Source organism: Miscanthus floridulus, chromosome 5 (genome assembly GCF_019320115.1).
Source record: "Miscanthus floridulus cultivar M001 chromosome 5, ASM1932011v1, whole genome shotgun sequence".
Classification (NCBI taxonomy): domain Eukaryota; kingdom Viridiplantae; phylum Streptophyta; class Magnoliopsida; order Poales; family Poaceae; genus Miscanthus; species Miscanthus floridulus.
This window is the reverse complement of record NC_089584.1, coordinates 118,627,514-118,699,202: the sequence shown is the minus strand read 5'-3', so window position 1 is coordinate 118,699,202 and position 71,689 is coordinate 118,627,514. Positions and strand designations below refer to the sequence as shown.

Here is a 71,689-nt window from a genome sequence, read left to right as displayed (position 1 = left end):
CCATCAAGAACAAATATCCATTACCCCGCATCGACATCTTGTTCGATCAGCTAGCGAAGGCAAAGGTATTCTCCAAAATTGACTTGAGATCAGGCTACCATCAGATAAAGATCAGACCGGAGGATATACCTAAAACTGCTTTCTCTACCAGGTACGGCTTATACGAGTATTTGGTTATGTCTTTCGAACTAACAAATGCTCCAGCCTATTTCATATACCTGATGAACTCGGTATTCATGCCTAAACTTGACAAGTTCGTGGTCGTGTTTATCGATGACATATTGATTTATTCAGAAAATGAGTCAGATCATGAAGAGCATCTGAGGATTGTCCTATCCAGACTGAGGGAGCATAAGCTATATGCCAAGTTTAGCAAATGTGAATTTTAGATGAGCAAAGTACCTTTCTTAGGTCACATTTTATCAAGAGATGGAATCTCGGTAGACCCATCCAAAGTACAAGAGGTCATGGATTGGAAAGCCCCAACTTCGGTTCATGAAGTTCAGAGTTTTCTAGGGTTAGCAGGATACTATCGTCGGTTTATTCCAGATTTCTCAAAGATAGCTAAGCCTATGACTAGACTACTTCAGAAAGATGAGAAGTACAAATGGACACAAGAATGTGAAGCAGCTTTTCACACCCTCAGAACTTTGTTGACTACAGCACCTGTGCTAGCACAACTAGACATTGAAAAGCCTTTTGATGTATTTTGTGATGCATCTGGAATAGGTTTAGGATGTGTGCTTATGCAAGAAGGGAGAGTAATTGCATATGCCTCACGGCAATTGAGAAAACATGAAGTCAACTATCCTACACATGATTTGGAACTTGCAGCCGTTGTCCATGCATTAAAGATATGGAGACATTACTTGTTGGGCAATGTATGTCATATCTATACTGACCACAAAAGCCTCAAGTATATCTTTACCCAGCCAGAACTGAACATGAGACAACGTAGATGGTTGGAATTGATTAAGGACTACAATTTGGAAGTGCATTACCACTCGGGTAAAGCTAATGTAGTAGCCGATGCACTCAGTCGGAAGTCCCATTGCAACACTGTGGAAGCATTGTTGGAAGATGGATTCAACTTGCTACATCCTGCTGTACTACACAATATCACAATCAGTTGTTTGCTTGAGGGCAAAATCATAGAGCTACAGCAGACAGATGTGGGAATAAGTCACATCAAGAGAAAAATGCAAGAGCAAGAAACCAAACATTTTAGATTGGACAAAAGAGGTGTATTATGGTTTGAGGACCGACTAGTGATACCAAAAGACCATGAGCTAAGGAATCAAATTTTAGATGAAGCTCACTCATCCAAATTGTCTATCCATCCGGGTAGTAGTAAGATGTACCAAGATTTGAAAACCCGTTTTTGGTGGACTAAGATGAAGAAAGAGATCGCAGCCTATGTTGCTAGGTGTGATAACTGCAGTAGAGTGAAAGCCGTCCATATGAAAATCGCTGGATTACTTCAGCCATTGCCTATTCTAGGATGGAAATGGGAGGAAATAAGCATGGACTTTATCACAGGCCTTCCAACGACGCCACAAGGTCACGATTCAATCTGGGTCATTGTTGATCGTCTCACCAAGTCAGCACACTTTATACCTGTGAACACACGGTATATAGTTGGAAAATACACTGAGATATATGTTTCCCAGATTGTGAGACTGCATGGAGTACCCAGGACTATAATCTCAGATCGAGGACCACAGTTCATAGCTCGTTTCTAGGAGCACTTACACCAGGTGTTGGGAACCAAGCTAATCAGAAGTTCAGCTTATCATCCACAAACTTCAGGACAGACAGAGCGAGTGAACCAAATCCTAGAAGATTTACTTAGAGCTTGTGTTATATCTTCAAAAGGTTCATGGGAGAAATGGTTACCTTTAGCCGAATTCTCCTATAACAACAGTTATCAAGCGAGTATCAAAATAGCTCCATTTGAAGCCTTGTATGGCAGAAAGTGCAGAACTCCATTGAATTGGATTGAGCCCGGTAAAAGGAGATACTTTGGTATTGATTTTGTCAATGAAGCCGAAGAGCAAGTACGTATCATCCAACAACACATGAAGGCAGCTCAATCAAGATAGAAGAGTTATGCCAACAGAAGAAGAAGACCACTGACTTTTGAAGTGGGTGGCTATGTATACTTGAGAGTATCACCCATGAAAGGTGTGAAAAGATTTGGGATGAAAAAGAAGCTTTCACCAAGATATGTAGGGCCATACAAAATTTTGGAGCGAAAAGGAAATGTTGCGTATAAGTTACAACTTCCACCAGAGATGAGTGCAATCTTTGATGTGTTCCATGTTTCTCAGCTAAAGAAATGTCTTCGAGTACCGGAAGAAGCTATTGCACCCACCAACGTGCAGCTTCAATCGGATTTGACCTATGAAGAAAAGCCAATTCGAGTATTAGAGGAGATGGAGAGAGTCACAAGGAGTAAGATTATTAAGTTCTATAAGGTGGTGTGGAACAATCATAGTGAACAAGATGCTACGTGGGAAAGAGAAGATTATTTACGAGAAGTTTATCCCGCCTTTTTCCAAGAATGGTAGGTCTTGCAAATCTCGGGACGAGATTTTTATAAGGGGGAGGGGCTGTAACACCTTGGGTGTTAGCCTTGCATAACTTGACTTGCATAACATGAGCATGAGCATCAAGCATTCATAAATCATCATTTACAATTGAAACATTTGATCGAAACATATGAAACATTGCTTGTTATCTCGTGTTTCTTGGAACATATGCATATGATCATGTGCAAATAAATGCAAGTGGGTAATGTTAGCCACTAAAACACCTTAGCTACACTTAGGTTAACAAAAGGAACCTTGTTCATGAAGGTCACCCTTCATGATCAAGCACTTAAGTAATATTACATGTATTGACCTGGATAGCTCTATGAGTGACTACTACATGAAATGCTTAAATGACCTTGCAAATTGTTTAAACATGCTTAGAGTATCATCATGAACAACTTTGGTATTTAGGGCTAGGGCTAGTTTGGTCATTAAGCCATGCTTTGATGTGTTTCATCTTTTAAATGTGACATGTTTGACCAATTTGGAACTAGGTGTTAGAGACCTTGCATGGAGGAGTTCACTAAAGCAATGTTGTAGTGTTTGACATAAGGAACAACTTTGATTTTTGGGTCTTTGACTGATTCAGCCCCTAACATGTGTGAATTTGGATTTCAAAAATCATCAAATCACTGATTTCAGCACTTAGCAAATTTCGCTAAGTCATGAACACTGACCGACTGACAGGCTCACTTTGGGGATGACTTTTCTTAGTTTCGGTTGCGAATTAGCACAAGATGATTGAACAACATTTGTAGCTGGTACTTAGGACTACGAAAGTCATTTAGATCGTTTATGAATTGGAGCAACGGTTTAGCAGTTAGATGAATGTCAAAACTCATCGTCAGGCTCGGCATGTCGCGACTGACGAACTGAATTGAAGCCGATCGGTGGCCGACCGGTGCCAGAGCGCGAAGGCCACGTGTCCGCGGCGATGGCCGTGCGTCGCCAATGCCCTGACCGCACCGGCCATGACGCGCCTGAGCACGCCTTCATCACACCATCGTCTGCCCGAGCCGTCCCGTGCCCCCATTTGCTTCACCTCGGCCTTTCTTCCTTGCAGCAGCAGCCGCCGAGCTCCCGCAGCTCCGCCGTCGCCATAGCCACGCACAGCTCGCGCCTAGCCACTCCAGCCCCACTGCCATAGCTCCACCACCACCCCAGCAGCGCACTGCCTCCTCCCGTGCCCGCTGACAGCGCTTGGTAAGCCACCGCAACGCATGCGAGCTCGCCGAAGTTCCGCCGTGAGCCCCGTCTCCGTGGCCACATCGCCACCGTCCATCCCAGGCCGCGTTAGGGCACTAGATAGCTCCGCTGCAGCTCAGTGATGCTCAGTGCAGCGTTCGTTCGAGCCACCGTAGCCCACACCGGCATACCACCGTGGTCCAACCCCACCGTTCCGCCATGGTCACCGCCGTCAGCTCTAGAGTCGACGATAAGGCCGGCCAAGTGGCTCAATAGCTTCGCTAGGTCACGTAGATCACGTAGCATAGATGTCATCGCCGGCGAAGCTCGCCGTCGATGAGCCGCAGCCGTGCAGTGCCAAGCAGCACCGCTGCTCTGCTTCGAGTCGATGACATGTGGGGTCCCCTGACCACCGGGTCCCACCGGTCAGCGACTCCGTGTTTGAAGGCTAACTCATTTGATTCCAGTTTTTGATTTCTATTGTGATTTTCATACCTCTAGTTTGGTAGCTCCAAAAATTGTGAAATAAATTTGTGGGTGTTCCTCAGGAAGTGTAGTATTTAGGAAAAATATGTTTTTAACATTTACAGTAGAAATTTTTGGAGATTTAAATAGGGATTTGAAGTGTGCTTTTGAATGCATTCAAATTTGTTTATTTTATATCTAGAGTTCCTGTGCTCCAAAAATTATGAAATTTTTGTGGTAAGCTATTCTTGTCATATATGAACTCTGGTGAAAATTTTAGGACCAGTGCATGGGTAGATTTATAGTTATAGATTTTTCTTTTATGAATAGTCAATCCTTGCATGAATTTTTATAAATTATTTATGAGTCCAAAATTCATGAAATTTGTTGGAGGTAATCCTAGTACCATATGGATGTTAAGAAAAATAGGAAATCTGTTGTTTGACACTTTTCAATAGGATTTTCCATTTATGCTATTTCAAGCCTTGCTTCCTTGTCATTTTTGTATAGAATGTTCTACTTAGTAAAATGACATGAAATTTTTATAGTAGTCCTTTGATAGCATTAGTAAGGCACTGTAAATTTTTGAGAATTTATTAAGTATATCTGATATATGTTTATTATTTAACCCAGATATCTAAATAAAATAATAAAGGTAATTAAATAAATAGTTTGGGCTTCACCATTATATTATCTTAATTGTATTTGGTATGATTAAACTGTTGGTAGATCCTATGTTGTCAAATTTTGCATGATTACATGAAGTAGAAGTATTATTACTTTATGTTGCATATTAATTAGTTTCCGGACTGATTCTAGAGTTTGATGAGTTGCATGTTGAAACTGATGTGTACTGTAAAAATGGTTAATAACAAAGTTATAAAGAATTTGATAAGCTTTCCAGAAAGTCTAGGATCACTATTTTTGGGTATGTAGAACTCCAGTTATGAGTGAAACAAGTAGCTACTGTTTGTGGCATAGTCGATGCATTGTCAAAGTAGATTCAGGAATAATCGAGAAGAGATATGCACCTACTCAATGAACATGATGCACTTGTTAACACATATGCATTCGTAATACTTATGCCATACTCATGCATCTAGGATCGGAGGAAGAGATCACGTTGCTGGAATTCGAAGAAGCAGAGGAAGGGAATCAGCAGGAAGATCCGCAAGCCGCAGCTCCCGAAGGCGTGGAGCAGAACCCTGAAGAACTTCTGGAGTGTCCTGACCACCACCCTACTTCCTTTCTGCGAGGCAAGCCCCGGAGCATTATAAGTCTCCCAGTAATTTGTAAATGTTTACTTACGTATTTATGATTGATGCATTAGGTTATAAGAGTTGAATGAAACCACTTGATGCATGTACATTCCTTGTCCAAATATTACACCTTTAACCGGTATAGGTCCAGGATCGAATATATATGCTTAGCCATACTTAGACCGGTAGAAGTCGGGTGATGTCCTGTCACCTGCGAGATATAGGTGGATACCGGAGCACGGTTGGCTATATCTGCTATCGTGGAACAGAACCATGAGGTAAAAGTAAATTGAGACCGGACGAGAAGTCGATAGAGAAGCAACAAGACATGGAGGTCTTGGGTGTGGACTTATCCCTGTCTGTGTCGATTAAGGACCGTACCATTGTTGGCGCTTCTAACAAGATTGAACGCATGCCTCTCACTTAGCTGGCCGGATAACTCGTTCCGACCGCGAAGCCGAGTAATTCAACTCAGGCCGGGAACCATTCTGTTGTGCGCTCCTTCCGGGGAACGATCAGACTGAGCCCAAGGGCAGGCTTAGCCTGAGCATCCTGGCATCTGGTGTTCCAGATTATGCGGCGTGGTACGGACCCACAAAATGTGTACCTGAGTTGTACCAAAGGTGACCTAAGACTATCGTGGCTGGTAGATCTGGGTTTGTGTTAGGAATAAATTCCCAGCTAGTTGAAATCGATTCGAATCGTCGTCTCTTTCGGATAGTGAGAAACTTGGCTAGTCCCAACATCATAGCAACTGTGTTATGAAACATGATGGTTCGGATAAAAAGGGAATTACAATACCTGCTATGGTTACTATTGTATGCTTCTAAATGATATACCACAGGTTTGGCACAGGATAGTTGCTAACCTACAAATGAATAGTTATAATTAACTTGGTAAAGAATTGGTAACTATACCATGATTTAATTGCTTTTACGCAAAAAATGTTGTCAAGTTACGTCCACGTATACAGCCATGCATAATCCTTGGAGTCATTTTATTTCTGGTTCATGACGGGTAAGTCTAGCTGAGTACCTTCTTGTACTTAGGGTTTATTTTCCCATTGTTGCAGATGGCACTGTGTATCATGGTTATTGCAAGAGTTGCTTCTATCCTGCTGTGGATGAGGAGTAAGCCTTGGGCAGGCTTCTTTATTAATTCCTATCCTTGCTTTTGTGGACCGTGATCTTACTTGGCACTGTATCAAACTATGTTGGAAATTTTATCTTCGAACTTATTTGCTTCCGCTTTATTTATCAAACTTGGTTTGTAATAACTTTTATTCGTACTCTGATTATGAAAAGTATCTGTGAACTTTATGTAATATGTGGCATGTATGTTGAATCCTGTACGATCTTGGTTGTTGTAAATCGTTTATCGAGACCCGTCGTGGTACTCGACGGACTACCAGGTTTATATGGGTTCAAGTATAACAGTGCGACCGCTTGCGGATTGCCATTGTACTTGTATTCTTATAAATTGGTCGATTCTGCGACAGTGGGAGCGCAGGAAACTCCAGTGAGCCAAAGTAAGTCGTCTTGCCTGAGCCCGCCATGGCGAAGGAGGCGAAAAAGTGGTCCATCCGATGTCCAAAAAGTGTTGAACGTACAGCGTCCTCCCCACGGACGGCGCCAACTGTCGGTGCAGAAAGTGACCAACAAGTAAATATTTGTAGTTTTGCCGTACGTTGTGATCGGAGGTGGCCTAGCACTCAATGACACAGGGTTTATACTGGTTCAGGCAACGTGCCCTACGTCCAGTTTGAGTCGGTCGGTGACTTTATTCCTGAGCCCAAGTGTTCGAAGTTTGCAGTGGGGTTACAAACGATAAGGAGAAAGGTGGGGTGCACGAGAGGTCCGGTTGGCTCCGGTCGAAAGGGTCGAGAGCGACAAGAGCTCCTCTATGAGCTAAGTGTTCAAGCGTGTGCTTGAGGTCTAAACCTGGTGGTTCTATGGTTGTGAGCTAGTGAACTTGGTTGATCTAATGAATCTGGAATGACTTGTATGAACTTGAATCCACTTAGTCTCTTGGGAGAGAGCGCGTCCCCTTTTATAGATGAAGGGGGTGGCCTTACAAGTGAGAGGAAGAGAGTTCGTATGCTTCTAAGTCTTGTTGCCCACGCCGGCGGGTACAGGAGGATGGTAGGCGCCCACAACACTGCTGGATGTTGGTTGTATGTGGGAGGTTACGTCGTCTTGTTTCGGGTATGGCAGATGTCGGCACCTGCATATGTTGTTGATGCCCAGAGGCATGTGAGGAGTTTCACCATGTTCACTTGGTACGGTAAATCCTGACGCCCACAACACTGTCGATGCCCAGAGGCATGTGGGGGACCTTACCGTATGGGAGTTAACGGCGCCCACAATACTGTAGAGGAAAATGTCGACGCCTACAATACTGTTTGTGTCAGGGCGGTTGCAGAGTAATGTTCTAGTAGGTGACAGGGTACGGTCCCTGGTATCATGGTTTGACTTGAGCGCATTGCCTTGTTTTCTCCGTTCGTTCCCTGGTCCCTTCCGGGCGGGCGGCCTCGGTCGGTTAGTCCCAGTCAGCTCTGGTTGCGCCAGTCGGAGAAGAGCAGTGAGCAGGGTCTTTGCATACCCCGGTCGGAGACGTGGGGTCGGAGTCGGAGGTAGTGCTTTGCCAGGCCTTCCGGTCGGAGAGACCGTTCGGAGGCGCTGGAGACCGAAGTGAGCGCTCCGATCGGAGAGGTGGGCCGGAGTCGACAAGCGGGTGCTGTTCTTCCTCGGCTTGACCTTCCGGTCGGTGACTGAACCGCCCTTCTGGCCTGTTGTTTTAGACACTTGGGCCGATCTATGAGTTACGCGCTGTCTGCTTGGGGAGTCTTTGCGGGAAAGCCGGTCCGTGAGGGACCCCGGGTTTATGAACCCGACTAGATGTTCGAAGAAAGAGAGAATAAAGGAAAGGGAAAAATCAGGTGTGGGAAAAATATTTTCCCCGTGATACAGGATAGATAATCATAGGATAGTACATGTTTGGGAACGAAATTCTCGCAACATATTCCACGTTCCCTGGCATGTTTAGCACTGTGTTCTGGGCCCGCGGACGCGCACGCAGTTTATGGGCCGTCACTGCTGGGGGTGCGTCGATAACTCCTGGCCCTCTCCTCGCACGTACTCGTACGTACGGAGGATAATTTTGATGCACATGCGCACCCTGGCGGCGACAACTCCTGGACGAGCATACTAGGTCACTAGGTCAAAAATGGGTGGAAACTTTAGATCGCAACTACTTTTTTATATACCTATTTTATGCAATTCAATATTTTATATTCATGTATTAGTTAACCTGTTCTTCACAAAGTGCAGGGAGAAGAATAATGCTATTTCTTGAGAAGCAGGAATAATTAATAAATTCAGTTTTCAAAGTAAATGTAGCATGCTTGGCTAAATGGCTAATCACTATGGTCCAGCCATCTTGAATTCAAGGTCTGCCTTTTCTGCTCCGCAGTAGAGGTCAGATCAAGTTGAAGGAGCTCATAAAGAAGGACATAATATTTTTCTCAGAAAGGAGGTCATAGTACCGAGAACTGCTCTGGTACTCCTCGTCCTAAAAATTGCACGTATCTCTGAGCAGCTCACCTAAATAATTAAATATTTTTTCAGTTATTATTCATTTGGTTCCCGCCTGGGCCCTTCCGGCCCAGATTGTGCCCAGCCTGTTCACTTGTTAATGTCCTCTGATCCCGAACCCCTTCCCACGCCACAGCGCGTCCATGTCACAGCAGAGCAAGCCGAGAAATCATTTCTCCACGGCAGCGGAGCTCCATGCACGGACTCTGCAGCACAAGTCGATCTCATCTCCATCTCAGTTCGATGCCCTTTATTTGGTGACATTCCGAACTTCCATTTTGTGTGAGGAGATCCGCCGGCGCCGCTCCTTGCATGTGAGGAGGTGTGCGGCCTCATGGTCGTCATTTGCCGGCTTCAGCCCGTGGAAGAGGCCGGCCGGAAGGAACCGCCGCCAAGGCAGCACCCTCTAAATCCATTGCCGTCGTGGCTTCTCCTGGAATCAGCAACAAGGTGGACCCGACCCGACAGACTGCAGGTTACACCTCCTCACCAGCGGCGTGGCGGCGTCCACGACGCAGTTGTCGCGACGGCCGCCCTCACAGACCTCCATCATGGCAACAGCCAGTGGCGGACGTCCATCAGAGGCGGACTTCCTCATGCGAACAACAACCAACGGTGAACGGCCCTGCCACGTGTCCTCACACAAAATGGAAGAGGCAGGACCAGTCCAAACTCCCTCGCGAGGAAACGGAACAGCGTCGTCGGAGATTCGAAGGCCGGAGGGAGACGGACTGACGGAGGCACGGGGAAAGCTCCGAACACAGGGTTAACAAACACACTGGGTTTGGGCTGGGCACGGGCTAGGCGTTGAAGGGTCAGGCCCATGCGGGACTTACTAGTAAAAATATTTAATAAATTATTAAATGAATCGCTCGTGTTATTTCTAGAAAGAGGAGTATCGGAGCAATTCCCGTAATCAAGATGGAAGAGATGCCACCATCACTTCCGACTCCACCACAGCAAGGGGAACATCCTCGTCTAGATTTCCTTGATCCATTTCTAGCCTCAGTTCAGTAGAACATTAACACTGGATTTGAGGTACTTTGGCAGCGCTTTCTGCGAGAGATGAACGCTAGTATTGATGTTTTTGGGCAACATGTTCTCACTCTTTATCTACTCTTGAAAAAACAGCTGTATATCAAAGCAACAAAATAGCGACTAGAGAAAAGGTGAATGAGAGCCGAATAAAATCCTTTGTTGAGAAAATAAATCAATGGCTAATTGACAAGAACAACAAAAGATGCAGCTGAACTGATCTTGCTATTGACATAGATGCAGACTACAAAGCTCAGTGGACAAGAGATTAAATACATAAATAAATGGTAGCTATAATTCAAAAAGAGACAAGGCAACTTTGATTAAACTCAAGTGCTCGCGATGCTTCGTCGTGGCTTGGTCCAAACCCGTCTTTGATTCGATCGACACCGTCTTCATCACCCATATACTCTTAGTCTTCGTGTACTCGATGACAACCATCCATGGTTCATCCTTAGCCTCTTGGTCTTTCCGTCCAAGCCTACTCGCCCGCCCTTCACCGCTCCTGGTACATCACCCACACACTTTTGGTTTGACCTTCTCCATCGCCTGTTAAACACCTTGGTGCGCCCAATACCTACACATTCACAAGCTAAGAGACATGTTGCACCACACGCTCAACATTACATAACACGGCATCTCTGCTTAGCCATTAGCATAATCAAGTACATATCAAACATGAAGTCAACTGGAAAAGACTTAACCTCTCAACTCTCTTGCGTCAGTCATTCATCACAAATGGACGAGACCAAAGGCAACTTGTCCACTTGGTCTTTCAAATGTTTTGACAATAACTTTGCTGGTTTCTCCTCTTCCTTTAGTAGTCAGTTATTCAAGAGGATGAAACTTGTTTTTCTCTTTAATTATTATATGTCTAATGAAACTCCTATTTGTTCTTGATAGAAGTGATGTGCTTGTCTCGTGGGGTGGTGAAACTCTAATGAAATAGCAGTTATAGCAATAAATCCAACTCAACATGGATTAAGCGTGATTGGAAAGTCGACACCATAGGATAAATTTATCTCTTGTGTTCAGTTATTTCTTGAGCAAAACTTACTTGTGTTTGGGTGGTGGTGGCCGCGCGCGCGTGTGTGTGTGGGGGTGGAGGGGGGGGGATGGCAATTTACTTTGAGCTATTTGTTTCCTAGAATCAAAATTTGTACCTGTAATCCTATGGCCCCGTTCGGCTGGTAGAATTTTGGCTGAAACTGACTGAAAACACTGTTCTGGCTGAATTGTTATGAGAGAAAAACACTGTTCTGGCTGAAAAAAGAAGCCGAATATGGGGTAAGCCGAACGGGGCCATATGTTGCAAAGTTTGCCTTAGAATATCTTATATAGTTATAGATAATTGTTTTTTCTAATAACTTAAATTGTGAAATTTTGCTAAATTGCTTAAGACCACGTATTTGTTCCTTATTTAGTCGGTATCTCGATATTCTTGATCTTATAGGCACATATTTTATTGTTTTTGTCATCTCCATTGGCCTCGTGTGCCTATGACATGTTATTACAAGAAACCTCTTTGGGGAAAAAAATCAAGATGTTATGGCCAATTTTTTGTCCAAAGTAAGAAAAAATGTTTCAAGAATAATATAATAAAACTGTACCATCGGCAAGCCATTAGAAAAAGAATTGTTTTGAGAAGAAAAAATGATATGGTTGCATGAAAGATGTTCTGGTCCAAGAATAAAGTTCTAAGAATTTGGAGGAACTGTTGCACCATTAAGCTATTAAAATTTTGTTTCAGAAAGATCCAAATGTTCCAATTGAAGAGAAAAAATCTCCCAGATCAAAAATATTATGTTATACAATACTAAGATTTATTGTATAACATAATATTTTTGGTCTGGGAGCATGGGAAAACAGAGAAAAACGAAGAAATAAAAAACATGCTTCATGGGCTGAATCTATTGAGTTGATTTAGGGCTACGGGCTACTTCAGTAGGGCTTGGTCCTGGTTGGACCCAGTCCAGGTACATCTCAGTTGGGCTGCTCATATCTATCCACTAACTGGGCTTGTCCACTCAGAAAGGCAGAATCTTAGGAGACATAGGTATAAATCTAGATTTTGATTTTGAAATATTAATCTTGTCAGTTGATATTTTTTTTTTTGTATTTTAAGTTAATGTTGAAACTCCTATGCTTAACTTATCTTATTAACTCTCCTTTTGTATTTTATGAAAAACAAAGATCTTAGGTTCTAGATTGCACTCTATGATAGCATAAATGGTCTTCAGGTCTTGTATCTTTCTTTCTGACTTTTTAAGATTTTTAGAATTTTTTCTAGCATGTCGTCTCGTGAGAATTAATATGGAGACTACATTGTGGACTTCTAGTTAGAGTTTCTAGGACTTCCCTTTTTTCTAGAATTATTTGTACTTAGCTGAAACCTAGTTATATAAGCACTTGTTTTGTTCCTTTCCATGACATCATGATCTATATATTAGCTTTCAGCTTTTGATCTTATTAGTTGCTACATTTTCTTTATCCACATATTAAATCGAAACTATAGTAGTAGAAAGTGTCGTTTCAGCTTGAACTCGTGGCGCTCAAGATGTTGAATTTGCTATATCAAAGAATTGTAAGTGTAGTAATATTGTTTTAGAAAACAAAGAGTGCTTAAAATTAAATTACCAATATTGATATGACATAATATTTTGGTTAAAATGTATTAATTTATTTATAGCAATTTACAAAATTGATTGCTACGGAGTACCTATATAACTTAAAGTGAATTGTCAATATCATTGATATGTGATTTGTCAAGAAAACATTTTTTTCAAACTTGATAACTATTCCATCCATTTCAAATTATAAGATATTTTGGCTTTTCTAAAGTTATGCATCTACAAAAGTCAAAACATCTAGAAAGGTGGAAATATTTATTAAAAAATGAGGAAATATTAAAATAACCATTTATCCTAGTATTGCTTGTTTACTTGGTCTATATAGACATATAGTGGCGCATATCATTATACTTAGTTTTAATTTAACAGTGGTAAAGTGTGTAACTATAAATATATAGTAAAGTTTGACCAAATTTATAAAAAAAGATAACAATGTTTATGCCAAATGAACCCATTATGAAAATATATTGTATTTCGTTGTGTATCTTATGATACAAATTTGGTGTAAAATCTTGATGCTCTTTTTTATAAATTCAATCAAATTTAAAGATGTTTGACTTAAGACAACTCTAGGAATTGATTTATTCAAGAACAGAGGAAGTATATTGAGATAAACTTAGAACCATTGCTGTTGTACTTTACTCTTCTAATATATTGAAGAGATGAACTTAGAACGATTCTGACATCTCATATTACAAGCTAGGGCAAACAAACCACACAATCCCATATAATTGCATGTTACTTCGGAAATCACAAATGAAGTAACACAAGCAATAACATGTAGGTTCTGGTAGCTTTTTAGCCTAAGCTCATATCACTCAACAAACTTCAAGCTTGCTACCAAAAAAAAACTAGTAAGCCTCCTCCAACTAACAGAAGAGGTTATACTTATACATCCATACTTCCCAAGACCACAGCCAGAGAGATTCAGATTTCAGAACAGCACCATGGCAATGACACCAACAATGCTAATAACCAGTCCAATACTTGCCTTCAACCCAGCCGCTGCGTTCAAGCCCCATACCCAGACGTCGTCGATCACCGGCCCACACAGCGAGCTGTGGTCGTCACTCCTCGTGTTGTAGTACACACTGTAGAATGCCACACGTGTTCTCTCAGCACGTGCAGTGAACGTCACATTCGCAGCCTGGCTGGTGGCGTTGCCCATTGGGGAGTAGTGGAAGTTCAGAGCCTGATCCCCCGCGAACGCCATGACGGCCATTGGTGGTTGGCACGAGTCCCCCCGCCGTGCCCAGTGTGAACGTCAGGCTGTAAACCTTCTGAGGGGTCGTCTCAACCATCTGGGAGATGATACCCTCCTTGCCTGACAGAAGCTCAATGGCACGCTTCCCCTGGGGAACCTTGTACTCATCAGAGTCTATGTAGCGGACGGCGCGGTTTGACTCGATCATCCAACCAGGTATGGCAGATGTCTGCTCGTCAAGGTTAGTTGGGAGCAGCACGCCAAAGCTCGTGTTTGGGAACATCCATGGACCCTCCTCAAAGTCTCCATTCAGCACCACGTTATCTGTTGACAACAGAAACAACATCTCATAACCTAAGAAATGAGCTAGAACACTTCAGATTGTACAAGATTTGCTGAAATCAATCGTAACACACAGCTGGAATGAAATTGCATTTTTGTGTTAACTTCTAATAAGGGCGTGTTTGGTTTGCACCTCCTAAAGTTTAGTCACCTAAACCACCTCCTAAACTTTAGTCACCCCCTGTTTGGTTTGGTGCACTAAAAGAGACTAAAAGAAGCCTTTTAGTCCCTTTTAGTCATGGTGTTTAGCTCCAAAGTGACTAAAAGGTGAGGCAGCCTGACTAAAAGGTGAGGTTTAGTCCCATTTAGCAATATTTGAGTGACTAGTTGGCTAAAGCCCATTTAGTTTCATTTAGTCAAAGTGTTTGGATAAAAAGTGACTAAATGAGACTAAATGGGACTAGATTTAGGAGGTGAAGAGTGAACCAAACACCCCCTAAGTCACATACCCTTTGGTTTGTCTGGAGTGAAGAGCTTCTTGACAGCAACGTTGTCTAGGATAGGACCACAAGTCGGATCATCCTCCATGCCAGGGTTCATGAATTGAAGATGTGCCTGCTCTTCTGTTGCCTGAAAAGCCAACGCGTACGCATCCCAGCCTTCTATGTTGTACAATGTCTGCAAGTCTACTGTCTGCGATACGCCACCTAGCACGGAAACATTCAGTGCCTCCAGTTGTGCACATGTCCGGGCAGCGCTGAATGTGATAGCATACTCCGAGCCCTTCTCAACATCCACCACCTGCCCAACGCTAGCATCATTCCCTAGCCTTACAGCATGGTCCCCTGCCACAGAAATACAAATGTTTAAGCACAACTATTGGGGGGGAGGGGGGGGGGGGGGGGGGGGGGGGGGGGGGGGGGGGGGGGGTGGCGGTGGACAAGAGCGCTGAGGGGATACCCTGTGGAACAATGAGGATCATGCCACCCTGGTGCTGGCCTGCTGAAATGAGTTCAACCGTGCCATTGATCGTCCAACCAGGGATTGACGATGCACCCTCAGCAACAGATGCAGATTTTACAAAACCACCGGCTGGTGCTGTCTCAAAGTCACCATTGCTGAGCAGGCCTGTAGTGCAAGAAATCACTAATCATTGTAAGTGTAAATTTAGTATTAATTTCGCTACAATCACAATACTGCTGCTCCTCGGAACACTTTCTGCTTAACGTAGAAAACAATACTATCACAAAGAGTACTTAATATCTGCTCCATGATTTGTGTACCTTTGCCATCAAGATATTATGCTGGTAGAGGAAATTATAATAAGAGACTAGCTTTGCATTTGTTGCATAGGATGGATAGCAAGTTTGACCAGTGAAATCTAGTATGCTAAGTGATAAACTCCATTTATGGCATAGGTGCTAAACGAGTTTACAGTCCACAAAGAATTAAATGACACTGAATAGACCCAGCCAAGTGCATGGTAGTATCACAGTGAGGAAACCCAACACAGATCTCATTTAGGGTATTCTTACTGGGACTATTCTGTGCTCATTATATGCAGGGGCGGAGCCAGAATTTACTAGTAGGAGGAACCAAGCGCTAAAAGGTATATTATTAGGGGGGATAAATTTATATTTGTCACTGAATTATATAGCAAAAAATCATGTGCATAAGAGAAATTCATCTAACATAGGGGGTGCTTGGCCCCCCTTAGCCCCACCCTCCCTCCACCCCTGATTATATGCAACTTCAGATGAAACAAACAATCGCAATAGAGTTTGGGAAGGTTAATTTGCAGAGCTTATACAACTGTCCTCAAACAGGAATGAGAAAAGTACAGTCTCAGGAAAATGGAGAAAAACAGTTAAACTAAACAAACCCCCCATAGTAATCGTTTTTTCAACGGCTAGATTCAGCAGTGCCTACCGGCAAAACACTAGGAAAACATGTCCAACTTTTTCTATTGTACCTCCAATGCAGTTCATCGGGGTACTACTATTAGACCACTTTACTATGCTTCATTGTTCTCACAAGGACGACCATGTGACTATGCACATCGATCTTATGTGGTGAGGCCGTGAAAGTGAAACATCTACCAACCAACCATCCTCCCCACTGGGTACCCCATGAGTGGTCCAAACTCCAGACCTAAATGTCCAGAGCACCATAGATCATGGCGTGAATATGGGGAGGTGATGAAGGTACGGACATAAATAGATAGGCATGGACCACCACAAGCACGGTCACCCTCTGAACAAGCTATTTGACTCTCACGAGAGGGTTCAATGAGCACTCTGCAGTATGCAATGCAAGGTCAGCTGTGCTTTGCTGTTCCATCTAGATCTGAGTTTACTACAGCAGCACAGATTTCCTTTTGACTTTCTTCGGACCTCGTCCTTTGCGGTGGTGTCATAAACACCTATTAAACTGAGTAGGTGCGTGTTTCAACTTTAAAATAAAAAGCCCATGGATTTATTTGTGTAAACTACGTGGGACTTCGTCAAGACAAGATTGATTTTTTTTTTGGGGGGGGGGGGGGGCATTGTTTTACATCCACCAGAATGTCTTTCTGAACTTGCAAGGCAGCTCACTTCACGGTTACTAGTCATTTTCAAACACAAAATGCATCACATGATTCACATCAGCAAGTGCGAGCCTTAATAAGTGAATGCACTGCAAGAACGAGCTCATGCAGTATAACGGAGAGAGGAAAGATTTGGTACATTTCCGTTTTGGGGCAGAGGTGGCACAAGCACCAGGGCGCCAAAAATATTCACAGCTCAGCACTTCACATTTTTTTGTCTGAACTGAGGTATGTGTTGGGAAGGATGAAGTGTGTGCATAACTACACTGTGTTTGAAGCTACCTAGTATCTGGTTGATCCTCCCTGCCTATGAGCAAACATTTAGAAAGATGCCACTGTACTTAGAAAGGAGGAGGAGCCTCGCTTTGCAGTTTGCACAGCTCCTCCCCCTTTCTCGCCAGTGCAAATATGTGTGTGTGCTCTAACCAAAACCAAATGCACAAAGTTACGTTCTTGTACTACATCAGACATCGCACCAAACAGGCAAACACTAGTGCTAACACTACTTTTCCGCTACCCTCCTAAAACTTTTTGCAGTTAGTGCTTCGCATGCTCGTAAGCTCAGCAGTGCTAACAAGAGGAAGGAGCTGAAATCCCATTTCTTTCAGCCGGTGAGATCTGGTGCAGAGGCAGGCAGAACAAAGCCGCCGTCGAAGCTGTAGCTGAAGATTTCACAACGATGCGAATCGAGCCGGCTCCACTCCAAATGAGCGGTTGCGGCAGTAATGAACACATTTAAGAGCAAAACAAGCAATCGGTGAAGGGAGGGCGAGAACAGAAGGGAGCAGAGACTATACCATCCTCCACCGGAGCCGCCGAGGCCGGGCGGGCGGGCGCCGCCAGGAGAAGCAGCGCCAGCAATGCGAGCGTCTTCCTCGCCGAATCTGGCTCCATCTCCTAAACCCCCCCTCCGCGCTCCCTCGCTGCTCAGCTCCCTCCGACACGGAGCACAAGCTGCAGGGGACGCCGGGACGGGGACGGGGACGGTGTGGGAGGGAGTGTGAGACGGACTGGGGAGCGGGGAGATAACAGACAAGCGGGCACTGCGCTCAAGTGCTCAACGCTGGCTGCTACCGAGCGGTGCCGCGCCGTTCTCTCGTCTGGTCTGGGTTGGAGCTGGAGGCAGCTTCTGCTCTGCCCCGTCCCACGCCCACGCCCACGCCCTGCTTTTTATGGGGTCACACGCTGATGGCGATTCCCTTTTCCTATATGGCTCTTTGCTGGCCACTCTCCCCGCTATTCTATTTTCACAGGGCCCCTGCGTGAGAATTGTGTCAACAGTGGTAAGGCCAATCGGTTAGGAATCCGTATTTGGCATGGTAGCATTTTCGTTTGTATTTGATAATTATTGTTTAATCATGGCTTAACTAAGTTCAAAAGATTCGTCTCGTAATTTACAATTAAACTGTGTAATTAATTATTTTTTTATCTATATTTAATACTCCATGTATATGTCTAAAGATTTGATGTGATGGAAAGAGAGTGAAAAAACTTGCAATCTAAACGAGGCCCAATACTACTGCAGGCTCTAGAGACGAGAGTGCGCCTGCCTTTCGCTTTTTGCAGCCGTTTCGGTACCACTTTGTCGAGCACGGAAAAAGGGAATGGGTGGTTCTGTATCATCGAGTTGGCGAGGTCTTTTCCCCGATAATTACTTGAACTCTTTTTTTCCCTTCCTTTCCCGGCTCTTTGGTCCTCTCGGGCTTACCTCATATTCAACTTATTTTTTGAGTTAGAATAATATTTTTCTTTCACACCAATTCAGTTAGAATAGTATTTTTCAGCCAGTTTCAATCAAGTTTCGAACCAGCGAGGAGCCTTTGCGTCTTTGCTGCTCTTCGTGTGGACGCGATGTAGGAGCAGTAGTACTAGGCGACACGACGAGCTTATGAAACTCAGCAACAATACATGCAAGCCGATAAGGCCCCGTACATGGCGCAATGCATTCACTTTAGTCAAGCGGTTGGGGACAAAGCGGCTGAAAACCATCAGCATCTCCAAAAGCGAAACCAATTAAGAGCAAACAAGTGAAGATGCCGGGGATTCCGCCTTATGCAATCTATGGCGCGGCATCCATCACCATTTTTCATCATGCTGCTGTGCTGCACTGCAAGTCTCGCTGAGATGGCCAACAAGTCGTACTACTGTCTAGTGTCTACTCAAGCACAAGCGAGTCTCGCTGAGTTGGCCAGTACTTACACTGCTCCTAGAGGTTAGGGCACTGATGACAGAGCTTAATCAATCATCAGACAGGCCAAGTTAAGGGCCGTGTCCTCCTTTTGGGAACTCGGGCAAGCCGTGTCGCCGAGCGCTCGCTCGCTTCCGCTCACACAAGAGCTGCTATTCACCCTGTTCGTTTGTTGGTTTTAGTTAGGCTTATTCAACCGGTCAATAGTATTTTTCTCTCACAAAAAATCAACACCAGTTAATCCAAACCAGCACCAGCACCAACCAGCGAAGAGGGTGATTGTGAATTTGGGATGTGAAAATTCAGGCCTTGTTTAGTTCCACCCTAACTTCCAAAAAGTTGCTACAGTACCTGTCACAACGAATGTTTGCGGCCCGTACATGGAGCATTAAATGTAGACGAAAAGAAAAACTAATTGCACAGTTTGGTGGGAAATTACGAGACAAACGTTTTGAGCCTAATTAGTCCATGTTTAAACACTATTTGTCAAATAAAAACGAACATGTTACAATAGCTCCAAAATCCAAAATCCTCCGACTAAACGAGGCCTCAAGTTCGGATACCAACGGCAGGAGGAGACCGGACCGTAGTGAGAGGGAGGATTTTCTTGCCGTTCTCACATAGGAGCAGTACAACTCCCTCCGCGCCACTGCGTTCTGCTGCTCCCAAAGGTCCAAAGCCATGAAAGCGCGTAGCCGTACTCGCGCACTCCCTCTACGGCCTCGAGGATCGGCCACCAGGATCTCAGGACATGATGTACTACGCGATTCAGACGCCCCACATGCGTGGTATTGACTTCTACCACCAGCAGTCCAGTAAAAAAGAGCCGCTGCCACAGGTAATAAGTACTGTGAGTCTGTGACACACAGTTACTGTACACTGCTAATCCGTTGACCGGAAAAGCCAAGCAGCCCAGTTCTTGTTCTTCCTTCCGCTGACAGTGCTCACCAGCCACTGCTCGCTGTGCGTGTTGCCATGGAGGCATGGACAAGGAGGTCAAGCCAGGGAAGGTGGCAGCTCCATCCTTTCCACGCAATGATGCCTATCCGACAGCCCGTTCGTTTGGCTGTGGCTTATCGTAAACGATCATAAATTTTTAGCTGGAACAGTATTTTTCTCTCACACAAACTAGCCAGCGGTACTTTTTCACGAACCCACAACAATACGAACCAGCCAACCAAACAGACTCCCGATCCATCCAACCACAGAATCCATGCCAGGGTCACATGATCTCCATCGTACTCTCGGGCGCGGTCGAGTTGGCGAGCGAGCGTACCGGGGGTGGCGCGATAAAGGATCACGGGTTACTTGGCGGAAATCTTTCGCTCCTCCAAGTCCATGACACGACAGGGTAGAGCAGACGGCTTTGATCGCCTTTTTATGCCCCCAGCCGAGAAATCGGCGCTTGTTTACCACGTCCATTGATTCTCCGTCCTGCTTCGGTTGGTGTTGGCGTCCGCACCTGTTGGAGCCAACAACAATCTCTTGCCATGGATGTAGCATGTGCTAGCTGCCTCGTACTCCCTCCGTCTAGAAAATAATACTCGTGTCGATCAAAGTAGCTCAAATTTGATTAAATTTATAGTAAATAGTATTAATATTTATGTTTTCAAATAAATTTATTATAAAGATATATTCTATGACTAATCTAATAATACTAATTTTATATTAGAAATATTATTTTTTATATAATTTTGATCAAAGTTTAAATTAATTGATTTCTGGTTGTGAAAACAAACCACAGCACAGAGCACAGCCTGTAAAATTCACTGGTCAGTCCCGGGGCTACAGTAGCATTTTCTTTCGAGGGGTCTATGAGAATTCATGCACCGTGGGCATATTGCACAAACAAATTCAACTATTCAAGGGTCCATCACGATGGTCCCACAGTTTCTCTTATTTTATTGGGAAGGAAAGACACTTGCCCGGCTTCCCCGACACAAAGGTTTCTTCAGTTGCAAGACTACCTTTGATTGGTCCAGGGCACCTTAGTCCATAAATTCTTTTCTGGATGGACCTACCAAACTTTTCGTAAACCTACGCACGGCTCGTTTGGGCTTGTTTGGTTTTGTTTTTAAGCTTGTTTTTAGTTAACAAATAGTATTTTTCTCTCACATCAAATCAGTTAATAGAACTTTCAGCCATGGCTTATAAGCCAAACACGACCGAGCCAATCCACTGAACAAGACTTGTCACTTGTCCATATATATTTGTTGGATTTTCATAATACGGCGGTCATGAGTATTCATCCAAGTTAATCCACTGAACTCTGTATAGTCCTCTCGATCAACTCAATTTAAGTTATTATTACTAACTCAGATAACCCCGGAAGCTGCAACTCATGCACTTCAGCACAAAATACAAGATCAGGTTACATTTATACAAACATGACTTGGACTATTTGGAATGCATAATAGTTGATATTTTTCATGAGCTTAATCAAACTTACAATAGTTTGATTTAGACTAGATCCTAAACTACACTCTTTTTTTTAGAATGTAAAGTGTAGCTGACAAGATTTAGCTTACGATAAGACTACTATATTATTGTGAGCTAGAAAAAAACTGTCTATTTGAAGGAGTTTATAAAACATTGTAACTCTTCAAAAAATAGCTTTGTATGTAAGCTCTCACCAATTTTAAAAATAGTTCGTGTTTTTAACAAAGACAAAGAATGTAAAAATATTTTATTTGTGTATGTCCGTTGGCTTGTGCAAATTGTATTATCTAATATAGAAAAAATTAGAGTACGAGCTAATGTTGTATTAGCTTGCTTTAAGCATTGTATACAAGCCTATATAAGAGCCTCTACATACAATTAAGCATGGATAAACTGTACTATTGCATTGCTCTGCCCTCTGCTCTTCCATCGAGTGCAGCACCGCCTTTTCAAACTGTCATCAGCCCAAACTATCACGAAGCGAGTGGTCGCCAGTTTTTTTTTTTTAGAAAAAGGTTGGATTTTATTAAAACAAAAGTTTTACATCCAGCCCCTGACAGGGCACCCCTAAAAGAAAAAAAAAAAGTTACAAATGAATTCACTGAAGAGCACCCGGAGACCGTCGCTGTTGCCGACCGTTGTTGCCGCAAGCCAGATCTTCCCCACCTCCCGCAATGAAGAAGACCCAGGATGAAGTTCATGGCCGGATCCCGAATCGATGAAGAGTCAAACTTTTAAGAACGCCATCAATAGCACACCCAAAGCATGTAGTTTATCCGCTGAACGCTCAGGCCAAACCTCGATTTCACTAGGATCAGCCGCCGGTCGCCTCACCGGCCAACTCCAGCCGACAAGCAACTGACCCGCAAGGAGGATCGAAGAACACCAACCCGTGCAAAATGAGAAGGTGGAGAAGTAACCTCACGAGACAATTCCACTCAACGCCGCAGCCATCAGAATCACCTTGAAGGGTCAAAACAATCCTCCAGGCTCCAGCAACCACATCGAGGGCTATGGTGCCAGCGCCGCCACTGACGATATGGGCACGGACGGCGCAGTGAAGCTCATATAGGATTCGAACACCAACGCAGAAGAAAACATCGAATAAAACATCGCTGGTGCTAATCCCTCTGCATATAACACCATCATCATGCACGACACGTACAACAACAGCCACCCAGCCCCAACCACCTCCGACATAGGAGCCCGAAAGGAAACAAAAGAGTCCCGACGAGCACCCCACCGAGAACAAATCCAACCCTAACATTATTTTTGGGAAGAACAGAAACCAAGGTACAGAACCAAGCACGTCGATGACGCCATCGCCGGAACCATCGGCATCGCCCCAATCCGCCTTGGGAGGAGAAGATCCACACCACAACCATGCCGAAGAGCTTTTCCTCAACGAGGAAACCCCCCCAACTTAAAAAACACATACTAGAGCTATGTATGTACACCCATACCTCAACTCTCCAGTTCCTCACACCTCCACAGCCAAGAAGGCCACCGGAGGCCAAGAAGGCCACCGGCGAGGATGAGCCGAATCGAAGGAACGCCTTTTTCGTCTCTACATTAGCGAGCGAAGGAGGAAGAAGACTCTGGAGAGCACATCAGCTAGCAGCTCAGGCTTGAGTGGTCGCCAGGTGGTTACGCAGAGCCCAGGGAGGCCACGACGCTACGGGCTACAGAGACAAACCGACAGCCCAGTGGGCCGTTCAGCCGCCGAGAAGCAAACCCTCTCTCGCCTCGTCTCGCCCTGCGTCCTGCCCTGCCCTGCCCAGTGGGTATATGGCCCAGACCGCCACCCGGACCTCCTCGAGCCCGCGGCCCGCATATCTATGAATATAGGTATCTGCAACCGACAGATAGTTTCCAGTCCCATTTTTTCAAATCGCCCTCCGCCCGAAGCCGCCAGCCGACGACTACGAGCGGCGGCGGCACCTCGGCTCCCCTGATCTCCCCCAACGGAATGGACGGCCAGGCTCCACCTCTTCTCGACGCCGTCGTGCCCGAGCCCCTTGCAGCCGGCGACGAGCTCCATCCGCCGCGTCCTGTCGAGGTGGAGGACGCCCTGCCCTCCGGTATGGATGGCCAGGCTCCACCTCTCGACGGCGTCGCGCGGGATCCCCTTACCGTGTCCGACGAGCTGCAGCCCACGGGCGATGTGGTGGAGGAGGACGCCCTACCCGTCGCGCCCGACATCGTCAAGGGCGAGGTGGTGGAGGAGGACGTCCTAGCCGTCGCGACTGACATCGTCAACGACGCCTCTTCGGAGAGCCCCGAGGCTGGCAGTGGTGGCGTCGTGCTCACCGACGAGCTCCGCGACCGCATCGTCAAGCAGGTACGCTCTCTGTGGACCTCCCCTCTGCAACTTCTCTTCCCATATGCGCTGTTTCTTCTCAATACGTTGACTCCTAAATTTCTGTGTGATCGTAAAGTGCTTATCTGATATACTTTGGGTTCTGAAACATGAAACACTTCTACAATTTGCAGGTCGAGTACTATTTCAGCGATGAGAATCTTCCTACGGACGAATTCCCGTTGAAATATGTGAAGAAGAACAAGAAGGGCTTTGGTACGTATTTGTTGCCTTAGGTTATAAATTTTAGCATAGACACTGATAATGCAATGCTGACTGCTTCAGATATTCTAGTTACTTAGCTGTGTAGGGTGTGACTATGAGACTGTAGTTGTAACAGAGTGTCTGGAATTCTGTTGGTAACTGTTTAGTGTTCAGGATGTATTTTATTTTGTTCTACATCACAATTATTTTCTGCTAAGATGCTTGGATTAAAATATCCGGTTCTCCAGCATTGATCAAGGCGCAACTCTTGTTCTCCTGTAGTGTTTTTTCCTGCATTTAAAACACCAGTGGTTTATTTTGCCCTAGCAATCGTACATGCGGAATGGAGATGAAAATGATGAAATGTGACAGGTACTTATGATGAGGTCTTTGCATTGGTACTCCTGGTGCAGCTTTCTTTAAGTTGTGCTGAGAAGCTTGTTTAGATCTCTGTGAATACCAAATTTATGATTTCTGATTCACTCCGTTCCATTAAGAAAATGATGGACTGTGGAATCTTCTGATTGAGCAATTACATAGTGCTTGCTAACTATTTAGAGCCTTTGATACTTTTTCATGTGTGTTACTGAGACATACTATCTTTGGTTGTGGGACCATGAAGATATGCAAATCTGACCCCGGAATTGACAAATGTTGCCTGGTTTTCTGCCATGGTAGCTTTGTCTTTTTTACATCACTGGGAAATGATATGTACCTTACTCATCTGAGTTGTCCCTTACCCCCATCATATTTGATCAAACTGAATGTTTACTACCTTTGAGGTGGGTGGCATGTGCGTATCACATATAAAGGATGTTTTATATACTCCAGAGCTGCAGTTAGACGAATTTCTATAATTGATCACATATAGGATGTAAATTTTATGATTAGTATAGTGGTTTCAGGGACACTGTATTCAGTGTTCCCATTCTCAGTTTTTTTTAGCCTCGTCTCAAATTTTACACAGGTCATAATATAATCTGAACTAAAAAAATGCCTTCTTCTATTATCTAAATCAGACATTCAAAACAAGGCCTAACTTATGTGGTGTCCTCAATGGTGAGGACTTAACTGAATAGTTTGCACTGAGCTGATGTTTTTGTTCGTATTGATAATGATATTTGTTGGTTTCGATTCAGGTTTCGTGTTAATACTTTTCTCTCTTTTTTTATAGCTTATGCTTTTTTGTGTGTGTTTCTACATTAGACATTGGTGCATGTAAGCTGTATTTTGTAAAAAAAATTTAAAAAAAATCATCACATGTTGGTTCTCTTACATTGCACACTAGTGGCATTTTGCTGCTTATTAAAATCAGAAGCATTAGCTAAATAACAAGACTACATGAGTTAATCACTGTTTATTATTTTAGTGCTCTATGTTCTATATTGAGAAGGGCGGGCTTGGTGCAAGCGGTAGAGTCTTACCGCCTATGACCGGAAGGTTCCGGGTTCGAGTCGCGGTCTCCTCGCATTGCACAGGCGAGGGTAAGGCTTGCCACTGACACCCTTCCCCAGACCCCGCACAGAGCGGGAGCTCTCTACACTGGGTACGCCCCTTTATGTTCTATATTGAATGAATACACATCGACATTTGCTGCCACTGGATTTATTTTACAATATGTATTACAAATGTGAAGGGCGGGCCTGGTGCAAGCGGTAGAGTCTCACCGCCTGTGACCGGAAGGTCCCGGGTTCGAGTCGCGGTCTCCTCGCATTGCACAGGCGAGGGTAAGGCTTGCCACTAACACCCTTCCCCAGACCCCGCACAAAGCGGGAGCTCTCTGCACTGGGTACGCCCTTTTTTTTTATTACAAATGTGAGCTCTCTTCTAATGGCTTTTTTTTATTTAAATAATAGTTCCTATTGAGACCATCGCATCATTTAGAAGAATGAAGAAACTCGTTCAAGACCTAATTGAAGCTGCACTCAGGACATCACCAAAGCTGGTAATATTTTGCAATTTCAATCTGTGCTGACACTTAGAATTTCTTACCGTTTGTTAGTAATGCATGTACAATTGCCATGCCAGGTTTTATATCTTTGTGACATAATTGTCTGCCCATTCTATTTTAGGTTGTAAGTTCAGATGGGAAACAGGTCAGGAGGTTACACCCGTTGCCACAAAAAGAATTGAAAGATTCAAAGGTAAATAGCTGATTCCCTCCTTATTGGAATGCACTATACCTAGGGTATCTGAATTGCGACAACTTAAAGAGAATACATTGTATTTGCAGAAAAGCACTGTTTTGGTCGAAAATCTACCTCCAGATTTCTCCATGGAGAGTATTCAGGAAAAATTTGGTACAGTGGGCAAGTATGTTGTCTGGACATTCGTAGTTGTATGTGCTTCTTTAAATGTTATTTTTTCGTTTTATAATATATTCTGATACTGTAATCTATCTTTTCACATCTCAGAGTTGTGAACATAACAATTAATGATCCAGAATTAGTGAAAGAATCTTCAACTGCTAAGAAGCCTGATTTCAATTTAAGTTGTAAGGTATGATCTCAACATCATGTTGTATTTTCATTATTGAAGCTATTTGCTAACGTTTTAATTGGAGACTCTTTCAATTGTGCTTCCTACTCCCAATTACCACAAACAATAACATATTTATATCTAAATTCCAGGGAAAAATACTGTTAGATTATGTTTGTTATATTATCTCTGCCAAACAAGTTAATGAAGCAGATTTGCACAGGTTCATGTACTTGTTGAGTATGAAGCAGTGGAGGCCGCTGAGAAGGCTGTGAGTTGCTCATCTCCTATCTAATAATAGATTTGGTTTGTAAGTCTAGAATAATCAACTTTTTATTCGATTATCTGTTCTGGTCATATTAGGTTACTGTCCTAAGTGATGAGAGCAACTGGAGAACTGGGATGAAAGTCAGGTTTCTGCCTAAACAAAGTGTAATGGGATCGGGAAAGTATAACAAACCTTCAAAAGACAATCAGGATAAAGTTTCCAAAAAGATCGATCAGAATCTACATTCAAAAGAAGACCAGTGTATAACCTCAGAAAAGATATCCAATGCTGATGCAGTGGGGAGTGCCAAGGACAAAGAGAATTTGAAATCTGTTTTTACCACTGAGGTCTGAAATTTTCCATACTCCTAACTGCATTTGTCTGTTGACTGTGTTCAGTTATCAGCTTGAAAATAGTATATGATAGCTTATGTAGTGCATCACTTGCTGTTTTCACTTTCTTGCTGATAGTTTGGGCCTCTCTTCTTGAACTATTCTATGCTGGGAGCTTGGGACTGAATAGTTGATTTGCATTATTTCCTAGTAGAATTTTTTTCTAATCGACATATTATGACTATTTGCATCCCAAATATTGCACTAGATATATTTTTGCTTATAGCCTGTTGGTTATACATATAGACTGAGCATCATGACCAGAAGCCAAATTCTAGAGGACGAAAAGGACGGTACAAAGGTCAAGGTCAGATGCAGCAAAATACAAACAAACAAGGTATTCATAAAATTAAATGTACTGAATTCGTGAATGCTATTTTCTTTCGTAGTGATACACCAATGCTATTTTCTTTTACATGTCATGAAATTTATTCTTATATCTATGCCTAGGTTTGCAAGTTCTAATTATTTTAGGTCATTGGGTCGACCCAAAAACTTGCTCAGATGAACTATAATTGCATTTTACGTAATTTGGGTGAGGGGGAAATGAACTAGAATGTCATTCAACCGTAATTAGTTAACTGACCCAAAAAACACCATTGGGTACCCCACTTGCATCCTTATCTATGCCATTGAGACTTTTTTTTTGGGTGACTTATGCCATTGAGAGTTGATGGTTAGTTAATTCTCATATTCTTTCTGCAGAGCAGTGAGATGGTTTATGTTCCCGTTATTATTTGTCGAAACCACAGCTTGTTCTGTTTTTGTCTAGACTAAATGATCTTGAATTCCATAGGTTTTTTTTTTACAATGTCTTGTAGATGAATTTCAGCATGATTTTTTTTTTGTCCAGAGTAATAGCCTGGAATTCCATAGGAACACTTCCTTTCATCTGCACAAAACTTTGATCCTCCCCTGTGATTTCGACAAACATGTAAAAGCTGCTTGAAATTTCAATAATTCATACCCATTCTCAACATATCCGAAAGGACCAAAACCAATTCCTCACATATATTGTTTGTATTTCTGCTAGTGTGGGATTGATATAATTTGTTTTCTTTATATTATTTGCATATCAGGAAGTTCTGATTCTGAGTCATTAAACAAGCCTATTCCTGGACCGAGAATGCCAGATGGAACAAGGGGCTTTACACTGGGACGTGGTAGATCTCTTCCACTACAGAAATCTGAGAAGGCTGAAGAGTAGAGCTACCCAAAAAGTCCTGGTAAAGAACCTTATCCAAAGAAGCTGGGCAAAATCTAACAGAAGACCTTTTTTTTTAAAAAAAAAAAACTAAAGAGCATCCAAGCTGTTCTGCATGTAATGGAACACAGAAGAAAGGGTATCTGGAAATGGCTTGTACAGAAACGCACTTTTGTGTGGGATAGTTCTGAGTTCACTCGTTTGGAACGCAGTAGAACCTTTGCATGCTTTCCTGACTTGCATTGTGTCATATTATCATGCAGCATTGCAGCCCTGTTTGCAATTTATGTGGCCTGGGGCCGTGACCCTGCACCATCCGGGTCTACCACGTTGGGAGCCTGTTCTGCTGCGAGGAGTTTGGCCCACCCTTATGGATCTGTAGGTTCTTTATAACACATGATTATAGGATTGAAAAAACATGAATAGAAAAAGCAAAGGAATATAGTAGGAATGCATATGCAAAACAGAGAAACGAAAACATAGGAATTTTTTAGGAATGTGTTTGGATGTGTTGTAGGAAACAAGAAACAATGAGGTGGATGTTTACCTTTTTGTGGTTTGCCTCACGCAAAAATAAAGTTTCCTAAGTTTGTCCTGCAAACGATTCCTGCTACTCAATACATAGGAATGATTGTCCTGCAAACGATTCCTGTGATATAGGAATGAGAATGTAGCCCCGGCGTCAGTGTCCCTCCTGCCTCGATGAACCGGGGTCACCGCCTCACCGGCGCACTGAGATCAACCAAGCATGAACATAGTCGGGATAATTTACTGTCATCAGTCATGGTTTAATACCATGTCGGATCTTGATCGAGCACGCCCTGTGACCCTAGGGTGGTAATAAAGCATTCACGTGATCACGTCTGATCGTTTCTCAATCAAGATTGCAGCAACCAGGGATAGCCAGCAGCTACGTAACCTACACCTACGTGCATGGCCGGCGCTGCAAGACTGCACTGCTGCTGTTGTCGGCTACTATTATGATGTCCGGTGTGCTCGAGTTGCAGTTGATTGAACATTTTTCATCGTGTGTTGTTTGGTAAACCGGTGAATTGTGTGCGCACGCGCGTGCGTGATTGTTGACACTTGACACCAATCACACCAACTAGTTTGTCTTGCACGGCCCTGCGAGGCAAGGATACTCGCTCGAATCCATACAACAATTACGGTTGAAACTTTGATATGCCATCACTTATGGACCAGGCTGATTTTACGATTAGTCAGTGGAATCTACAGTCTATGTGATTATCTTACCGCAGGATAACCTCAGTGCATGCGCGGCGCAATGTGTAGCAGTTTGCTGCCCACCCACCACTTCTTCCCCGGCCCCGGCCGCACCCGCCCGCCAGTCCGGCGTCCCCTGTCCCGGTGAGCGAAAGCGAACGAAGAGCCCAGGCCCGCCATGCGCCATGGGTATCGTCGCCCATGGCCCAAGCCAGGCAGACCATGTGCGGCACCGGAAAAAACGGAAGATTTTTCTCTACAGATTGCCGGCCGATGATTCCCGGTAACTATCGCAGGCCGAAGACGGGCTGGCCATTGACGTACACCGTTGTAGGCCATCATGACCCTAGCTGCTACTACGTCGCCCGTACGTTGTCCGCATGCACTCTGCACTCACTGGTCACTGCAAAGCGCCGCAGGACCGCAACGCGACGTCAGAGGCTCACAGCGTTCTGAGTGGCTGAACCTGCACCCACACCACGGTAATGGCAAACAGGCCGACCCTTGGAGCTGCTAGGCGCGCCTACAGGGTACAGCCCCCCCTGCCTGTACCTGGACGATGCAGAATTGAATCTCGTACAGTACAGACACAAAGACGAAAAGCCATTCCTGCTCAATCAATCAGCTCCCTTGAGCAACAGAAGCGTGGTTTGAACGTCTCTAACAGTTTCGTGCTTTCCTCATCCTTAATCCATGCTTGCTCCCAGCAAAAGCAATCTCTGATCCAGACCTATGGATGGCGCGATCAGCAACCAATGCTGCTGTCGAGTGGTGATGTCCGGTCCACATGCCGCGTAGGTGCGAGACCGCCCGGTCACCTGGCCCTCAAGGCCTCAACCCCTCATGGCCGACGCAACTCACCCACAGCTCCTGAGCTGGCACGTCCCACCCTCACAGGCTATAAGACACGAGCTCCTCGCTGCCTCAGTCACATACCCTGCCATGCATGATCAGTGATCTGATCTCCTCCTCTCTGTAGGTCGCTCCCACTCCCGCGCGTACATGTAGAAAAAAGAAACACCTAGAGCTTGGATAGAATTTTGATCGATAGCAGGCAGCAGCAGAAACAAGACGGCGTCATGGAGGAGCCGGAGATCCACGGCGACCTCCTCATGGAGCTCCTGGACACGTCCCTCGCCGCCGAGAATGCGGGCCACCAACAGCTTGGTTTGGTGGCCGACGTCGACGGCGACTGCTGGATCGACAGCCAAGAGAGCTACGACATCCACGCGCACCAGGACTGCGAGGACTGCGGCCTCGACGGTGGCATACTGCCCGACTTCGTCGTGTACGGCGGGGGCGCGCGGCTGAGGTCCCCGGCGGCGCCGTACGTCGTCTTCGACCACGACGACACCCTGGAGTGGGTGGATACGGCCGACGCCGACGACGCCATGGACCCGTTCACCAGCGAGTGCGGCACAGGGGGCTGGTACATGGACGGCCTGGTCATGGCCATGGAGTGGGAGGAGCAGGACGACGGGGGGAGCGGCAGCTTCCCGTTTGAGCCCTGCTACGGAGGGAGGGGGGGGGGGTTTGGTTGCTTAAATTATAGTCGCTGTATACATAGAGTATTAAATATAGATTAATTATAAAATTAATTATATAGTTTACGATTAATTTACGAGACGAATCTTTTGATAATGTTTGCTACAGTAAATATGTGCTAATAACGGATTAATTAGGCTTAAAAATTTCGTCTCGTGGAATACTGACGAATTATGTAATTTATTTTTTTATTAATATCTAAACACTCCATGCAATATCCTGACACTCCTCTTAAATTTTAGCCGTCAGATCCAAACAGCCCCTGCAGCCTACATTACGTCGTCCGAGCACACGTGTCAGTGTTCTAGTAAATTTGTGCCGCACTGCCGCCTACTAACTACTACTACTCCCCGTACTTACTTTGCGCCGTTTTTGCAAATTCAGCGTATTATGAATTTGCTGAAGAGAACAGGACTTGTGTGCCTTCTGTGGTTAGTTTTGTGTGGCTCAGAAGTATTTTTAGTTTTTTTTTCTTAAAAAGCTTTGTACTAAATGGAGTGCATTCTCCGCATTAATATTGGCCTTGTTCGGCTTATCCCATATTCGGTTTGTTCGACTTCTTTTTTCAACCGAAACAGTATTTTTCTCTCACAACATTTCAGCCGGAACAGTACTTTTCAGCCAAGTTTGAGACCAACGAACGGGGCCATTCAGGTATGCTTCACTGCCTGCAGTCAGCTTCAGAGCTGTGTTCAGATGGTTTATGCTCTCGAATCAAAACAGAGGCCTTGGAGAATGTAGTGTATATAAGGTATCACCTGTCTTTAGACATTTTTTTTAGTTGTCGATCTATACTTGTGTCTTGGTACAGTTTGTACGTGTGTGCAGAGAACTGTTTAGTGTTTCATTCAGGCGGAGAACAGCTAGAAACCGGGCACACAGAGAGCTTGCAAGAATAACAGTAACTATCGCAGCATGCTGTCGCAATAAAAGGCGTAGCTTGACCCGGTCAATGGGGACTGCACTTCTGCGCCACCGTGCGAATCGTTGTAGTTGTACGTCGTCGTCCTGATACCGTCGACAGGAACCGAAGATAGCAGGGGAGGCGGGTGGTTGCGTGGATGTTTCTTTGCTCTTGATGAGATGGGCGCCGCTGCCGAGCGTCAAGCGAAGCTGCGAGATGCTCGATTTGGGGCGCGTTTAGATGCAAAATGTTTTGGGTTGTATTCGGTAATTAGTGTTTAATTATGGATTAATTAGATTTAAAAGTTTTGTCTTGTAATTTCTCATCTAACTGTATAATTAATTTTTTTTATCTACATTTAGTTGGCTTCGGCGCTAGGCGGCGGCGCCGCGTGGCGCGTCCATTCAGTGCGTCCTCAACGGCACCGAAGAAATCGCTAGCCATTTAAGCCGCTAAAACAATAAAAAACAAGGTGAGAGAGTGCAGCCCCTTGTATCCTGTGAGATAGAATTTCTTGGACAACGTACGAGACTAGACTAGCGATGGACTCGCTAGCGCTGTGCTCTGTCTATCTTACAACCAATAAAAAATCACAAGACTGGCTATTTGGTAACGGCTAGTTTAGCCTATGAAGCTATAAATAGAATGTGGTCTTATCATGGCGGGGGCTAAGCACCTCGGGAGACTTTGTGTTCATGCCTGTGAGTGTATGGGAGCCCTCTATCTCACATATGCTTGATAGTGATCATTTGATTGTGTGAGAAAGCGATTTTAGTGCGATTGCATCGTGAGGTTGCATCGAGTGGCACTAAGTGATCGAGTTACAAGTCGATGGTGCTTGTTACTCTTGGAGGTTGCCACCTCCTAGACGGCTTGATGGTGGTCTCCGTCGAAGCCCGCAAAAAGCGTGTGCGGTGCTCCGGAGAAAAGTTTTGTAAGGGGCATTGTGCTCGCCCCGCGGGAGCCGCAAAGAGCAACTCTAGTTGAGCGTGTTATTGAGCCACCCTCACTTTTTGGATAGGTTCTTGTGGTGCCCGACGTGCGGGCTTGGCGGGTGATGCCAATTAGTCGCCGAATCACTAAGTGAGCGGTCGACACAACAGGGACATAGCGTGTTGGCAAGCACGTGAACCTCGGGAGAAAATCACCGTGTCAACCTTATTCTTTCCGTTGGTTTGCAATCCCCTTACATAAACTTGTGATTACTTTTATATATATTGTGCTTGTATAGTTGCTCTTGTAATTAGTTAGCTTGTGTAGCTCACTAGTTACCATCTTGCTTGTGTAGCATAGAAGTAGCTCCTTTGCGTAGCTCATTTGGTTTGTGTAACTTTGTTAGTCACTTTGCTTAGTTTGTGTAGCTAAGTATTTACGCTCTCTAATTTCATATTGGTTGCCTTGTTATTGAGCATTGCTAGTGAGCTTAGTTGGCTTTTGTGCTTTTTCTTACTAATATGTGTAGGAGCTTCCTCATTGCTTGAAATACTAGTGGCGTAGGTTGTATGACCTTGTTCCTAGAATTGGTTAGGTGAGCTCTAGTTAGTCTGACACCTTTGTTGCTTAATTAGGATATTTGCAGGGTGCTAGAGAACATAGATAGAGGGGTGTAGTCTTGGCTAGACCGATAATTTTAATTCCACACTTGTTTCGGTTAGCCGACGCGATTAAGTTTTAGAAATGACTATTCACCCCCCCTCTAGTCGTCATCTTGACCCTACACAGACACCGACGTCTGCCATACCAGAAGAAGATGACGCAATCTTCCACGTGCATCTGACATTAAACAGTATTGTGGACGCCTACCATTATCTGGTACCCGTCGGCGTGGGCAACAACGTAACACCCTAGGTGTTTGGCTCCTACAAAATTACATCTCATTTCATAAATAAGTGCATCATCTATCTCATCATGCCATTGTTACTGAAATATGCATATGCAACATTCTCAATTATGTTTGTTTCATACTTGATTGTTTGTGAATGGTAGTGATGCAACATGTGAATGCAACATGAGTTTCTCTTACCTTGAAACATGGCAACTTGGTAGTGTAATTTGATAAGTATAAAATTGCAACAAAGTCATGAAACATATGAAACATGGATTTGCAACATTAGGGTAAATTGAGTGTTTTGTTGTTTCATCACATGTGATACTTAGAAGTTAGTGTAGCACTTGTGTAGAGTGGTTAATTATGGTCTAATACACCTTAAATACACTTAGGGAAATTGATGGGACATTGTTCATGTGGACCAAAATGACTAAATTGCCCTCTAGGTGGAGGTTTGACTTAGGATGACCTCTAGAGTGACACTATTTGACTGATTCAAAAGTCCAACCTAGAGACCTTGCATGGATGTGCACCCTTTACCAAAGTTGTAGCCAATTTATCAAGGAACAAAAGTCTCAATATGACCATCTCATGAAAATGGCTAGAACATACTCAAACAGGACCCACAAGTCAGGTTTCCCTGCTGATTTCATACTTAGAAAATTTTCTAAGTCATAAATACCATTCTAGTTGGATCGAGCCAACTTTGGCTTGATACAACTCATGATCCAGGGAGAATTAGTTGTTGATTTCTAAATCAAAGTTGTAGCCCTACCATAGCTCTACAACTTTTATATACATTACTTCCACTGATTCATCACAGTCTAAGAGATCCAATGCTATCAACTTCGCCTGTCAGTTGGTTCATTTGAAAACTGAATCGAGTTCAGACAAGCTACAGTGTTCGACATGTTCAGGGTTCGATGGCCGCGTGTACGCCACGCATCGCCGGTCGCCTGATCGCGCCACGGACGCCCTGGCACGACTGGCCACGACATGAGCACCCCATGCGCCTGCCGACCGATTCATAGCCCATTTTCTCCATTCCTTCGCCTCCACCGCGCGCAGCAACAGAGCCGTAGTAGCTTCGCCATTGCCGACTGAGCTTCACTGTTGCCTAGCTCGCTCGCCACCACAAAAATGCACCGGCCAGCTCGTCAATAGCCCTATCGTGTTCTCCTCAACCTCCTCCACCTCTTAGCCGTGCCGATTAGGTCTTGGTAAGGGCGCATTTGCTGTTTCCACCACCGCCGCCATGATGGGACCTCGCCGAAGTTGGCGCTCCACGCGGCCAACTACCACCGAGGCTTTCCCCTCCCCTTCTCTTTGCTTGGGTAGCATGGTAGTGGCCTCCTGAAGCTCGTACCGAGCTTAGCTGCGCTCTACGGGGCCGGACCTCACCGGAGCTGGCCAACCCGCAGCCGTGCGCCGCCATGGCCGTCGCCATTCCCCCTAGCCACCGTAATAGCCGTAATTGATGGTACCCCTAGGTGCGCATGGGTGAGGTGAACACGCTGGTATCGATGGCCTCACCGGAGCTGCCACCAGCGACAGGCTACCGCTGTCGTTCTTCTTCCTCCCCTGTTTGTCTCTCTGACTTACGGGGCCCGCTCGTTAACAGCCGCGCGCAGGCGGGAGCCGACCATGGGCCGCGCCGTTTCTGGGCCACGCTGAGTGCTGACGCGCACGTGTCGTGGGCCGCCGTGTCTTTTCGGGCCGGCCCAGCAGTAGTTGGTTAGGTTTCCATTTTATTTTGTTTTATTCTTTTTCACATATTTGAGTACATATTCAAAAATGTATATCTCTTGGTTGGTACATCCAAATGATGTGGTTCCAATTTTGTTGAGTTCCTGGTAATGTCTAGTTTATATTAAAAATATAATTTATGCCATGTTCTATTATGAAAAATGGAGTTGCTAATTATCTCTTTTAATCATGTGGAAAATAGGGGTAATTATATTTTTTTCTGTGTAGCTCCAAATGGCATGAAATTTTTGTGGTGTACTGCTCATATCATGAATAGCTTGTAGTAAAATTTTAATACATTTTGGACACTGTAGGTAAGAGTTAGGTAATTCTCTTGTTTGCATGGATGGATCTTGTGTGAATTTTCATAATTTTTCTATAGATCCAATAAAGGTAAAATTTGGTGAGTGCTATTCTTATGCTAGAATGATACTAGGAAAAATATGAAATCTATTGCTTGACACATTTCAATAGGGTTTCCTAATTATGCTAGAAATAGATCTGCCATCTGTTATTTTTGATACAGCAAGTTCTTCTTGTCCAATGGCTTTGAAATTTTTATGGTAGTCTTTGTAAAGCATGAGGTAGCTACTGTAATTTTTGTAGATTTTTCTGTACAGTTTTACTATATGTTGCTTTAATCACCTAATTAACTAAATAAATTAGAAAAGGACATTAAATAATTTATTTAGAAGTTGGCACTATACTTTCTGATGTTCCTCTGGTATGCACAACAAGTTGGTAAACTTGGTTTGGTCCAAGTATGCTTTTGCATCATCACTAAATATTTAATTTAGTAAACCTGCCATTTCTGGACAGATTCTATGTTTACTTGAATTGGATTTGGTTAACGTAAGAATCATGCTTTGATGTTTAAAAATGAATTATAGAGAATTTCATAAGCTTTTCAGAATGTCCTCTTGCAAGGCATTTGAAATTGTAGAACTCTTGTTGTGATTGAATTAAGGAACTGCTCGTTTGCATATAAAACCTTAACTGTTGATTTAATTATGCCTTTACTATTCCTAAGCTTGTGGTAATGTTCCTAGGTGTTAGGCCTTTAACTGAAGATGAGCATCTTTATCTTAGGTTATGCAAGTTAGGTAAGTTGATCTTGTTCTTCAAGTTAAGTTAGATACATGTTTTAAAGTGATTTGAATAGAGCTGTTCTTAATCGGTAAACGAGTGTCCACTGATGTTTTCGTTAAACACTTACTATGATCCATTCATCATGAGCATCATGTCATTCCTTATGCATCCATGATATTTATCTTGTGCATCGGCATACAATAGGTGTACCGGAAGGAGTGACACTGCTAGAATTCGAGGAACCGAGCGGGGAGCAGCCAACACCGGAGGTTCAGGAGGTGCAGCCCTCGGGAGAAGTGCCAGACGAGGTCACCGTTGAGTGCTCGGATCACCGTCCGTGCAACTTTGTGAAAGGCAAGCCCCGGAGCATATTAAGCCTCCTAATTTCCGAAATGCAGTTAAAGTATTATTGTTACATATATATATTGTTGCATTAAGTTTAGGTGTTGGATGCAAACACTTGCTGCATTGGTTATCCAATCCTTGTTCAGATATTAATACACTGAATCCTATATAGCTCAGGCTCGTGTAGTGCTTAGCCCTGCTTAAACGCGGTAAAAGTCAGGTGATTTCCTGTCACCTACGAGATATAGGGATATACATATGGCATGGTTGGCTATATTTGCTATCGTGGAAAAGAACTTGTCTTAATTTGAAATAAAGACCGGGCGGAGGCTTGCCGGTTGGTAGTGACTCCGTCTGTGTCGCTTAAGAAACGAATCTTGGAGCCTTTCCTGTTCATGTTGAACGCATGCCTCTCTCTTAGTTGGCCGGGTCTGGAGACCGACCACGAAGCCGAGTAGCTCACCTCAGGCTGGGAGTCGATAAGTATAAAGTACGCCTCGGAAGGGAGCCGTAGGCGTGAGTCCAAGGATAGGTGATTTAAAAGTCCTAATTATCCTGGCAGAAGGGTAATCCCTGAGAGTGCTGGCGCTGATCGAACCCGCGAATTTGGTTCCTGAGTTGTCTCAAAGGTGACCCACGGCTACCCTTGCAAAGTATGCCAGGGTGAGAGTTAGGAATACCCCCTCAGCTGAGTTATAATTCGATTCGAGTCGCCGTCTCTACCGGTTAGTGAGAACTTGACGGGCTTATCTCTAAAGTAGATACACTAAATAACATAATGGTTCAGAAATAATGATATGATGATGACAGCCTTATTATACCTGCTATGGTTAATATTGTTTGCTCCTCATAAGTGAGTGCTCTAGTACAGGTGCTAATCTAGTGGACAGATAAATGATGATAAACTTGATGCTAAGTTTAAATTGGTCACTATATTCATAAGCTCTTTTATGCAACTATGTCAAGCTAGCCCACCTCATAAGCCTTGCATGACCCTTGGTGTCCTTTATTTCTGGTTTTGACGGGTAAGTCTAGCTGAGTACCTTCTCGTACTCAGGGTTTATCTCCCACCTGCTGCAGATGACTAGTTCTACTTTGGTTGCTGCAAGTATTGCCTTCTCCCGGCTGGGGATGAAGACTAGACCGTTGGGCGTGGTCTCTCCTAGTTCTCGTACCTGATGATGCTTTTGTGGAACATGACTAAGATCTGGCAATGTATTTGAAACTATGAAGTTATGTACTAAACTATGTTGCTTCCGCAAATTTGAACTTGGTTTGTAATATTTTATTTGAACTCTGATGGATGTAATCCGAATGTCACTTGTGAAATGTTGTAACGAATGATGTGTTGTGTTGAATCACTACGGTCTTGGTTTATATGTCGAGAGTTGTTTGAAATCCTTCGTGGTTTCTGGACTACCGGGATTATGGGAGCTTAAGTACAGGAATTTAACCACTTCGGTGATTGTTTTTGTACTTACGTTCTTATAATTTGGTCAGTTCTGTTACAAACAAGATTTAGGCCCTGTTTAGTTCTTTAGGCGCTCCTAAAGTTCCTGTCACATCGAATGTTTGGACACATGCGTGGAGTATTAAATATAGACTAATTACAAAATTAATTGCACAACTTGCGACTAATTTACGAGACGAATCTTTTAAGCTTAATTAGTCTATGATTTGACAACGTGGTGCTACAGTAAACATGTGCTAATGACAGATTAATTGGGCTTAAAAAAATTATCTCGCAAATTAGCCTTCATCTATGTAATTGGTTTTGTAATTAATCTATATTTAATGCTCCTTATTAGTATCTAAACATTCGATGTGACATGAATTTTAGGAGCGACTAAAGAACAAAACACCCACTTAGTAACATTCGTACTATCTCTCTCACTTATAAGGCCGTCCCCTTCATCTATAAAAGGGGATGTGCCCTCTCCCAACAAGGGGATCGATCAGTTCATTCACGCGCCACAACAGAACCACTAGGTTCAAACCTCAAGCACACGCTCAAATACTAAGCACATAGCGGAGCTCCCGTCACTCTCGGCCCTTCAGACCAGAGTCCGACAGGACCTCTTTTACCCTCCATCTTTCTCTCTTCCGTTTGTAACCCCACAGCAAACTTCGAGCACCTAGGTTCAGGAATAAAGTCACCGACCGACTCAAACTGGACGTAGGGCACGTTGCCTAAACCAGTATAAACCTTGTGTCATTGAGTGCTAGGCCACCTTCGATCACAACGTACGGTAAAACTACAAATATTTATGTGTTGGTCACTTTCTGTACCGACAACTTGTTTAGTCTATGGCACGACACTTTACATGTTAAATTTTCTATACCAAAATAACTATATGTGTTATAGTATTTCTATATAAAAAGGAAAGTTTATAGACAAACTACAAGTATTTATATGTCAAAATGTTTCGGTTAAAATATATGAACTTGTCTAAAGTAACAACTTATAAAATTTAATGGCATACGATTTTAATATTTGTCACTATGGTATTCATGTATACTTGGTATACATAGTGACATATAGTATTTATGTTTATTTTGAATTTAATAGTGGTAAAAGCGGGTAATTTGAACATATATTAGTATACTTAATATTATTTGCTTTTTTTCATATATAGTAGCTTACATAGATAATCTAGATGTAAATTTGATGAATATTTTATTTTACTTTTTGTAGCAACAAATGTGGGTAATTTAGATATAAATTAAAGGAGATACTTTATATTATCTTTCATAATGACAAGTGTGGGTAATTTAAAAACAAAATTTGAATGATAATCATATTTTGATCTTGAAAAAGTTGTACAAAATAGATGTTGACCCTTAATTTCTCTTACAATATGTTATCATTTGCTAAAAGTTCAATATTATCTTAGACTCTAGGCACTTTGAATATAAATCTATTGATGCAAGTTTTATGTTTTAGAATTTTATATAATTTGAATAATTGTTGGTGGAAATTTGTAAAAGTAATTTTTTCCCAGTACGGAATATGCTAATCATTGTGAGTGAGGCAGAGAGAGTATAACCAAACAAATAAAAAAATAGTTGCAAAAACAATTTCAAGTTAAAAAACTCGGATCCAAATGTTAGTATGTAACGACGCTATTTACTTGGGCCACATTGCTAATTTAATTACATTGGACCTGCCAATATCAAGATATCTGATCACACCAAAGAAAAAAAAATAAAGAAAGACCATACAAAAATCAATAGCTATCCAGATTTCCAGAGATGTAATGCTTCAAAAATGATTTACATGACAGATCAGTTTCCCTGATGACTTTACCACAATTTGCACAGTAAACCAAATCCAAATTAACATACAAAGAGAATTAATGCACATGTCAATGGAAGAATCAGAAGAAGAAAAAAAGAAGAAAACATCCACAGAATCTGAAAAAAGAAATCATGATGCAATGTTCCCTCCATGTTAATGATACGGCGGACTGCACAGCGGACAGTCATGGATTAGCTCATGAGCTCTTTCTCTGCGCGCACCGGTGGCGGCGGCCCGTGGTCAGAAGCATCAGCGCCGGCTGACATCTTGAGGTTCTGCTGCTCGTAGACCTGGCGCAGCCTCTCGATCTCCTTCTTTAACGCCTCTTGATGAGCTGAAGAAAGGTATGTATATACTCAGTGATGTTCGTTGAAGCATGATGAATAAATCCATATCCCCTATCCTTCTCAGTGGTACTGTGGTAGGAATCATTAGCCCACGAAGAATTTATATATGAACGACTCGTAGTGCCGCTAAATTATGATCGTCTGCCCTAAGTAAAGCATGATACGCACTTACCATCCTTGAAAATCTTGTCCTGAGCAAGAGCTGCGATCCGCTGCTTGAGGTGGCTGTTGCCGACGGTCAGTATGGTCCGCTGTTGATCCAGAAATGCCACGCGAGGAGACAGCACGGACACCTCGTTCTGCAGAGCAAGCAAGCAAACAAACGATCGATTTACAACTTCTAGCAGATCAGAGCAAGCAAGCAACTTCGACGAAATTCAGACACGAAACTGTTGTCGATCGAAATTAAAGGACCATCAGCTCCTTTCTGCTTTCCAAAAATGAAAACTACTTGCTTGTTCACGGATTGGTCCAAATTTTCCCCTTGGCTTCAGGTTCAGCACATGTGCAGCCTAAGCCTAAGCTGAATCCAGTCTTCTGGTCTTCTCTCTTCTGGAACAAGCTCAGCGTACGGCCACGGCAAGTTAACAGAGAACCGGACAACTGCGGAACCTTTAATCTGTACCTAGCTAGCGCCATGTGCAGCAATGAATAAAGAACACTACTGCTTCGAGACCCCATTGCTATTAACTATTTTATATGTATTCATCCAAGCATAAAGGCCATGCGAATTGCTAAATGCCACTAGTGACACTAATTAACCAACCAACCAACCGGATCTTGCGCAAGGAGGCAAGGCTCGTGTTCTACCAGCTTGTTGCATGCGAATTGATCGATCGATGGATCGGTCGAGCAGCCACAGGCCACGCAGGGACCACCACCAGGCCATGCAGTGATGCAGATTGCAGAGGCATGTGCACTTGGATCATGGCACTACGTGGGGTTGGTACCGCGCTCCAGGTCGGGTAAAGACATCGGCGTGCATGCACGGGACACGGGAGGACGATAGAGCTAGCGCCTATTGCTTTGCTTCCATGATCCATCCCGGCTGGTTACTGCACGCACATGCACATGGGTGCATCACTTGCGACGCTGTTGCTATTGCTATCCAGCCTGTGCTGCCGCTGCTGCCGATCTATCTATCTATGAATCTATCTACCTAGCTGTTGGCTATGCTATGCATGTGCTGAGATGACAAGTTAATCGCCGCCTCCCTCTGGTGCATCAAGTGAGCATGCATGTCCTAGAAGTAGGTCTCTGGGTTTGAGAATCGGTGTTGCTTGGTGATTGGTGCACAACTTTTTTTCTGTGCAGTTTTTCTCCTTTCTTTCTTGACTTTAGCCTGGCGGGTCAGCCGGCTTGTTCTCTTTTTTTAGTCGAAATAGTGTTTTTACATCATGAACAGTATTTTTTAGTATAAACAGTAAATAATCCAGTTTAGCCGAACACTCTAAATATAGAATGGCTGGATCTATCAGAATTTCTTGGTGTGCAGAGACCAAAAAAACATCTCATCTCGAACTAAACCTTCCATCATCTAATGAGAGAGTTTCAGACCACTTTGTTCCACAGCATGAATGCAGCAAATGCATCATGCCTGCCTTTGTCGATCGGGTACGTTGACGGAGCTGTGGCAAATTGTGTTTACACAATTGCACATGTAATCCCTTGCGCAATTTTGAAATTGGGGGGCATATGCAGTTCTGTCCACGCATGCCTATATCGATCGAGTACATTTGACGGATCGGAGGTGCCAAATTCTTGTGCATTATGCATGCAAGTGTTTACGCTGAAGCTAGAATTCTTGTGCATTATGTATGCTAGCATTGGTTTATTTACGCTGAGTAAGAATTGTAGAGGTTTCATACAATTGATATAGTAATTCTGTATACCTGCAGTGCCGTGACGCTGCGCTCGAGCTCGGAGATGTACTGCAACTTCCTCACCCGCGACCTCTGAGCTGACTGCCGATTGGCAAGGATCCTAGCAGAGAATTTCCGCGCAAGCAAAGCCGGTTTCAGTCTACAGATCAAGATGGATTGCTCGCAGAACGGCATTATTTGCCTGCCCACAAGGCGCATACATGCAATGCATGCATGGTGAGCTCGATCGGTCGGGCTCACTCACCTCTTCACCCTCTTGGGGTCCTGGATCAGCTCCGTGGAGGCGGCGGCAGCTTGCCCCGTCGTCGCCGGCGCCTGTGCGTCGCCCGCGGCTTCGTTCTGCTCGCCGTCGCAGGCATTGCCGTTGCCGGTGGTGGTGCCTCCCGCCGGGGCACCGCCGACACGCTTATCGCCGTCGCTGTCGCTGCTGCCGCCGTTCTCGGACCCCGGCGCGGACGACCCGCCGCCGCCGGCGGCCTCGTCGGGGAACATGGACATGAGCTGGTCGTCGTCGAGCCTGTCGAACTCGCCGGCCGCGGGCGCCACCTCGACGAAGGCGACCGAGTCGCTCAGCGACCTCCGGTGCGCGCCCCGCCGCGACGCCGCGAACTCGGCGAAGTCATCGGCCCACGCCGCCGCCGCGCCGTGCTGGCCCCCCTCCGGCCAGTGGTGCACCGCGGTCGGGATCCTGGGCGGCAGCTGCGCCATGCACCCGTCGGCCCTTCGCGCGCGCGAACAATGTGCACGGCGGCTCTCGATCGTATCGTAGCCCGCGCCGGCCAGCAGTGCGTGCTCGCTCGCTAGCTCGATCTTGCGATGGGCGCCGGCGCCTGGAGCTTAGTTTTATAGCTAGTGGTGCAGTAGCTGCTACGAGGCACGGCACCACCGTCCTGGCCCCCGGGTAGCTTGTGCCGGGGCGTGGGCGAGGGGACGGAGACGGATGTGAATTGGAATTGGAGGGTCACATGGGACGAGACTTTTGGAACATGAGGACAGCCTGCGCCAGCTATAGCTCCTTCCCTGCTCCTGGAGCGAGCGAGCGAGAGCGAGGGCGATCCAGTGGAGTGGAGTGCGCTACGCCTACGCGTAGCTAGCGCGGGAAGTTGGTGGTGGTGTCGGCGGCTCGTCCGTTTCAAGTGGCAGCGAAAGCTGAAAAGGGGCAGGCGAGGCCTCGAGGCGCCGATCGAGCCGAGGCAGGCAGTTATGTAGGTGGGCAGGGAATCGCCCCCGTCCACGTGCCGCTGTCCACCCGGCGGCCGCCGCGCCCGGACCCGTGCGCTGCGCCCGGCGGCCGCCCGCGGATCCACCGCTCGCGTCTTGCTGCTTGGGCGAGCGTGGCGAGACTGCGGGCGCTAGAAATGGATCAGCTACCGGTCGTTGTCGCCCAAAAATGGCCGCATATTCACTGTCACCAACGACCGCGCGCGGTGCGTAGCACGGGTGGGGGATCGTGTCGTGTGATGCCGCCGGTACTTGAAACCCATAGCGATTATTTAAGCGTCTCGAAACGATTAGGCAATTAGCAGGGGAGAGCGATTACATGTCGTTGTTGTTGATCACATGCCGGGACACGCGCTTCGTTTTCATGCAGGGCGTGTCACGAGGATGCGCCCTGGACCACGTACCATGGCCGATCGAGTGATGACCGGCTTGATTTGTTTGGTGGTGAGTGGTGAGCGGTGTGAGCAGGTGATTCTTCATGCGGGAGGTGAATTGGGGCGGCGGCCGGCGGAGATGGACGGAGCTGCGTGGTGAGTGCCTGCCGGTAGAATAAGCAAACGATTCGGGTCCTCGTCGTGGCCTCGCCTGGAGGTTGGAGGCGCGCGCGCCCATGGCTCACTTGCATCCCTGATCCCTCTCGTCAGATGGAGTTTGCGCTGCGGTTGCGGCGCACTTTACCGTGTCAGAGATCTACGGAATAAACAACGTACGGACCCTTTCGTGGAAGCTTTTGCGCCCAGAAACCACTGCAAGCTCGATCGTATCGTTCCGTCAGACAGCAGCATGTTCGCAAATCCCCTAGGGATCAGAGATCTAACCGTATCCGTCTTGCTCCTCGCCGGCTCGCCGCTCGGGCTCTGTACTGTATATATGCGCTTTTTAATCTACCCACGCCATTCTTAGCTTCTTGATTAATCAAACTGCGTCAGAGACGTGGAGATACCATTTCCCCGCGTTTCTGAAAGCCTACGCACGGATGTTGTGCTACTGCTACGTACTACTTCGTCCCATAAAAAAGTCGTTACAAGACCAGCGCTGGTCCAACTTTGTTAAGTTTAACTAAATTTATAGAAAATATTAACAATATTTATATCTTCAAATAAATTTATTATAAAAATATATTCAACGATCTATGTCAAATATATCCACCAACATCGTAATTATGTATCATAAATGTTAATATTTTTAATATATATTTAGTCAGAGTTAAATTTTAATAACTTCTTTATTATGAAAAAGATATTTTTTTTATATAAATGTGAATATTTTTAATATATTGATTAAGAGTCGCTATGGGAAAGGAGAATGGCACTTTTTACGAGAAGGAGGGAGTACTCCGTAAGTTAATTCTGTCTGATTTGTCGAGCTACTTGCATAAGATACAGTACGCCAAAGTCGTGGAGCTGAGCAGGGCCATTAGTACTCTAGTTTTAGCTTTGGCGCATGGCTTGCGCAGATAGAATAGAAATGAGGAAAGGTAAAGGAATGATGGGTGAACATGGTTATATGTATTCCCACCAATCCAAGTTAGTTCACTTTAGTTTTACTTACGGTATATTAAGATTTTCTAATTTCTAATTAAACATATAGAAAACTGCACCATAACTAGATGCTTTTGTAATTAAACATCAAGTTAGTTCATTAAATTCTTTATGAAGTAAGTCTTGATGACGCATTTTTTAAAACCTGTGGATGTTAATATACTTTTTAAAAAACTAAGCCAAAAATTAGATATTTTTGAATTAAAACAAAAGTAAAGTGAACTATATTTCATATGGAGGAAGTACTGTTGATACTCTTTCCGCCACTTCAGAGTTTAGAGTATGGTCAAAATGAAAAATTTGGAGAACTAAAAACATATTTTGAATGTCAAGTTTTAAGTTGAAAGTCCCTTTTTTATGTATTTGTGAATTTGTTGCCATGAGAATGGTAAGGATATTATATTTCTAGTTTAAATTTGTGTTTGTGCTGTTATTAATCAACCTTACCATTAACGAAGTCATTACAAGCCCTTGATATTGACACAAACGTATACTAGTGTTTATTATGCCATTATGCCAATATGCCGATGCCTGTATAAGGCCTTTTTGAATCAATCGAACTAACAACTGGTTGACTAATTTTTAGTCCCTAAGCATCTAAACAGACGAACTAATTGTTAGTTCACTAGTCATGAATTAGTTGTTAGTTCACTAGTCCAGTTAATAGGACTAGTTGTTAGTTCTAGTCCATCCAAACAGGCCCTAAAATGACCATGAGTACAAATGATCTTGATTCATTAACTACTAGATTCATATTACGATGATAATAATGGTTCCTATTAGTATTTATTTTAGTGAGCTTCTTCTTTATGAGTTATGAAATTAATAGGCCGCCACATAACTGCTTTGATGATGTGGCAACGTTTCTAAAAACAGAGAGAAGAAGTGAGTTTCATGGGACTCTCTTGGCATGATTACCAACTTTCTATGAGTAATGAAATTAAATGTCTATGAAACAATACAATGAAACTCTCCATTGAGAGTAGATGTTTCATCCGTATTTTATTTTATTTTATTTCATTTTATATGACATGACTGTCTTGAAAACAACGCGACGAAACTCCCTAGTGAGATTGGCCTTATGGACAGATATAGCAAGGACGTGAGTGAAGCATCAATACCTTGTGGCATCGAGGACAGGCTGATAGCCTAGTGGTGGAGCGGTGGTTTCCATTTCACCCACCAGCGTTCTATTCCGGTTGGAATTAGCCGGTGTCTCACCGGAGCATGCCCCCAAGATTTATCTCCTCGCGTGGTGTAATGGGTTAGAATGACATGCTCGTCGTATACGAAGCCCTGTGTGACTCTGTCGAGACGTGATCTTCAAGCCACGTGTAGTTGATCTCACTAGAGATGTGATCTTCAAGCCACGTATAGTCGTAGGTCTTGATATGTGTGTAGGGGTGTGAGTGTGTGTTCTCTCAGATCCTACAACTGTAACTAGTTAGGAATTATAAAAAAAAATCCCTTCATCCCATAAAAAGAATTGTTATGTGATTCGTGTTGGCCAAACATTCTTAAATTTGATTAAATTTGTAGAAAATATTAACAACATTTGTATATCTTTAAATAAATTTATTATGAAAATATTAAATGATCTAAGATATTCATTATGTATAAAAAAAATATCAATATTTTATTATATATTTGATCAAAGGTAGAATGGTGATCTTTTTGAAAAGCGAGAATGATATTATTTTAGATGAGGGTAGCTTGCAGCATCTCAAGTTAAGTAAAGATGCAGTAAGTTAGTTCAAACAGATGTAGTAAATTTGGCTTGCACTGCAGTGACTACACCCACCTACTCCGGTAGACGCGTACTCCAGATTGCGTGTGTAGTCAACTACTCAACTTCTCTTATGTCCCTTCGTGTTCCTATGTTTGTGCTACAGGTAAACTTTTTCATTAGAAGTACGGACCCGTTACACCTCATAGACTCACTAACAGCTAGGCACTATCCATACTTGGCAAAGTTAGAATGTTGATCTTTTTGAAAAGTGGGAATGCTATTTTTTTGGACAAGAGTGGCTTGCAACATCTCAAGCCGAGTAAAGATGCAGTAAGTTAGTTTAAAAAAGATGTAGAAAATTTGGCTTGCACCACAGTGACTACACCCACCTACTCCGGTAGACGCGTACTTCAGATTGTGTGTGTAGTCAACTACTCAACTTCTCTTCTGTTCCTTCACGTTCCTGTGTTCGTGCTATAGGGAAACTTGTTATTAGAGGCACGTACCCGTTACATCTCATAGACTCACTGACATCTGGGCACTATCCATACTTGGCAAAGTTAGATTGTTGATCTTTTTGAAAAGCGAGAATGATATTTTTTGGACAAGAGTAGTTTGCAGCATCTCAAGTTGAGTAAAGATGCAGTAAGTTAGTTTTTAAAAAGATGTAGTAAATTTGGCTTACAGCGCAGTGACTGTACCCACCTACTCCGGTAGACGTGTATTGCATATTGCGTTTGTAGTCAACTACTCAACTTCTCTTCTGTACTTTCGTGTTTCTGTGTTCGTGCTACATGAAAACTTTTTCATTAGAGGTACGGACCCGTTACACCTTGTAGACTCACTGACAGCTGGGCACTATCCCTACTTGGCAAAGTTAGAATGTTGATCTTTTTGAAAAGCGAGAATGATATTTTTTGACGAGAGTAGCTTGCAACATCTCTCAAGCCGAGTAAAGATGCAAGAAGTTAGTTTAAAAAAGTTGCAGTAAATTTGGCTTGCACCACAACGACTACACCCACCTACTCCGGTTGATGCGTACTCTAGATTATGTGTGTAGTCAACTACTCAATTTCTCTTCTGTTGAAAGCCCTAGTTTGGTTTTGGATAATTGATGAAACCTAGGACTAACCTTTGATCTAAGTGTGTGAATTAGAAAAGATGGTCCAATCCAAGTGATAGAGCAAGATGAGGTCTATGGAGATGAATATGGACATGGGTTGATGATGATCAAGCTCAACTTGAAAAATAAGAAAGAGAAAAATAAAAACCAAAAAGATCAAGATAAAGGTATAAGATAGGTTTTTGTTTTGCACTCAAGACACCATAGATGATGTGAGTGACTTAGGATCGATAGTCGTACTATAAAGAGGGAAAATCTTTGGCTAAACGGTCTATCGAGTGCCACTAGGTGATTGAATTCCATTCATATGCATTAAGACCTAGTGTGCTGACAATTAACCCTTGAAAATGCGTGTGAAAAATGCTAACACACATGCACAAGTGGTGAGACACTTTGGTGTTGGCACATAGAAACAAGGGTGTTGAGAAACGTGTTGAAAGTGCTGGTCTCGGAGAGACCGGACACGTCCAGTATTTGACCCTGACGTGAGAAGCTGTCACAGAGTTGACCGGACGCTCTGTGCAACATGTGACCTGACGCTGAGCGTCGCGTTCGGTTAGAGGAGGCGAAGAATGCTGTTGTGAGGACCTGACGCGGGGGCGCGTCCGGTCAGCGATACCGAACAAGTCCGGTCACTCTAGGGTGGCTCTAGGAGCTCTCTGGAGTTGACCTGACGCTACCCAGAGAGCGTCCGATCATTTCCTAGCGTCGCGTCCGATCATGTCTGACAGTGTGTGCAGAAAGAGCCATTAGGCACCAACGGCTATACTGATTTACATGGTACACGTAGCTGCTCGGCTTTGACCAGACGCAGCGACCAGACACGTCCGGTCGCCACACCAGACACGTTTGGTCAGTTCGCAGCAAGCTGAGTGAAGGGGTATAACGGCTAGTTGAGTTGTTAGGTCTCAATAAAAGTGTGGTGGCCAGATCTTGATCACTCTCTTGGCTCTCTAACTTATTGATACATCTTGTGAGCATACTCCCATGCCTCCCACTCATCTAGCTTGTGATTTGATCATCCAAAGTGACATTGGGAGTGATCCAAGTGCATTTGCATTATGTTTGAGCATCTAGTGGCACTTGGGGATCGTTGTGGCTATGGATTTCTTGTTACTCTTGGTGGTTGCTGCCACCTAGATGGTTTGGAGCAGCGAAGGAGCTTCAGCACGTGTTAGTGATTGTTTGTGGCCGGCTCCGGTGATTGTGAGGGGTCTTGCACCTTCCCCGACGAAGCACCGCAAGGTAGCTGTAGTAAATTGCTCGTGTCATTGAGTTACCTCACTTATGGGTAGGTTCTTGCGGTGTCTAATTATGTGGATGAGGTTCATGCAACATCTCTTAGCCGCTAAACCTCCAAGTGTTGGTTGACACAACGGGGACTAGCATGCCAACAAGCACGTGAACCTCGGGAGAAAAATTAATTGTCTCTTGCCCTTTGGTATTCTCCCGGTGATTGAATTGGTATTCATCTTGTAATTGGTTCACTCCTCTACGCGGTGGTATAATCACCCTACTCACTTATTTACATTTCCACAAACTAGTTGTAGCAAGCTCTTTAGTGTAGCTAGAATTGAGAGCTTATTTTATAGTTTAAGTTCATCTAGTGGAGCTCTTTAGTATAGCAAGTGTGAGAGCTCTTAGAGAGTAGTGACTTAGTCAATTGTGTGCCTAGTGATTATAATAACTAGAATTGTTGGATAGGTGGCTTGCAGCGCTTATAGAGCTAGAGCAAATTTGCATTTCGCTATTTGTCATACTAATCAAATTGCTCTAGTTGGTTTGTAGATTTTTAAATAGGCTATTCACCCTCCTCTAGTCATATTAGGACCTTTCAAGTGGTATCGGAGCTGTGGTCACCATTTGTTTCAAGGCTTAACAACCTTTGGTACAAAATATGACTCAAATTGTGTTCAACCATGTTGAGGGTAAACCACCGTTCTTTGATGGCACATCTTTTGATTATTTGAAGAGAAAGATAAAGATGTACCTTGGTTCAATCAATGACAAGGTGTGGGATGTGGTAGAGAATGAGTTTGTGATCATTGATCCTACAAATCTCATCAAGAATGACAAGATCAACAAGCAATGCAACACTATGGCACTCAACCCAATATACAATGACATTGATTCAAAGGTGTTTGAGCAAATTAAAGATCTTGAGAAGGCAAGTGAAGTTTGGGTGAGGCTAGAAGAAACATATGAGGGCACTTCAATGGTAAAAAGTGCTAAGCTCTACATGCTCAAAGAAAAGCTATCAAACTTCAAGATGAAGGATGATGAGTCCATTCCGGAGATGTTCTATAGGCTACAAGTCATCATCAATGATCTCAAGAGTTTGGGTGAGAAGGTGAAGTATGTGGACTTCTCTCACAAGTTCTTGATGTGTTTGCTAAAGAGATTCAAGAGAACTATCATCTTTAGAGTTGGATTGAAGGATGTCACTCCAAATGAGGTGCTTGGTGATGTGATGATCGAGGACCAATACAATAGCGATGGTGAAGAGATTGTGAAGGAGGAAGACAAGAAGAAGAAGAGTGTGGCATTCAAGGTCGGCACTTCATCCTCCAAGAACAAGAGGAAGGGCAAGGCTAAGAAGAAAGAATTAAGTGATGAAGAATGCTCTCATAATGATAGTGATGATGAAGCACTAGCTCTCTTTGTGCGCAAGTTTGGCAAAATGATGAAGAAGAAAGGCTATGATGCAAGAAAGAGAAGAGATCACTTCAAAAACAAGGAGTATGTGAGGTTGTGCTACAAGTGCAAGAGCCCCGATCATGTTGTAGCAGATTGTCCCTACAATGTGACAATGAGGATAATGAGAAGAAGAAGAATAAGAAAGAGAAGAAGGAGAAGAAAGAGAAGAAGATGACCTTCAAGAAGAAGAAGAAGAAGAAGGGTGGATCCTATGCTATCACATGGGATATTGATGCCTTCACTGATGATGATTCAAGTGATGATGACAAGGCATCCAAGAAGAAGGCTCTAGCAAGCATTGCTATCAACAACAATCCTTCACTATTTGACACTCCATCATGCTTCATGGTCAAGGGCTCCAAGGTAAAATATGATGAGAGTGAAAATGATGACAGTAAAAGTGAAAATGATAGTGATGATGATGAATTCTCAAATGAACAACTAATGAACATGCTAGAACAAGCCGACTCAATAATTAATAAGAAAAGCAAGAAGTGCAAAGAATTGCAAAAGAAGCTTAGTGTGCTCTTGAGCAATCCTTTGATGAGCTCAATGCTACTCATGAGAGGCTAGTGGAAGGCCATGAGAAGCTTGGCAAAGCTCACACCAAGCTTGAAAAGGCTCACTCCTTGCTTCTTGAACAAGATAAGGAAAGGGTCATAGTATCATGTGATGTGGGAATAACAAGTGACATTATTGAAGAATCATTTAATGGACCTATTGTTGTTGCTCCCACTAACCCTTCTTGTAGCTCATCATCCACCACCGCTACCACTCCTACCTCTACTATTAGTGATGGTTTCACTTGTGATGTCTCACTAATGGTTGAGAATAAGACTCTCAAGAGAGAGGTGGATGAGCTCACTCACGCCCTAGGCAAGGCCTATGGCGGTGAGGCCCGCTTGCTAAAGTACTTGGGTAGCCAAAGATTCTCTCTTAACAAAGAGAGATTGGGATATACCCTCAGGAAAGGCAAGACGGCCTTTGCTACTCCCAAAGCTAGCTTTGTGAAGAGCAATGGTTGGTTTTGCAAAAGATGCAAGCAAGTAGGCCATTTAGAGTAATCTTACATAAAGAACAAGAATAAGAACAATGCTAATGTATCCTCAATTTGTTTTGATTCTTGTTACCAAGAGTGTAAATGGTGTGAAGGCTAAGTTTATTGGTACACCTATTGTGGGCTCAAAAAAGAAAGCTATTTAGGTACCAAAGACCTTAGTAACTAACCTTCAAGGACCCAAGAAAGTTTATGTACCTAAAAAGAATTGATTTTCTTTTGTAGGTAAACTATAAAGCCGGAGAAAGGCAATGGGTGCTTAATAGTGGGTGCACACAACACATGACCGGTGATTAAAGAATGTTCAATTCAATCAACTCAAATGATGACAATGGGATTGATAGTATAACATTTGGTGATAATGGCAAAGGCAAAGTCAAAGGGCTTGGTAAGATTGCAGTATCCAATGTTTTGTGCTTTTCCAATGTGCTACTTGTAGAGAGCTTGAACTTCAACCTATGGTCGGTAGCTCAACTTTGTGATCTTGGTTTCAAGTGCATATTTGGAGTTGATGATGTAGAGATCATAAGTGTAGATGGTTCTAACTTGATATTCAAAGGATTTAGATATGAGAATCTATACTTGGTTGATTTCAATGCTAGTGAAGCTTAATTGTCAATATGTTTGCTCACTAAGTCTAGCATGGGTTGGTTATGGCATAGAAGGCTTGGTCATATTGGAATCAAACAATTGAACAAGTTGATCAAGTATGACTTAGTTAGAGACTTGAAAGATGTCACATTTGAGAAGGATAAGCTTTGTAGTGCATGTCAAGCCAGAAAGCAAGTTGGTAACACACATCCTAAGGAGCATGATGAGCACATCTAAGGCATTTGAGTTGTTGCACATGGATTTATTTGGACCAACCACATACACTAGCATTGATGGAAACAAATATAGATTTATGATTGTGGATGATTACACTAGATATACATGGGTGTTCTTTCTTGTTGGTGAAATGTCCTAATGGCTAGAGGGGGGTGAATAGCCTAATAAAATTTCTACAAAAACACTTAACAAAATGGTTAGACAATTATGAGGCGAAGCAAGTGTTGCGCTAGCCTACTCAAAATTCAAGCCATCTACCGCAATTCTAGTTTAGATAGTATCTATTCACACAATAACTATGATGCTACCCTATGTTAGTGTGCTCTCAAAGACTAACTAAAGAGCCACACTAACCAAGCAAACAAGCTCTCACAACTAGTTACACTAAAGAGCTTGACAACTAGTTTGCGATAAAGTAAAGAGAGTGATCAAGAAGGTTATACTGCCTTGTCGAGGAAGGAACCAATCAATCATAGAGATGAATAACAATAAAGACCAGTCACCTCGGAATCAAATGATGAACACGATGATTTTTACCGAGGTTCACTTGCTTGCCGGTAAGCTGCTCCTTGTTGTGGCGATACACTCACTTGGAGGTTCACGTGCTAATTGGCTTCACACGCCAAACCCTCAATAGGGTGCCGCACAACCAACACAAGATGAGGATCACACAAGCCACGAGCAATCCACTAGAGTACCTTTTGGCGCTCCGCTGGGGAAAGGTCAAGAACCCCTCACAATCACCACGATCGGAGCCGGAGATAATCACCACCCTCTGCTCAATGATCCTCGCTGCTCCAAGCCATCTAGGTGGTGGCAACCACCAAGAGTAACAAGCGAAATCCGCAGCGAAACATGAACACCAAGTGCCTCTAGATGCAATCACTCAAGCAATGCACTTGGATCACTCCCAATCTCACTATGATGATGAATCAATGATGGAGATGAGTGGGAGAGCTTTGGCTAAGCTCACAAGGTTGCTATGTCAATGAAAATAGCCAAAGATGTGAGCCATAGCCGGCCATGGGACTTAAATAGAAGCCCCTATAAAATAGAGCCGTTATACCCCTTCACTGGGCACATTGCGCTCTGACCGGACTCTGGACCCAGCGTACGGTCCACTAATTTATGCCACGTGTCACTCTGAGTTAAAACTGAATCATTAGATCACAACGGCTAAGTGCTGACCGGACGCTCCGGTCATACTGACTGGACCCTGGAGCCTCAGCGTCCGGTCAAGTACAGTAAGGGTCCAAATCCATTTTTCTTGGACCGGATGCGTCTGGTCCACCTTGACCGGACACAGCCTAGTGTCCGGTGGAGTACCCTAGCTACTGTACCGCCAGGTCAGCGTGACCGGACGCAGGCAGTCAGCGTCCGGTGCATTCAGATCTAGCGTCCGGTCCCTGGATCGACGCTGGCATCTCCTCTGTCTTCTTCACCCTTGCTCAATTGTGCTAGCCACCAAGTGTATCACCACGTGCACATGTGTTAGCATATTTTCACAAACATTTTCAAGGGTGTTAGCACTCCACTAGATCCTAAATGCATATGCAATGAGTTAGAGCATCTAGTGGCACTTTGATAACCGCATTCCTATACGAGTTTCACTCCTCTTAATAGTACGGCTATTAAACCTAAATGTGATCACACTCTCTAAGTGTCTTAATCACCAAAACAAAATAGCTCCTACAAATTATACCTTTGCCTTGAGCTTTTTGTTTTTCTCTTTCTTCTTTTCAAGTTTAAGCCCTTGATCATCGCCATGCCATCACCATTGTCATGTTATGATCTTCATTAGCTTCTCCACTTGAAGTGTGCTACCTACCTCATGATCACTTGATAAACTAGGTTAGCACTTAGGGTTTCATCAATTCACCAAAACCAAACTAGAGCTTTCAATCTTTCCCTTTTTGGTAATTGATGACAACCCTTATACAAAGATATGAATTGAAATTCAAATGAATCCATGTTGCTTGCCCAAGCATATTTACCATGTGTAAAAGGATATGGACAAGTTTCATGAACCCCAAATGGTAGCAATTGCTCCCCCTACATATGTGCTAAGAGTTTGGATTGTAGCTTGCACATATGCTTAGATAGGAAATATAGGAGACATTATCTACCACATGATGCTAAGGTATAAAAGATGGACCTTTGAAGCGTGATACCAATCGGAGTGCACCAATATACCATCCTTAGCACCATGGTTAGCTCAATACCACTTGGAAACATACTTTAGAAAGATACCACTTGTAAAGACTTTTTTGGAAATGAAAGTTATCTAGTGATTTCATTTCATCATTCAACCTTACAACTAACATACGTCACACAAGCATGGATGTTTAAATTTAATACCTGTGCCATGCAAGCAAACATATGAAATGCACATTCAAATGCACCATACAAATTCATGAGCTTGCTCCCCCTACTTGTATGCTCAAAAATTTTAGTTGATCCCTTTCCTTTGTTCATTTCTCTCATATATCAAGATATCTTTATGTTTCTCTCCCTTTATGATATTTCCTTTCCCTTTTTCACTATTTTTACTATTATCTTTGTTTCTTTATGTTTCTCTCCCTTTATGATATTTCTCCCCCTTTTTCACTATTTTTACTATTATCTTTGTTTCTCTCCCCCTTTGTCATCAATGACCACAAATATTCTAAATATAGATAGTATTACTTGTAGGGTCGAGATTATCAATGTCAATCAATGGGGTGAGGATCATTTTTCCAAATTTGATTCAAACTAGAATATATGCCAAAGATATTTAACTCGGTTTGATCCAAGGACAAGCTTCTTCATACCTCCAAATAAGGGTTATCTTGTACCATGTTGAGTTAAACACTTATAGCTCATTTTCTAGATTAAACACTAGGTTTACAAGCCCATAAACATGTCATATGCTATCACTAGATCATGTCAAGCATAGAAGCAATAGTGATACCATATAAACATCAAATTCATTTGATTTTCATGAATGAACCTAATAAAATAGAGCCACTTGAAAGATCCTAATAAAATTGAAAATATGACTAGATGCACTAATCATGTCCTTAGCAAAGATGTATGTCATGCCAATCAACTTTTACCTTGGAGTGCTCGAAGGAAAGGCATGCCATAAAAGTGGGGGGGGGTGCATCAACACATATTTGAGAAATCCAATATGTTCAACTCATTCCTTAGCTTGCAAAACCTTTTCTCATCCAATGGCTTGGTGAATGTGTCGGCAAGTTGATCTTCGGTGCCTACACTCTCAATGCAAATGTCCCCTTTTTGTTGATCTCTTATGAAATGGTGGCGGACATCAATGTGCTTTGTTCTTACATGTTGCACCGGCTTGTTGGTTAACTTGATTGCACTCTCATTGTCACATAGCAATGGCACTTTCTTGAACTTAATTCCAAAGTCATTCAAGGTGGCATTCATCCAAAGAATTTGTGCACAACAACTACCGACGGATATGTATTCGGCTTCGGCGGTTGATAATGCAATACTATTTTGCTTCTTTGATGACCATGAAACAAGTGATCTTCCCAACAATTGACATGTGCCCGAGGTGCTCTTCCTTTTAACCTTGCATCCCACATAGTCCGAGTCAGAGTAACCAACTAGCTTAAACTTTGCTCCTTTGGGATACCACAAACCAACATTTGGTGTATGCTTCAAGTACCTCAATATCCTCTTTGTAGCCTTCAAATGACTTTCTCTTGGCAAGGCTTGAAATCTTGCACACATGCATACACTAAACATGACATCCGACCTTGATGCGGTCACATAGAGTAGGCTTCCAATCATAGACCGATACAACTTTTGATCTACCATATTTCCACTTGCATCACTATCCAAGTTGCCATTGGTTCCCATTGGTGTGCTAATGACTTTGCTATCACTCATGCCAAACTTCTTGATCATGTCCTTGATATACTTGCCTTGACTTACAAATGTACCATTCTTCAATTGCTTGATTTGAAGACCAAGGAAGTAACTTAACTCTCCAATCATGGACATCTCAAACTCATTAGCCATCATCTTTCCAAACTCATCACAAAAATCTTGATTTGTTGATCTAAATATGATGTCATCAACATAGATTTGCAACACAAACAAGTATTTTCCAATCTTCTTGATGAAAAGAGTGGTGTCAACCTTGCCCATTGTGAACCCTTTAGAGAGGAGGAAGTCCCTCAATCTCTCATACCATGCTCTAGGTGCTTGCTTCAAACCATACAAAGCTTTCTTCAACTTGTATACATGGTTGGGCTTCTTATCATCTTCAAAACCAGGAGGTTGATCAACATATACTTCTTCATTGATGTAGCCATTGAGAAATGCACTCTTAACATCCATTTGATAGAGCTTGATGTTGTGGGCACAAGCATAGGCTAGCAAGATTCTAATTACTTCCAATCTAGCAACCGGGGCATATGTTTCTCCAAAGTCAAGACCTTCAACTTGTGTATAGCCTTGTGCTACTAATCTTGCTTTGTTCCTTACTACTATCACATCTTGATCTTGCTTGTTTCTAAAGACCCATTTGGTTCCAATCACATTGTGTCCCTTTGGTCTTTCTACCATCTCCCATACTTGATTTCTTGTGAAGTTATTCAACTCTTCATGCATAGCATTTACCCAATCAACATCCTTCAGTGCTTCATCTATCTTCTTTGGTTCAATGGATGATACAAATGAGAAGTGTTCACAAAATGATGCCAATCTTGATCTTGTTTGTACACCTCTTGAAATATCTCCAATGATAGTGTCCAATGGATGATCCCTTGCAATATTTGTTGGTTGGAGGATTTGAACTTGATTGCTTGCACTTGCTTGATCATTGGGCTGAGATGATATACTAGCCACTTGATCTTGTTCATTGTCTTGAGATCCACTTGTACTAGCTTGATTTGTATTATCTTGCACATTTGAGTTAGAGAGTACTTGCACTTGATCATCTTCATCATCAATCACTTGCCTAGGCCTCAATTCACCAATATCCATGTTCCTTATGGCATTTGAAAGTTGAATGCCTCTAACATCTTCCAAGTTCTCATTCTCTACTTGTGAACCCTTGGTTTCATCAAATTCAACATCATGAACTTCCTCAAGAGTACCACTATCCAAATTCTAAACTCTATATGCTTTGCTTGTAGTGGAGTAACCAAGTAGGAATCTTTCATCATATTTCTTGTCAAACTTGCCCAATCTAGTGCCTTTCTTCAAGATATAGCATTTGCAACCAAAGATCCGAAAATATGCAATATTGGGCTTTCTACCATTCAAGAGCTCATATGGTGTCTTCTCTTTCAACTTATGACAATAGAGACGGTTGCTACAATAGCAAGCCATGTTGATAGCTTCGGCCCAAAAAGATTGACTTACATTGTACTCACTAAGCATAGACCTTGCCATATCAATGAGTGTCATATTCTTCCTCTCAACAAGGCCATTTGATTGAGGGGTGTACTTGGCCGAGAATTGATGTCTAATTCCAAATTCATCACATAACTCATCAATTCTAGTGTTCTTGAACACACTACCATTGTCACTTCTAACTCTCTTGATGGTTGTTTCAAACTCATTGTAAATGCCTTTGACAAATGATTTGAATGTTGCAAACACATCACTTTTGTCCACTAGAAAGAATACCCATGTGTATCTAGTGTAGTCATCCACTATCATAAATCCATATTTGTTTCCACCGATACTAGTGTATTGTGTTGGCCCAAACAAATCCATGTGCAACAACTCAAATGCTTTACTAGTGCTCATCATGCTTTTCTTAGGATGGGTGTTTCCAACTTGTTTGTCGGCTTGACAAGAGCTACAAAGCTTATCCTTTTCAAACACAACATCTTTCAAGCCTTTAACTAAGTCATGCTTAACCAATCTATTCAATTGTTTCATTCCAACATGACCAAGCCTTCTATGCCATAACCAACCCATGCTAGACTTAGTGAACAAGCATGTAGATAATCTAGCTTCACTAGCATTGAAATCAACCAAGTATAGATTCTCATATCTAAAGCCTTTGAAGATCAAGTTAGAGCCATCTACACTTATGATCTCTACACCATCTACCCTAAATATGCATTTGAATCCAAGATCACATAATTGAGCCACGGATAGCAAATTGAAGTTTAAGCTCTCTACTAGCAACACATTGGATATGCTCATGTCATTGGATATTGCAATCTTACCAAGCCCTTTGACCTTGCCTTTGCCATTATCACCAAATGTGATACTATCATAACCATCGTTGTCATTGGTGTTGATTGAGTTGAACATTCTTACATCACCAGTCATGTGTTGAGTGCACCCACTATCAAAAACCCAATGCCTTCCTCTGGCTTTGTAATTGACCTACAAAAGAAGATCAATTCTTTTTAGGTACCTAAACTTGCTTGGGTCCTTGAAGGTTAGTCACTAGGCTCTTTGGTACCCAAATGGCTTTCTTCTTTGAGCCCATCCATGGTTTACCAATGAACTTAGCCTGCACACCATTTGTGCCCTTAGTAAGCATATAACATGAATCAAGCTTAATGGAGGATACATTAGCATTTTTGTTTTTGTTGGTGCATTCTTGCTCTTTATGACCAACTTGCTTACAACTAGTGCAAAACTGACCATTGTTCTTTACAAAACTAGTCTTGTGAGCAGCAAAGGCCGCCTTGCCTTTCTTGGGGGTATAGCCCAATCTCTCTTTATAGAGAGAAGCTCTTTGGCTACCCAAGCACATAAGCAAGCGATCCTCACCACCATAAGCCTTAGCTAAGGTGTGAGTGAGCTTAGTGACCTCCTTCTTGAGGTTCTCATTCTTAACCATTAGTGAGACATCACAAGTGAGACCATCACTATTAGATGAGGTAGAAGTGGAAGTGCTACAAGAAGGGTTAGTAGTAGCAACAATGATAGGCATAGATAGTGATGTATCAATTAAATCACAAATTACACCTACATCACAAGTTTCAACATGCTTCTTTTTATCTTGTTTATTAAGCAAAGTGGAATGAGCTTTTTCAAGCTTTTTGTGAGCCTTGCCAAGCTTCTCATGGGCTTCCTCTAGCTTCTCATGAGTTGCTTTGAGCTCATCAAGGGCTTGCTTAAGGGCTTTTACCTCCTTATTCAAGCTCTTGCATTCCCTTCTCTTAATGTCAAAGTATTCTTTAGCATCTTCTAGCATGTCAAATAATTCGTCCTTAGTAGGTTCATCATCATCACTATCACTATCATTTTCATTTTCATGTTCATTATCATCAACATGTTCTTCATCACTTTCATTATCACAAGATTGTACCTTAGTGGCCTTAGCCATGAAGCATGATGAAGATTCGAAGAGAGAAGGCTTCTCATTGATAGCAATGCTTGCAAGAACCTTCTTCTTGGTGGTCTTGTCATCATCACTATCGTCATCATCACTTGAGGATGCATCACTATCCCAAGTGACTACATATGAACCACCTTTCTTCTTCTTGAAGATTGTTTTGTCCCTCTTCTCCTTCTTATCCTTCTTGTTCTTCTTGTTGTCATCATCATTGTCACTATTGTATGGACATTGGGCAACAAGATGATCTTTGCTTCCACACTTGAAGCACCTTCTTGACTCATCTTTGTTCTTGGATGAAGACTTCTTTCTTCTTGCATGGTAGCCCTTCTTCACCATGAACTTGCCAAATCTTTTGACAAAGAGAGCCATCTTCTCATCATCATCATCATCCCAAGATTCATCTTCTTCACTTGATGTTTCTTGCTTGGCTTTTCCCTTGGATGATGTGGCTTTGAATGCCACGCTCTTCTTCTTGTCATCCTTCTTCTCATCTTTATTCTCCCTCTTTTCTTCCTTCTTATCATCATCTCTATAAGCATCATCGGTCATAATATCTCCTAAGATTTGATTCGGTGTCATTGTATCCAAACCAGACCTCACTAGAATAGTGACCAATGTACCAAATCTTGAGGGTAAGCATCTCAATAACTTATTTGAGAATTCCTTGTCCTCTATCTTCTCACCAAGTGCCTTGAGATCATTTACAATCACTTCCATCCGATGGAACATGTCCAGCACACTCTCATCTTCCTTCATCTTGAAACTAGCAAATTTATCCTTGAGAATGTATGCCTTTGCTCCCTTGATTGCCTTGGTGCCCTCAAATGATTCTTCCAATTTCTTCCATGCCTCATGAGCTTTCTCAATGTTCTTGATTTGCTCAAATGTTCTCTCATTCAAAGCATCATGGATGGCACTAAGAGCAATGCCATTGTTTTGGAGTAGCAATTCTTCGACGGCGGTGGGAGCCTCTTCATCTTCTATCTCAATTTTTGTTTCTACCACCTTCCAAATCTTCCTATTGATTGACTTGATATATGTCGTCATCTTAGCCTTCCAATAGGGATAATTTGTGCCATCAAATTGGGGTGGCTTCTTGGTGTTGTTGATTTGAACCATTTTTACACCGAAGGTTGTTAAGCCTCAAATCACGGTGACCTTGGCTCTGATTTCACTTGAAAAGTCCTAATGGCTAGAGGGGGGGGGTGAATAGCCTAATAAAATTTCTACAACAACACTTAACAAAATGGTTAGACAATTATGAGGCGAAGCAAGTGTTGCGCTAGCCTACTCAAAATGCAAGCCACCTACCGCAATTCTAGTTTAGATAGTATCTATTCACACAATAACTATGATGCTACCCTATGTTAGTGTGCTCTCAAAGACTAACTAAAGAGCCACACTAACCAAGCAAACAAGCTCTCACAACTAGTTACACTAAAGAGCTTGACAACTAGTTTGCGATAAAGTAAAGAGAGTGATCAAGAAGGTTATACCGCCTTGTCGAGGAAGGAACCAATCAATCACAGAGATGAATAACAATAAAGACCAGTCACCTCGGAATCAAATGATGAACACGATGATTTTTACCGAGGTTCACTTGCTTGCCGGCAAGCTACTCCTCGTTGTGGCGATACACTCACTTGGAGGTTCACGCGCTAATTGGCTTCACACGCCAAACCCTCAATAGGGTGCCGCACAACCAACACAAGATGAGGATCACACAAGCCACGAGCAATCCACTAGAGTACCTTTTGGTGCTCCGCTGGGGAAAGGTCAAGAACCCCTCACAATCACCACGATCGGAGCCGGAGATAATCACCACCCTCTGCTCAACGATCCTCGCTGCTCCAAGCCATCTAGGTGGTGGCAACCACCAAGAGTAACAAGCGAAATCCGCAGCGAAACACGAACACCAAGTGCCTCTAGATGCAATCACTCAAGCAATGCACTTGGATCACTCCCAATCTCACTATGATGATGAATCAATGATGGAGATGAGTGGGAGGGCTTTGGCTAAGCTCACAAGGTTGCTATGTCAATGAAAATGGCCAAAGATGTGAGCCATAGCCGGCCATGGGACTTAAATAGAAGCCCCCACAAAATAGAGCCGTTATACCCCTTCACTGGGCACACTGCGCTCTGACCGGAGGCTCCGGTCATACTGACCGGACTCTGGACCCAGCGTCCGGTCCACTGATTTATGCCACGTGTCACTCTGAGTTAAAACTGAATCGTCAGATCACAATGGCTAAGTGCTGACCGGACGCTCTGGTCATACTGACCGGACCCTAGAGCCTCAGCGTCCGGTCGAGTACAGTAAGGGTCCAAATCCATTTTTCCTGGACCGGACGCGTCCGGTCCACCTTGACCGGACATAGCCCAGCGTCCGATGGAGTACCCTAGCTACTGTACCGCTAGGTCAGCGTGACCGGACGCAGGCAGTCAGCGTCCGGTGCATTCAGATCCAGCGTCCGGCCACTGGATCAACGCTGGCATCTCCTCTGTCTTCTTCACCCTTGCTTAATTGTGCTAACCACTAAGTGTATCACCACATGCACATGTGTTAGCATATTTTCACAAACATTTTCAAGGGTGTTAGCACTCCACTAGATCCTAAATGCATATGCAATGAGTTAGAGCATCTAGTGGCACTTTGATAACCGCATTCCTATACGAGTTTCACTCCTCTTAATAGTATAGCTATCAAACCTAAATGTGATCACACTCTCTAAGTGTCTTGATCACCAAAACAAAATAGCTCCTACAAATTATACCTTTGCCTTGAGCTTTTTGTTTTTCTCTTTTTTCTTTTCAAGTTTAAGCCCTTGATCATCGCCATGCCATCACCATTGTCATGTTATGATCTTCATTAGCTTCTCCACTTGAAGTGTGCTACCTACCTCATGATCACTTGATAAACTAGGTTAGCACTTAGGGTTTCATCAATTCACCAAAACCAAACTAGAGCTTTCAGTTGGCAAGAGTGATGTGTTTGCAACCTTCAAGACATTCATTAAGAGAATTCACAATGAATTTGAAACAACTATCAAGAAAGTGAGAAGTGACAATGGAAGTGAATTCAAGAACATAGGAGTTGATCATTTGTGTTATGAGTTTGGGATTAGGCATCAATTTTCGGCCAAGTACACTCCTCAATCAAATGGCCTAGTTGAGAGGAAGAATAGAACCTTGATTGACATGGCAAGATCAATGTTAAGTGAGTACAATGTGAGCCATTTATTTTGGGCCGAAGCAATCAACATTGCTTGCTACTATAGCAACTGACACTATTGTCATCCATTGAAGGAGAAGACCCCATATGAGATCTTGAATGATAGAAAGCCCAATATTGCATACTTTCAAGTTTTTGGTTGCAAATGCTACATATTGAAGAAAGGCATGAGATTGAGCAAGTTTGATAAGAAATATGATGAAGGTTTCTTGCTTGGTTACTCCACTACTAGCAAGGCTTATAGAGTTTGGAATTTGGCTAGTGGTACTCTTGAGGAGGTTCATGATGTGGAATTTGATGAAACAAAAGGTTCCCAAGAGGAAGATGAGAATCTAGATGATGTGAGAGGCACTCAATTGGTTAATACAATGAAGAACATGGACATTGGTGATATAAGGCCTAGAGAGGTGATTGATGTTGAAGATGACAAGAATCAAGTGCTCTCTAACTCAAATGTGTAAGCTAGTGGTTCTCATGATCAAGTTCAAGCTAATGCTAGTGATGACAAAATGCAAAATCAACAACAAGTGGCTAGTTCATCATCTCAACCAAATGCAAGCAATCAAGTGCAAGTGCTCTGTTAGGGATCTACTTCACCATGTCTCGATTAACAACTATCACAGAAGAGTATAGGAGTAGCGATTAGAATGAGCACTCGCTCGCCTCTCTCCCACACGCCTCTGGCATCGCTAGCTAGTTCCTTCTTCTCTGTTCAACTCCTTTCTCACGCCAGCGCTCTCCTCTTAACAACTAGCATTAGCAAAATGAATCACGACATCATCATGGGTCGGCTTCCCACTCTAGGCCATGGTAGCGTGTACTGGGATGAGTCCTTCTCCTGGGCCGTGCCTGAGCTTTAGTCTTCTGCATTTGATCACCTTCATTCTCGCCTTCATCTTCAAAGGCCTCGCCATCGGATGAGTCTGCTGGTATCATGACATTCCTCCCTTCTTAAGAATCAGCTTTCCCCCAACCAGTGCCACCGAAAAAGTAAGCTTCAGAGCTTTCTCATCTTCCCAAGTTGCCAGATGCTCGGCCCATTCTAACCAGTGTACCAAGATTTGATCAGAGGCACGATCATTAGTACGGTGATGTTGTAAGATCTTCAGTGGGTACTAAAATGAAGATGGCTGTGGAGGGATCTCATGACTCACCTGCATGGTAGAGCTGACAGTGAGTTTGAGTCATAGTTGGCCATGCAGCCTGAGCCCGTCGGCCTAGCCCAAGGCCTATTTTTTTGGCCCAACCTAAGCATGGCCTCGCTCGACGGCTAATGGCCCTAGGCTGGCATGGCTCAGAGGAGTAGGCCATGCCTAGGCCTTACCCCAGGCATGTGGGCTAGCGTGGCCTGGCCTGCTATAGAGTTGGTGGCCCACTAGCGGCCCAGCTAGCCGGCCTGCTAAGAGCCTAAGAGCCCTAGCTAGCTGCGTAGCCCCCTCCCCTCCCCATGCCTGAAGCCCTGAACCCTATCCTCGCCTCCCCATGTGGCCACCTCCTCCTTTCCTCCCCATGCCTCCTTGCCTCCCCACATAGCCGCCTCCTCCTCGCCTCCCCACGTGGCCGCCTCCCAGCCCCGGCAGCCACCTCTTCCTCGACTCCCCACGTGGCCGCGACGCACACGCCGGCCTCGAGCATGCCGAGAGCCGCCCTCCTCCCCCAAGGCCCCCACATGGTGGCTGGCCTCGAGCCCTCATCCTTGAACCCTAAATCCTCACCTCGCAGCTCACGCTTCCCTCTCCCCTCTTCCCTGGCGCAGGGCGGCTCTCCTCCGGTGGTGGCTCTCCCTCTCCCTTACCTTGAACCCTAGAGCTAGCAACACGGACGGATGCCCCCGCCCCTTCCCTCATGCCCACGGCGGCTCTCCCTCTCCTTCACCCGAACCCTAGAGCCGGCGCCGCGGACGCCTGCCCCCTCCCCTTCCCTCACGCCCGCAGCTACTCTCCCTCTCCCTCTCCCTCACCCCAAACCCTAGAGCTAACGCCGCGGATGCCCCCTCCCCTTCTCTCATGTTGGGTGAGGCGAGCGAGAGCAGACGTGGGATCGGGAGTCCATGATGCCTCCTCCCTCTCCTCGATGTCCTCGGCTCCTCACGCGACCTCTCCTCTCCTCGTAGCACCGACGGCCGAGCGCGGGCAGATCCAGCGGCCACCTCCTCCCCCAAGGCCACCTCCTCTCCTCGCCTCCCCACGTGGCCACAGCGCACGCTTTGGCCTCGAGCACACCGACAGTCGCCCTCCTCCCCGAAGGCCCCCACGTGGTGGCTAGCCTTGAGCCCCCGCTGCTCCTCCACAACCCCTGTGTCCCAACGACGGTGACCCTACCTGCTCCCGGCGACTCAGTGGGCCTCAAGCTGGCATGGCCTATGAAAATGGCTATGCTTCTTGGCCCGGCCCGACATGGAAATCAGCCCATAGGGCCATGCCTGGGCCAAAGGCCAGGCCTATGGCCCTATGAGGCATGGCCCGAGAGGCACAGTGTGCCGTGCTAGCCCGTTGGCTATCGGGCCATGCTAGCATGGGCCCATGCCATGCCGGGCTAGGCTGGCCCGTTGGCCATCTATAGTTTGAGTTGAGACATGAAACACTGGTTGTATAGAAGACTCAGCCGGTAGTTGGAGTTTGTAAGCCACAACACCTATGTTCTTAATGATCTGGAAGGGGCCAAAATAGCGATATGATAGTTTCTAATTCACCCTTTGAGCCAAACTGGTTTGAACATATGGTTGAAGTTTGACAAACACCGACTATCCCACTTGAAATTGGCGCTTTGAACACTTTTTGTTAGCTTGATGTTTTTGTCTTTGCTGCACATGAAGAAGTTGCTGACAAAGCAATTGCTACATGAGTCTTCTATCTTTCAGCCATGCTTTTAGATCTAGGACTACGCAATCTTGTACCATATCAATACCAAAATGATTTGGCTCATGGCCATAGAGTACCTCAAATGGAGTGCAGTTTAGTGAAGAATGAAAACCGGTGTTGTACCAAAACTCTACTAATGGTAACCAGTCTTTCCATTTGTGTGGGCAAGCATTGACAGTGCACCTTAGATAAGCTTCTAGGCATTGATTGACTCTTTCTGTTTGGCCATCAGTTTGAGGATTGTAGGCCGTGCTCATTTGCAGTTTAGTGTTAAACAAACAAAAGAGCTCTTGCCAAAGCTTACTTGTGAAGATTTTATCCCTATCATATATCAAAGCAGTAGATATACCATGTGTCGGATACCATAAAAAGGGGTACCCTAAGCAAGAACTGAAAAAATTGCTTAGACCTTGTAAATATCGAAGCCAAGAGACAACCACGAGGCCTCGGCCAATTCTCCGATTCGCCCGAGGCCCGCGCCGCAAGGCCTTGAACGAGGTACCAACTCTTCGCCTCGCCCGAGGCCCCCTCGCTCGAGTTCTCGCCCGTAAGGCCTCAGACGAGGTGCCAATTCTCCGCCTCACTCGAGGCCCCACACGTAAGGCCTCGGACGAGGTACTGATTCTCCGCCTCACTCGAGGCCAGCTCGGTAGCCACCCCGTCACTGCCGCCTCGGCTGGGACATCACGCCTAACTAACGCAACCAACCACTCCTGCGACGTTAGCCGAACGATGGCTCAACACAGTAGAGTGACCGACAAGGTGGGAGTCGCATCAACGCCATGCCGTCTGAGATAGGACGGGGCAGGGGTTACCAACCCCTGTGCTCGACACTGTGCCCACAACTAACGCCCGTGCTACACTATGCTGCCTAACCCCAACTGCTCTGAGGACAGTGCGGCGTGGGGAGTCAAGTCCGGGTACCTATAGCCTTAGAATCAGTGTATAGGACCAACTGCTCCTTTCGAGCCTCGGCCATCCGCTTCGGGGTCTCGGTAGCCTCGGGATTCATGCCTGCCGAGCCCCCCCACGATGGTTCGGCCTCTGCACCGACTGATCCTCGGCTCTCTACGCTATCGACATACAGCGACCGGCACATCATTCGCCATGCCCTGCGTCAAGCTATCACTGGAGCTCTCATGTCGCACAGGATCGGGCATGACCGACGCGTCGCTCTAGTGCATCAAGGACAAGACCGCTTCGTCGACCATGCCGCCATAGTGACAAGCACAGGGCTCAGACATACCGCCTCCGCTCATAAAACACCATGTAGCGAATGCATGTATCACCCCTGTCCCCCCCTTCAACTATAAAAGGGAGTGACCGGGGCCGTTTCTAAGGGGCGAAGGTTCACGCACAGACAGATTTACGTAGACTCACACACACACATGCTCTAGCAACACTCGACACTCTATAATACGCACGCTCCCCCGCTGCCTGAGATCAACATCTCGAGCAACCCACGCCACTCCATGCAGAGACCTAGGACTAGCTCCCTCTCTCGCCTAGCTTGTAACCCCCTACTACAAGCACTTTGGTGCAAGGAATACAAGATCGATCTCTCAGACTGGACGTAGGGCACCTATTGCCTAAACCAGTATAAACCTTGTGTCTCTTTGCATCACCATCCAGGATTAGGGGCATGCAGTACATTTTCACTAGTTGGTTGAGGGCCCGCCGGTCCAAAACACCGACACCATGCAACTTGAAGATATGATCCATGAATTGCTTAGCTACTTGCAATGCAGTGAAAAGGGTGAGCTAATGGTATGAAATGGGCATATTTGGAGAATTTATCAACTACCACCAAAATGCAATTAAAACCTTTGGACATTAGCAAACCTTCAATGAAGTCCAAACTTACAGTTTGCCAAGCATGAGAGGGTACTGGCAAAGGTTGAAGGAGACCTAGGATATTTAACCCTTTCAGTTTTGGCTTTTTGACATACTACACATTGAGCTACAAATTCTTTGACCATCTTCTTCATTCCTGGCTAGGCAAACAATTTCTTGATCTTGGTGTAGGTGACTAAAAAGCCAGAATGACCACCAATAGCTGAGTTGTGAAGAGCAATCAAGATCTTCTATTGGAATGTAGGACTACTAGCAATCCATAGTCTTTGCTTGTACTTGATGATGCCCTTGTCTAACTGAAAATGACCTTGAGGAGAAGAAATAATCAGAGAGGACAACAACTTGGTAGTAGCAGGGTGGGTACTATAAGAATCAGCAATTTGTTGAATCCACACTAGCTTAGTCACTAATAAGGTATATAATTCAGAACAACGATTTGTAGCTAGAGGTGGCCTTGACAAAGCATTAGAAGCAGAGTTTTCAGTACCCTTCTTAGTACACAATCTTGTAATTTAGGCCCAACAATTTAGTGTATGCCTTAAGTTGCCAAGGTGTGGTCAATCTCTGGTGTGTCAGGTTTTCTAGACTTCTCTGATCAGTCTTGATGGTAAATGGAGCAGGCTGTAGATATGACCTCCAGTGATCAACTGCCATCAAAATAGCTAGATATTCTTTTTCATATGTTGATAAACCTTGATTCTTTATGCCCAATGCCTTACTAATATAAGCAATTGGATGTCCTTCCTGATGTAACATAGCTCCTATACCTTTAGTAGATGCATCTATTTCAATGATGAAGGATTTAGAGAAATTAGGCAATTGAAGTACTGGTGCAGTGATCAGAGACTTCTTGAGAGTATCAAAGGCTGACTGATGAATGGCTGTACCATTAAAAAAATGGTACACTTCTTGAGCAAATTCAGTCAATGGCCTAGCTATAGTGTCAAAATGTTGGACACATTTTCTATAATAACCTGCTAAGCCTAGGAAACTCCTCACTTCTTTCACATTGAGAGGAACAGGCCACTTTTGAGCATCCTCAATCTTCTTGGGATCAGTGGATACACCCTCAGAACTAATAACATGTCCCCAAGTATTTCAATTGTGTTTGAGCAAAGGAGCACTTAGAGAGTTTGATCTTGATATGATGTTCTATCAACTAAATCAAACACAACTTTTAGTGTGGCTAAGTGGTCAGACAAACTCTTGGTGTAGATAAGAATGTCATCAATAAAGACTACCACTCCTTTTCTCAATAGAGGTGCAAATATATAATTCATGGTCTACTGAAAGGTTCCTGGCCCACCTATCACCCCATAAGGCATCACAGTGTATTCAAAATGACCATTGTGAGTTTGAAAAGCTAGTCTTATATTGGCCAGCTTCTTCCATTAGGATCTGATGGTAACCAGCTAGTCATATCCAAGGAAGTGAACAACTTTGCACCTGACAACTCATCCAATATCTCATCAATAACAAGTAGAGGATATATATTTTTGATGGTTAAGGCATTGAGTCTTCCATAATCTACATACATTCTCCAATCACCTGTTTTCTTTTTCACCAATAGTACTGGAGAAGCAAATGGACTAGTGCTCTCTTTGATCAGACCATTTTGAAGTAACTCCTAAACTTGTTTCTCTATCTCATCCTTCTAAGTAGGGTTATACCTATACGGTCTGAGGTCTGAATGGTTGGGCACCAGCAATCAATGGGATAGTGTGGTTAATGTGTCTTTGTGGAGGTAACCCTGATGGCTTCTCAAACAAATGCTGATATAGCTCAATGATGTTGTGCAACTCAGCAGGCCAACTACTAGAGATATGCTAAAGCTCCAATTGAAACACTTCGAAGATGCACCACAACTGATCAGTAGTTTATAATTGGAGAATTTCAGGAGTAGTAATGAGAGCACACTGTTGCAAGCTTGGTTGTACACCAATGAGCTAAACCTGTGTACCCTGATATTCAAAGGATAGTAGCTTGTTCTTCCAGTGCATTTCCATGGGACTAAACTGTTCAAGCCAGTCCATACCCAAGATGATATCATAGCATTGAAGTGGTAAAATCTTCACATTCACAGTGAAATAGTGGCCTTGTATGTTTATAGGACAATTCAACAGTTCATGAGTACACTGTAAGATGCTATCATTGGCCACTCTAACTTAACTAGGTTCAGAGAGAGGTGTCCAATTTGGTAACTGAGTAGCTAAAGCTTGACTGGTGAAACTACTACAACTGCCAGAATCCAAAAACAATACCACAGGGTGCTGGAACAGATCTCCAACTAACCTGATGGTTTGTGCAGTATCAGTCCCTTGAATAGCTAACACTGAAAGTTGCATCAAATCTTCTCTAGAATCTAAATCAGCATACTGATCTTGAGAATCAGATGAATCTATGAGTTGCCAGGGTTCTTCCACAAGGTTCAGGTACATAGATTTGGAACACTTATGGTTGGGGTTCAACTTTTCTCCACATTTGAAACACAATCCCTTAGATCTTTTGTAATTCTTAACACTTTACAATTTCTCCTCTAAGCTAGGAGACTTTTGAAAGGTCCTAATATGGCTAGAGGGGGTGAATAGCCTATTTAAAAATCTACAAATCAACTAGAGCAATTTGATTAGTATAACAAATAGCAAAATACAAACTTGCTTTAGCTCTACAAGGGTTGCAAGCCACCTATCCAACAATTCTAGTTGCTATGATAACTAAACACATAATTTGCTATGTCACTACTCTCGAGGTTCATGTGCTTGCCGGCATGCTAGTCCCCATTGTGTCGACCAACACTTGGTGGTTCAGTGGCTAAGAGGTGTTGCACAAACCTCGTCCACACAATTGGACACTGCAAGAACTTACCCACAAGTGAGGTAACTCAATGACACAAGCAATCCACTAGAGTTACCTTTCGGTGCTCCGCCAAGGAAGGCACAAGACCCCTCACAATCACCACGATCGGAGCCGGAGACAATCATCAACCTCCGCTCGACGATCCTCGCTGCTTCGAGCCATCTAGGTGGCGGCAACCACCAAGAGAAACAAGTGAATCCCATAGCAAAACATGAATACCAAGTGCATCTAGATGCAATTACTCAAGTAATGCACTTGAATTCTCTCCCAATCTCACAAAGATGATGGATCAATGATAGAGTTGAGTGGGAGGGCTTTGGCTAATCTCACAAGGTTGCTATGTCAATGCAAATGGCCAAGGGAGAGAGCTTAAGCTAGCCATGGGGCTTAAATAGAAGCCCCCATGAAATAGAGCTATTGGCTCCTCAGTCCACTAAAAAATGGGGCGACCGGACGCACCGGTCAGATCGACTAGATGCTGGACCCCAGCGTCTGGTCGCACGATGCACGCCACATGGCCCCTGCTTCAAACAATGATCACCTGATCTCAATGGTCATTAGTACTTTTAAGTTATGACTGGACGCGCTGCTTCGAAGTGACCGGACACAGGACCTCAGTGTCCGGTCGTTTCCAGTAAGCATCCAGAGACAATTTTTCATGATCAGACGCGTCCGGTCACCCTTGACCGGACTCACTCAGCATTCGGTCAGCCACCCTCTTCACTTTGTGCTGCCACATTAGTAGGACTGGACGCATCCCATCAGCGTCCGGTCACAAAGTGACC

General features: G+C 44.0%; 4 protein-coding genes and 1 pseudogene across 4 annotated transcripts; 3 read left to right on the top strand and 2 right to left on the bottom strand.

Moving 5' to 3' along the window:
• Window positions 1-13,378: 13,378 nt before the first annotated feature.
• Window positions 13,379-17,988, bottom strand: LOC136453264 (protein BIIDXI-like; annotated as a pseudogene).
• Window positions 17,989-23,430: 5,442 nt separating this feature from the next.
• LOC136453263 (la-related protein 6A-like) lies at window positions 23,431-28,602 on the top strand. Its single transcript, XM_066453842.1, has 10 exons — window positions 23,431-23,802; window positions 23,955-24,036; window positions 25,881-25,969; window positions 26,097-26,168; window positions 26,258-26,337; window positions 26,439-26,523; window positions 26,726-26,773; window positions 26,866-27,117; window positions 27,409-27,499; window positions 28,242-28,602. Exons 1-10 carry the CDS (start codon window positions 23,431-23,433, stop codon window positions 28,367-28,369), a joined length of 1,299 nt encoding a protein of 432 aa, XP_066309939.1. The 3' UTR covers window positions 28,370-28,602.
• A 1,173-nt stretch (window positions 28,603-29,775) lies between these two features.
• LOC136455220 (uncharacterized) lies at window positions 29,776-32,479 on the top strand. The gene is made up of 5 exons (XM_066455344.1): window positions 29,776-29,873; window positions 30,627-31,121; window positions 31,738-31,789; window positions 32,129-32,305; window positions 32,402-32,479. Exons 1-5 carry the CDS (start codon window positions 29,776-29,778, stop codon window positions 32,477-32,479), a joined length of 900 nt encoding a protein of 299 aa, XP_066311441.1.
• Window positions 32,480-40,270: 7,791 nt separating this feature from the next.
• LOC136453262 (basic leucine zipper 6-like) lies at window positions 40,271-43,737 on the bottom strand. Its single transcript, XM_066453841.1, has 4 exons — window positions 42,820-43,737; window positions 42,585-42,675; window positions 40,865-40,991; window positions 40,271-40,679 (listed from the first exon to the last, which is right to left on the bottom strand). Exons 1-4 carry the CDS (start codon window positions 43,281-43,283, stop codon window positions 40,537-40,539), a joined length of 825 nt encoding a protein of 274 aa, XP_066309938.1. The 5' UTR covers window positions 43,284-43,737; the 3' UTR covers window positions 40,271-40,536.
• Window positions 43,738-50,086: 6,349 nt separating this feature from the next.
• Window positions 50,087-51,459, top strand: LOC136455219 (uncharacterized). Its single transcript, XM_066455343.1, has 2 exons — window positions 50,087-50,864; window positions 51,032-51,459. The coding sequence occupies exons 1-2, from the start codon at window positions 50,087-50,089 to the stop codon at window positions 51,457-51,459; spliced, it is 1,206 nt and encodes a 401-aa protein (XP_066311440.1).
• The last annotated feature ends 20,230 nt before the right edge of the window (window positions 51,460-71,689 follow it).

Coding starts and splice junctions, on each gene's coding strand:
- LOC136453263 (XM_066453842.1), top strand. CDS start 23,431: ATGGACGGCCAGGCTCCACCTCTTCTCGACGCCGTCGTGCCCGAGCCC. Junction 24,037..25,880: donor GAAGAACAAGAAGGGCTTTG/GTACGTATTTGT, acceptor TTTAAATAATAG/TTCCTATTGAGACCATCGCA. Junction 26,774..26,865: donor TGGAGGCCGCTGAGAAGGCT/GTGAGTTGCTCA, acceptor TGGTCATATTAG/GTTACTGTCCTAAGTGATGA.
- LOC136455220 (XM_066455344.1), top strand. CDS start 29,776: ATGGGTATCGTCGCCCATGGCCCAAGCCAGGCAGACCATGTGCGGCAC. Junction 31,122..31,737: donor TACGGAGGGAGGGGGGGGGG/GTTTGGTTGCTT, acceptor ACAACATTTCAG/CCGGAACAGTACTTTTCAGC. Junction 31,790..32,128: donor CAACGAACGGGGCCATTCAG/GTATGCTTCACT, acceptor GAATCGTTGTAG/TTGTACGTCGTCGTCCTGAT.
- LOC136453262 (XM_066453841.1), bottom strand. CDS start 43,283: ATGGCGCAGCTGCCGCCCAGGATCCCGACCGCGGTGCACCACTGGCCG. Junction 40,992..42,584: donor GCAGCGTCACGGCACTGCAG/GTATACAGAATT, acceptor CTTGCTCTGCAG/AACGAGGTGTCCGTGCTGTC. Junction 40,680..40,864: donor GGACAAGATTTTCAAGGATG/GTAAGTGCGTAT, acceptor ACCTTTCTTCAG/CTCATCAAGAGGCGTTAAAG.
- LOC136455219 (XM_066455343.1), top strand. CDS start 50,087: ATGACTCAAATTGTGTTCAACCATGTTGAGGGTAAACCACCGTTCTTT. Junction 50,865..51,031: donor TCTCTTTGTGCGCAAGTTTG/GCAAAATGATGA, acceptor AGAATAAGAAAG/AGAAGAAGGAGAAGAAAGAG.